This window comes from Terrapene carolina, unplaced genomic scaffold, assembly GCF_002925995.2.
Source record: "Terrapene carolina triunguis isolate 2854851 unplaced genomic scaffold, T_m_triunguis-2.0 Scaffold231, whole genome shotgun sequence".
Lineage (NCBI taxonomy): Eukaryota > Metazoa > Chordata > Testudines > Emydidae > Terrapene > Terrapene triunguis.
The window spans coordinates 2,681,342-2,753,430 of record NW_020664582.1 but is presented as its reverse complement, the minus strand read 5'-3'; the positions used below and the strand labels follow the sequence as shown (position 1 = coordinate 2,753,430).

The following is a 72,089-nucleotide window of genomic DNA, read 5'->3' as shown; positions in this document are numbered from 1 at the left end:
GAAATTAGTTATTGACACTACCAGGGAAAACCTAGACCTTCCAAGCATAGCGATGTCTGTTCATAGAATGAAGGACACCTTCACCTTAGCTACGCAGGGTCAAAATCTCTCTGGGTGCTGTGAATTTGAAAAACGGCTATTAAAACAGTCAAGGCAGAGATTTTACCACTTTGTTCCAAAACTGGCAGTTCTCTGCCTTATTACTGGCCTGGCAATCTTCCAGAAGATGATTAGTACTTGTCACAACTAGTATCACTCTCACAAATGAGGTCATATCCTTAAAGATCCCCACTTATCTCCACCATCAAAAGAGAGTTTGAGGAACATCTTTGGAAGTTCTGAACAGACAGCAAGGGAACAGCCTAGAACTTGCAGCTTCAGCGTACCAGCTTTTCCAAACTTTGAAGTATTTGACTCAGACCATCTCACAAGCAGGGATCCACAGAGACAAAGGAAAGACGGATGTCAACAGTGCATTAGATCCTTGGATTCTGAGGCCAGGAAGGACCATTGGGATCATCCAGTCTGATCTGCTGCATAACCCAGGCTATAAAGCTTCAGCAAAAGAATTCCTTGAGTATATCTTTTAGAAACACGTCCAATCTTGATTTTAAAATGGCCAGTAATGGAGAATCTACCACAACCCTTGGTAAATTGTTCCAATAGTAAATTCTGGTCCTCCGTCCCCACCCTAGGCCAAGGGCTAGCCAGCCTCAGTCACCATCCAGGAGTTCTGTTCCTTCCTAGCACTTGCTGGGTACCACTGCACATTGATACGGGGTTTGTGTACAAGCATCCATGCTGCAAATGAAACGTCTAATGTTATTTCACTGCGAGGCAGAGCATTAGAACGCTTGTTGGGGGCGGCAGGCAGGATCCCGCCCTGGGAGGCAGCTGAGGTTGCTCAGGGGGTTGTGCAGGGATTAGAAACAAAGAGACCTAGCTCTTATATAGTGCTTTCCATCCGTAGATCTCCAAGGGCTGTACAAGGTCAGTATCGTTACCCAATGTACTGAAGGTGAAACAGGCACAGAAAGGTGAAGTGACTTGCCCAAAGTCACCCAGCAGGCCAGTGGCCAAGCTAGGAATAGAACCCAGGTTTTCTGAGTCCCAGTCAAGTACTCTGTCCACTAGGCTGCACTGCTCTAGACTAGACAAGCTAGAAGAGAGTGATTGGATCTGTAGCTCTTCTGTGGGCGGGCCAGTTCACAGAGGACTATACTCATCTGTAGCATTATACAGCAGTTTACTCACTGGCAATGTCCCAAGGGCTAATTAGCCAGACCAGCAAATGAACTTTTTGTGTTATGCTATCAGGCTTATGAATGCGAATTCACCTGGAGGTGCTAAAATAAGTAGCCGGGCACATGGACAATTCAGGATGCAGACCATGGACAGGGAACATAAAACCACATCACATGCGCCTCAGAAAGCTCTCATCTGGCAGTTGACAACTTTAGCTCTGCAGTGGGTAATTTAACTAGATTCACGGGGAAGAAGGGAGGCGTTGTTGTTCCTGCATCTTTGCCAGGATGCTCCAGAAATATAATTAAGTTTTCATGCTCAGACTAGTCAGCTAATCAATATATGGCTTTTTCTTACTTAACACAAACAACACATCCCTCTTTTACTGGCTAACTCCCATGGGAGTGGCCGGAGGATATGGATCGCTTTAGTTTTATTTCCATCCTTAACAAGGATTTCAATATCTTTATGGCTTTTGCGCTTCAAGGGGAGACTCCATACAGGCCTTTTTCTCTTTAGGCCCTTGGAAGTCATTATATGGCCTGCAAGCCACTTGCAATACGATGATTTATCCTCATGCCTGTGACCGAATGGCAGTTTTTCAGACCCTATATGACGATGTAGAGCTACAGCTGCTGACTCACCTTGAGAACCATACCCAGTTTGTCTCATTAGCTACAATGGAGGCATATAAAGGGTTGACAGTTTCTCTCTAAAGCAAGAGAGAAACGGGAAACCCTGCAGGAGAAATCCTAGAAACAGGCAGCTCAGCAAAAAGTTCAATTTTATGCACACCATTAAGAAAATTAAGAATAAAAAGGAAAGCCCTAAGAAAAATAAGGTAGGGACAAGTGTGTACATGTGCCCGATGCCCCATTTAGAGTCCCCTGCTGCTATTCACCAACAGAGCAAGACTACATATATTAGCTTGTTTCAAGCAGTTGCAATCTCACGGACAGGTATTTCAGAGACATCACAAGCTGGGATGCTCATTATGTCAAGACACTGCATGCCCAGAGGATTGTCAAACCAATCAAAATAGCCACATGTGTTTCCGGTATACGATGTCATTAACACATCCGTTGAAACTGACCCCACGGCTGAAATTTTAATCCTACAGTCCAACCATTTCGACTGAATTATAATACTACCACCATCAACTTATTCTTACATAGCGTTTTTCATCTATAGATCCCAATGGCCTCCTTTGTAAAGTGCTTTATCAATATCTCCATTTTACAGATGGACAAACTGAGGCACAGAACGGGGAAGTGGCTTGCCCAAGGTTGCCTAGCAGGCCAGTGGCCAAGTCGGGAACAGAACCCAGGCCTCCCTAGTTCCAGACCAGTGCTGCATCCACTAGGCCACATTGCTCCATTCCCATAAGGTTCACATGAGATTCTCCACCTTGAAAACTTTACACTCCCATCACAGGCGTCATTGTCATCAGGCTATTTGTCTTCAGGCAATTTAATGGACGACGAATGGTCCTTAGGCATGCGATGCCATCCTGACACATTATGCCCTGTGAGGGGGCTGGGAACAGTAATAATAACCAACATTTATACAGCATTCTTCCTCTCCAAATATTCAATTCATTTACAATCCATGTACATGCAGCTTCGCTGAAAAGCAGCCACCCCTGCAGTGGAACTTGGAAACCAACTGGTACACAACGTACTGAACAACAGAGGATGGAAACTTTAATCAAGGACACCCTCCCTCCCCCCAGGGCGAGTCTCATTAAAATTGCTATTTGCATTCTTAGCAGACAAGACCTCCCTTTTTAAAGAAAGAATCTTCTCTGAAAGGATGGCAGCCTCTGGTCAAGGCCTGACACAATACCTTAGTTCAGACCCCAGGAGCACAACATGGGAACACTGTGCGAATAGTCCCAGGTGTCCAACGTGAACCAGGTTCAGTGTCACCTCTTTGTGCCAGTAGCCCGACAGCCTGTAGGCAGAGTTCCCTTGGTGTATGGTCCAGGCAGGCCCTTCAGTATTGGAGTCATGCTTGTAAGGAAGCCTGCTGGTGTCGATAACATCTCAACAGTGAGTTTTCAAACAGCTCCTCCAAGCAGAAACCGAGAGTCAGCAATTCCTCCTTACCCCAGAGCTAGATTGTACCATGTAGAGACAGCGGCAGAGGGGCTGCTGTAGAGCAGTGATGCCCCAAGGGTCACCCCAGAAGTTGATGTATCTCAGCAGGAAAAACCACCCCATTACACCCTGCAGCTCCCAAGGAGAACATATTTTCAGCCATCTCCTGGGATTCTTTAGCAAGGTCTCTCTCTTCCAGACTTTCCATTCCTCCATTCCCTCTTTGGGGCGATGTGTGCCTTGCAGGTTTCAAGGAGTACTTCACATAATCCCCCAAGCACAGGGCCTGCAGTTCTTGCTGGTGCTTGTGTGGTGTGCACAAGGGCAGTGGGAAAGGCGCCTGTCACTAGCTTCAGGAACAATCTAGCCCCTGAAAAGTTTGTCGGGGTCAACCAGCCAGCAGAGCTGGACCTCCTGCTGAAGCCAGGAAGCAAAGGAATATCAGGGTGATGGATCATTACATGATAATAAAACCTGTTAAAGACTTTCATTGCACAATGGCATCACCCTGGTTTAAAACTGGAGTAACACAGAGGTGAATCAACCCCCGCACACGCACACACTAAAATGTGCTACTTAAAAAACACACCTTCAGACATTGGAATTAATTTACATATGATTTGTAAACTAAAACAAAGTTACCATTTTGCAAGATCAGTAGCAAACCCACAATCAGGAGGCAGCAATGGAGAGCTATGCAAACGCTTTGCACTCTGCTGCTCGCATATAAAGGTGTATCTTTATGACGACATGCTGCCTTTAGTAACCAATGCACCGTGTTGCAGGCAGCACTGGCCGATTGAGAAGTCAATAGATGGTGCTACAGAGCTGCTGCTCTGGTGTTCTCCAAGGTGCAGGGTGTTTTGGAAGTGTCTCTAGACTGTTATAAGCACAGCAGGAACCTGTTGCATGCATATCCTCATTACACACACACACACACACACACACACACACACACTCAAAAGGTCAGCTCCCCCAGAGCCACAGTCACCCAAGGGTCAGAAACTACTTAAAAAAAAATCTGAAAGAGTGTAATGGCCTGTAATGACAGATACAGAGACCCTCTAGCAGGATGTCACAAAAATCAGAATAAACACTTTAAAAGGAATTGTGGGAAGAGGAATCCCTTGTGTGATTCTTCTACTAGACTGCCGCTAATGGCGGCATAGAAGGATGCTAATGTGCTCAGAAGGCCTTGGCTGGGCAATGAAGATTTGTGGTGGGAAGTTAATACACTCTCTGTGAGGACTTGGGGAATGGATTAAATGCTTCTCCATGTGCTCCCTATTCTGTTTCACACCGGGGCTGAGTCACTCAGCCAACACCAGTTGCTACCTTCTCCCCATCCGTTGGGTCACTTTGTGATGTCCCCTGAACCTCTCAAGCTGCATCATGGACCTCAGGTGAATTCCCTGCTCCCTGCATCCCATGATGGCAGCAAATGGCTGGCCAGCACCACTCAGCTTTGCATTCCAACTCCTGCCGCTCACTGGCTCACTACTGTTATGTCAGGGTCTCCTCAGACTGCGGGGTTTGGGCCCCTCTCCTCCTCTGTGCAGCTACATAATCCTGGCACTGCCAGCTGGTAACCAGACATTAAAGCAGCCTTCACCAACTGGCAGAGATCCCATGCAGTGACAAGGCCCACTGGGCGCAAGCCCTGTGCACAGACTCTCCACGAGGCTGGTTTCCTGATCTATAGGCTGCAGCTCTGTTGTGCTAGTGCACATGGAGCCTTCTCCTCACGCCTACCCGCTCCGTGACTGAGCCAGAAGGAGCTGGTCTAACTTTGGCTTGGCCAACTCCCACTCTTGGATGCACAGCTGCGAGGGCCACATGTGCATGTCTGAACAGCATTTGGCCTTTAGGGAGTCTGGAAGGAGAGGGAGGTTGGGATTCTTCTCAATCCATCTGCAATGTTCTGTAGAAGGGAGCAGGACCAGGGCCGCTCAGAGGATTCAGGGGGCCTGGGGCAAAGCGGGGGAGCAGACATACTCACCAGGCGGCGCTCCGAGTCTGCGGCAGTGGCGGGTCCTTCAGTCGCTCCGTATCTTCGGCAGGACTGAAGGACCCGCCGCCGAAATGCTACCGAAGACCCGGAGCGACTGAAGGGCCCCCCGCTTCCGAAATGCTGCCAAAGACCCAGACCGCCGCCGAGTAAGTAAAAAGGCGCCTCTAGCCAGGAAAGGGATTCTTGGCCAGGGCTTGTGGGGCCCGGGGCAAATTGCCCCACTTCCCCACCCCCACCCCCCGGGCGGCCCTGAGCAGGACTCTAATTGTCCAGAGAGGTGGAGGGGACATCATGCAAGGGGCCTTTCTCCTGCATAGCTGCCACTACCTCCAGTAGAGCAGACAAGAGGGGGAATATTCAGCTTGCAGGAATCTAAGTGTCATGTTCCCCTCCTGCACTGCGCAGTGACTGCCTTCAAACGAACAAATAAAGAGTTCGTTAAAGTTGCCCAGAGTGGCATGAATTATCTCGTTGTGCTCTGTGACCACAGGGGAGGGCTCCCAAGGAACAGCTGCAGCCCAATCCAGCCGAGGTGCATTCACCTGGGTTTGACCCTGACAGGAGCACAGCCAGATGATTTTCTGCATTTCCAGCAGAGTTTCCTGAACATCTCTGATCTACATGGGCACTCTAGGTCCTTGTCCCTGCCAATCACCTCTCAGGGGCAGGAGATGCATCTGTTTAATGTAGAAGGTAGCTTGGGGTTAGTGTCACTCACCATCCCACCCCAACCATCATTATGGCCAGACCATTATTCTAAACCCAGTGCTAGCTTGCAAGGCTGCATTCCACCGCGCCTTGTTTGATCACAATATACTGTGACTGAGGGTTCAACAAAGCCCCATGACGTATAAATATTTTAAGCTCTCACTGCGAGAGTGTTTTGAGAATTAAAAATGTACAGCCTCACAAAATTACAGTGAGCTGCTCTGTTCGGGACCACGCCTAAAGACACCTGAACCAAGGCACCTCATCATGACAAAGCCGGACAGCAGGAAACAACTACAATCTCTATCACACTGAAGCCACAAGTCAGAGTTTAACCTGCATAACAAGCTCATCCGCCCTGCACTGACAACATAAATCTAATACCATCCCAGGAACCTGTACCCTCAAGACTATGATCTTTGGCCAATAGCAACTATTGCACATCTCAGGTGAAACCAGAAATAGCTCTTTCAAAATTGATCTTGGCACAAGTATAGATGTTTAAAGTGGAGACTGGTAATTTATTGGGATAGCTTGGAAACCATACATTCAGGAACACCCGTGACATAACAAAACTCACTTCAATGTATTCATAGGGGGATGAAGTCAAATCTCAGCTACATTGGTGTAAATCCTGAATAGCTCCAGTGGAGTCACTCAAGAGTCACACCAATGTAAATGTGAACAGGATTTAGCCAAGGGGCAGGAATAGCATTACTGCCATCGCTAGAGGTGCCCTGGACTCATGCTAGCCCTCAGCGCTGGGGTGAATTTTACCAACCGTGCTTAGTTCTGAAGCCCTCCTTGCTCTTTTCTTACTTAGGTAAAACTTCCATTAAACTCAAAGAGTTTTACTGGAGTAAGGAGCGAGTCAGGACTAAGTCCAGAATACACTGTTCTGTTCTTTAAAAAGTTCACTCATTTTTAAAAAAACATTTGGAGCAAACAAATCAATTGAAAAGAAACAAATTTTAAAATGAGAAAAGGAAATGTTTTAAAATACAAAGTATAGTTAACTTGTGGAACTCATTGCCACAAGATACCGAGGCCATGAGTTTAATGGAATTCAAAAAAAGATTATCCCTATAAAGGTGTAGGGAGAATGTTAACTGTTACATTATATAGGCTAAAATGTATAAGGGGTATAAACCTTCATGCTACTAGACATAAGCCAATATCTAACTGACTGGGATTACAAAGAAACCTCCTCCAATGGGCAGGTTCTTGCCTTCCTGTTCATTACCGTGGGGTTCTTTCATCTTCCTGTGAAGCATCTGTTTATTGGCTGCATTGGAAACAGGTTAGTCTGGTCACTATGGAGCTGTCTCTATGTTCTGTATTAGAACTGAATGGCCATGACAGGGAAAGCAACATAAATAAGTGTCAAATCGTCTTGAGTTTCTCTGGAATTCCGATACCCTGCAGTAGCACTTAGCCCTACTTATTGGTGTCATGCGACCTGAAAGGAAGCTTATAGTAAATTCCCATAAAGCACCACCCATAAATCGGTATACATTCCCTGTAGATCTAATATGGTACAATACCCACAAAGATGAGACTGGGCAAACATGAGACAGGTGGCTGAAAAAAAAAAGTATTTCCAAATACACACGATTAGTCATGCTATATAGACCCTTCTTTGGTGGAGCATCACTGGTTCAATGGAGCAACTTAGGCTGGTCTACACTGGGGGGTGGGAGGGGGAGAATTGACCTAAGATACGCAACTTCAGCTATGAGAATAGCGTAGCTGAAGTCGACGTCTCTTAGTTCGACTTACCTCACGTCCTCAACGGCACGGGATCGACTGCCGCCACTCCCCCGTCAACTCCGCTGCTGCCTCTTGCCGCGGTGGAGTTCCGGAGTTGACGGCAGAGCGATCGGGGATCGATTTATCGCGTCTACACTAGACGCGATAAATCGATCCCCAATAGATCGATCACTACCCGCCGATCCAGCAGGTAGTGAAGACGTACCCTTAGAAACTTCAGTGGAATGGATAAGTTTATAAACCAGGGATCCAGGCAGTATCTAGTGAGTTGGTCTGGCTCAAAGATTCCTGATGCATTGATAACCCAAAGCTAAACTAATTAATGTTACTTGTTAAAATGTTCATGCTCACCACTTGGCCATGTCCCTCTTCACTAGCGAATTGAAAGCAGATGAGCTAGGACTACAAATACTGTTGGATTGAAAATTATACTGAATCAGGGTAGACTGCAAGAATAGTCTTGCCCACAATCCAAAGGGCCTGGTTTACCTCTCTGGGGTAAATCAGGAGCAGCTCCAATGAAATCAATAGTTTACACCAGCATGAAGACTGGGTGTAACGGAGAGGAGAATCAGGCCCGTAGAGTTTGGTTTTGCATGTCACCCATGCCAGCTTGGTATGGCGCTCTGTCCCCCTCGGTGGCGCCTGGGCCACACAGAAGTTGATGAGCCTGCTGCAGCTTTGGCACACAGGCAGCTGTGTGAATTAATAAAATTAGTGTTTGTAAAGTACTCTGAGATCCTCAGGGGAAAGGAGCTGTATGAATTCTTCCATTAACTAATAACAAAAGTATATTAGATCTGATGACGACAGAGAAGAGACTTCATATCCAACTTGCCCCGACCAACTGAGGAATGTTCAAACTCTGGATTCAAATTTTGTAGCATGAGCTCATCTTAGACGTATATGTACATTCATCTCTCAAAGGAAATTCACCCCTGTGCAGAGGGTCTACTTGAGGCCCGTGGGACTTAAATTATGCATAATCCTTTTACAAGCCCTCTGCACAGACTGGTAGGGAACAATCCTGCATTGGCAGGAAATGATATATGGGATGGTCTAGTTAGGAGATCTTCTCCATCTCTAACTTCTTTTAGTTTTACACTAGTGTTTAGGACCCCCATTGTGCCAGGTGCTGTAAATAGACCTAGTAAGAGAGAGCCCCTTCCCAAAGACCTTACAATGTAAATAGACAAGACAGACAAGGGGGCAGAAAGGAAATGTTATCCCTTTACTTTTCTTTTTTTTTTTTAAATCTATTTCGGAATTTTTAAACAGGCTAAGAAATCATTGCCATGTAAGTTTCAGAGACAAAATGAGAGTCACTTCAGCAGTGAGGTTTTGCTTAGAGAAACATTACGCAGTACTACAATCATCAGATCTCTCTATCTATCATGGTGTTACCATACTACAGAGTGCACAAGCAGAGAAGTTAAAGGACCTGCCTATGGTCACACAGGGAATCTGTGGCAGAGTTGGGAATTCAACCGAGATCTCCTGAGTCCCAGTCTAGTGCTTTAACCTCAAGAACAGCCTTCTTTCCCTAATACGTGTAAATCATGATTATCATAGGGCCATATTTCTTCACCCCCAGCTTCCCAGGCCTACATAGATAGAGGGTGGCCCAACCATTAGTCACTAGTGACTACTGCAGCATTGCAGAGCCTTGAGCTTGAATTTCCTGACTTTTGTTAGTTGAAGTTAGGCAGGTCAAACCTGAAACATTATCTAAACAAAAGGGTTTTTTTTAAAATGCTTTAATTGTAAAAATATGTTGGCTCGCTTAGTCCATCCAAGACACACAGAGAGCAAAGTACTGTAGGTGATCTCTTTTATTTGATTAACTTCATACAGGAAAGCTTTTGAAATTTATACTTTCTTCATCAGGCTGGTGGATAAAGAGCTAAGCCAAGCAACTGATACAGCACTTCAGAAGTTTATTAAATTAATCAATTAAATCGAGGCAGTATACAACATATATGGGCCAAAGCAAACAATGCTGGTGGAACTCATTCTTCAATGCGGAGTTACAGTCAGTGCTGATAGTGCAGGGTCAGCATTTCCAGCTCCTACGCATGCAAAAAAATAGATATATACTGTAATTCCAACCCACTGAATTCTGCCTTTCCAAGTGATTCATAAATATTCCCCAGAAAAGAGAGAGGAAACTGATTTTTCACTGGTTTTATCTGCCATCTGGATCCAAAAGCAGGTTTGGCCAGGTGAACTGGCTTGGCACATCACAGAACACAATGTGAGCCCGCCTCTCCAGCGCCCTGAGCCATCGGTTGTTATTCACACCAGTGCAAAGCAGGTGTGAAGTGTTAACAAATCGGAACGGTAACATTTTACATTTTCTCTGCCCGTGTGCAAAATGACTTAAGCAGGAACAGGCTAACAGACCATGGAAGCCTGCATCACCATAGGGAGCAGGTGTCAGGGTAAAGGGTCACTTCTACTTGTATGCCACAGCATACATACGTGTCTACTACTCTGTAGCTGTTCAGTGCCTAGGATGAGGGGGCCCTGTTCTTGGGTAGGGTTGTCAGGTGTCTGGTTTTCGACCGGAATGCCCGGTCAAAAAAGGGACCCTGGCAGCTGGTTGGCACCGCTGACCGGGCCATTAAGAGTCCGGTTGGCGGTGCAGGCAGCTCCCTACCCGTCTCTGCACTGCTCTCGGGAAGCTGCCGGCATCTCCCTCTGGCTCCTAGGCAGAGGGACGGCCACGGGGACTCTGTGCGCTGCCCCCGCCCCCAGCGCCAGTTCAGCAGCTCCCATTGGCCAGGAACCGCAGCCAATGGGAGCTACAGGGGAACGCCTGCAGGAGCGGACAGTGCACCGATCCACATGGTAGCGCCTCCAATTAGGAGCTGGAGGGAGATCATAGAATATCAGGGTTAGAGGATGGATTTGTCTAGGTCCCTCTGTATCCTATCCCTACCCTCCAGCGTCGCTGCTTTCCGGGAGCCACCTGAGGTAAGTGCCACCGGAGTCTGCACCCCGAGCCTCCTCCTGCACCCCAAACCCCAGCCCAGAATCCTCTCCCGCACACCAAACCGCTCATCCCCAGTCCCACCCCAGAGCCCGCACCCCCAGATGGAGCCCTTACTCCCTCCCGCACCCCAACCCCCTGCCCCAGCCTGGAGCCCCTTCCTGTACCCCAAACCCATCATCCCTGGCCCCACCCCAGAGTAGAACTTAATCAGCAGGGGAAGCTGTTTGGGACAAGGACGCTCTCGTTTATGTGGATGTACAGCACTTAGCACAAGGGGGCCCTGATCTCTATCAGGTCCTCGTTGCGCTACGGTAATACACAAACAATACAATTCACCAAGACAGTAGAGCACTGTCCACACCACCAGTTCCATCCCACAGGACTTAAAATACTAGAAGTCGCAGAGCCTGTTGAGTGATCAAATAAGAGCCAAAGCGAATGCAAGCAGTGACCACCACCGAGCTTAGGGGGGTTGAAATCTGGGTTTGGATCCAAATTTTGCAGCTTAATTCTGTCTCTCTCATCAAACCTCTTGGGCGCTTTGGAGAGCCAGGATTCACTGGTTTTGCAATATGTGCAAAAACTTTTTCACACGGTTCCATAATAAGTCACTGGAAAAAAAAATAGGCACCGTTAATGGAAACGCTGAGAACATTTACTGTAACAGCATGATCAGCAGTGACTATAATTCACCTTCAGAGAGTTACACCCACAACTGCTTTCCTTGGCCCATATACACTGTATATTGCCTCGGTTTAATTGGTTTGTTTAATAAGCTTGAGGAGCATCCAGTTGCCTGGGGGAGGAATTTAGCATGGTTTAAAAATGGGTATCCTGGTTTGTGCCCACAGATTGTTCTTTTGGAAAGTGTAGCCGTGGTGCAGTACCGCGTTCTGGTCCTGTGCTTGCTGCTACACAGCCTGTCTGAAGGGCTTACGAGTCCAGCCCAGTTCCAGCAGGGCAATGCAGATGCACTGATCTAGATTTGAAAGGAGCTTCACTAACAAAGGTTGACTTGCGTTAGCTGAAGCCGTTTCGTTCCCCAGCTCTGCGAATGGGGCTTACAAGAGGCTGGGAGCTTATACGAGTGTCTCCGGAGGAAGACGATGGCACAGTGGGTCAGGCACCGGACTAGAGCTCAGGAGACCTAGGTTAGAGGGCTGCTCAGGCCTAATTTTTGGATCCAACCCAGTTCCAAGTCCATCCAACCCAACATGAATGGAGAGGGTTGGTTGAGTTGTTCACCACCACCTCCTGCCCAAGGGGGTCAGCTCTCCTCCCACTGCATGGCACAGTGGCAGCTGCAAGCACTGCCCCCGCCATCCACTGCCCCCTGCTGGGCCGTGTGCAAGCTGCCACTCCTCGGCATACAGATTACGTACCATACACAGTGCAGCAAGGTATGGGGCAGCCAGCAGGAGTCGGGCAAACAGCCACCTCTGTGCCAGCCCAACAGGCAGCAGGAGGAAATCTGACCTGACCCGAGCCCAAAGGGGTCCAGTTACTTTCCCATCCAACCCAACACTCAGGGGATTTGGGTCGGGTTGCAAGGCTCTAACCTGGGCTCTGTTCCCAACCCTGAATGTGACTAGTTCAAGGTCACATGGCCTCTCAGTACCTTTCTTCCCCTTCTTTTGCTTTGTCTGTCTAATTGGACTTTAAGATCTTCAGAGTAATGGTGTCATTTCGCTTGTTCAAACTATGCATTTGCACCATGCTTAGCACAATGGGCCACTATTTCAGCTAGGGCTTCCAGGTACCACTGTAATAAAAAATAAAATGATGGAAGAAAAATATTAGCAACTTAAAAGCCATGAATATGCCCTATCATGGTCATTTCGTTACCAACATTTTTTTGCTCTCACTTAAAAGTTGTTTCATTGAGAAATAGGGCTGGAGAATGGGTGTGAAGTGAAGGAGTCTGCCAGGGCGATGTAAGCTTACATATTTTCTTGTTGATTTCACTACAGGTGCGTAGTACCCCAGGGGCCTCTCTGGTTGTGATGTAAGCCAAGACCGTGGAAATCTCACTAAAAACAGCTGATTCTGCAAGGTTGCCACCAATTCAAGATGGGGAAAAAAATCATACCAGAGCTAATGAGATTTCTGCCAGTCTGGGCTGCGGTCTTGCAAGATCGGTTCACAAGATGTTGGTGCCTTTGAACCAGAGTCTTATGGCCCAGCCTCCAACCCAGACACATAACCCTACCTTAACTCTAACTAAAGAGTCTGGGCCAAAAATTGCCTCCTCCTAATGTGTACAGATAATCCCACCCAAAGATTGCAGAAGAAAGGAGAGAGGGGACCAGCATGGATCAGACACAGGGGGACTGGGGAGAGAAGAAATGAAAACACATCGTGAACCATCCCTCTAGGTACCGGTTTGCAGGTAAGGTCTTCTGCCCAAAGAGCTGTCGCACACACACAAAATTAAAATAAAATCAAATAAAGCAGCGGAGACAGCAGCAGCAGCAACAGGAGCTAAGTTAGAGCCTCTGATTCTGGCAGTAGCAGTGGCAGTGCCCCAAAAACAATACTTCAGAGGACGAGCAGGCACAGCTGCAGCATTCCCCTCGGGCTAGTCAAGGGCCGGGATCACTACTGTTTTCCTGGAGAATGTGCAGCAGCACCCAAGACCGCGCCCGATAAGTTTAGTGGCTTAACCCATAGGAAGGAGGGGGAGCAGTTGTAACTATGGTCCCGTTCCAAAGTGCTTCAGATACCATAATAGGAGAGGGGCAGAGAAGTGGCAGGACGTGCTGAGACACAACGGGAAAGAAACGGCAGCAACGCGCAGGTAGCTTTTCTACGCCCAGTGCCACAGCTGGGATTTTGGTATTATTCACCAGGATTGGTTATGCTATTTGTGGTTGCATGGTCCAAATGATAATAGTAAACAAGCCAGTGAACGCTGTTATTTGTATTACGGTAGCAACGAGAGGCCCCAGCTAAGAGCAGGGCCCCATGATGCTAGGTGCTGTACAGACACATAGTGAGACAAGTTACAAGGGGAGAGGAAGACAGAGGCAGCAAGGGGGAAAGTAAACACAAAGCCAGTGGCAGAACCAGGAACAGAACCTGGATCTCCTGATTCCCCATCCAGTGTCTTAGCCACTAGACCATACTGCCTCCTGACTGACCAATTATTTTGCTTGTTTGAGCTGATCATACTTAGAGAAGTCTTAGTGCATTATCACTTGAACTCCCAAGATTTCTGGTCCCTCGTTTGCTACCAGACTGCATCATGCGTGGTACGTGACAGTGCTCAACACAACTCCTGTTTGACGGCAACGAGAGTCTTTCCATTGATTTCAAACTGGCAAGGGGATTAGATCCTTAGCATCCTTGTTACATTTACTGTGATATGTGCAGGATTTCCCATTCTCAGCAAATGCAATAGCAGAACTCTGAAAATGAATCACACCCACTGTACAAGAGATCTCACTGGTCACTGTGCAGCATTCAAGCGTTTCAAACACCCAGGTATGCACCACGAAATCCCAACCATCTTCTTTCTCAATGATCTAGCATAAAATGAGCAAGCCCTTCTTGGCTTCATTGTCTCATTCTGCTGCTATTTTGTAAAATTTAACAACATTCATTTTTTAAACAAAGCAAAGATGTTGGAAGGTGTAAACCCCCTTTCCCTTTAATGGCACAGGATTAGGGAATTTGGACATAACTGGCGGCAATATCGGGTTGTTTGTGCTTTTATACAAAATTATTAGTTTCCCTAAAGTATTTTTTTTTTTTTTTTTTTTACAAAGCAAACCAAATGATGTCCTTATCCAGGCTACACCAGAGATGAAATGACTCGTATCCCATGTTCACATTGGGCACAGAGATCTCTCAGCACAAGAGAGAATCTTGCCTACATTTTCGAAGATTTATGGCCAAACTCTCGGCCTATGGAAGAGGGCACAGCTTCACTGACTTCCATTTATATCAGCAGAAAATGTGGCCCTTACTTGGCAGCTTTCAGTTACGGGGGAGAACGCTGGGATTGGGCAGGCGTGCTTCTAGACTGCTTTTGAAATTCAAAGTCACTTTTGCAAGTTCAGAATATATAACAGCTGATCATTCTATAACCAAATCACTTTTGCTGCTTTGCAAGACAAATGCAAAACCCAATGCCTTTTGTTACCATGTCCAGGACACCCTCAGCCAATTACGAAACTGCAGTCAAAAAGGCACACAAGTCAATCTAGAGCAGGGGTAGGCAACCTATGGCACGCGTGCCAAAGGCGGCACACGAGCTGATTTTCAGTGGCACTCACACTGCCTGGGTCCTGGCCACTGGTCCGGAGGGCTCTGCATTTTAATTTAATTTTAAATGAAGCTTCTTAAACATTTTAAAAACCTTATTTACTTTACATACAACAATAGTTTAGTTATATATTATAGACTTATAGAAAGAGACCTTCTAAAAATGTTAAAATGTATGACTGGCACGCGAAACCTTAAATTAGAGTGAATAAATGAAGACTCGGCACACCACTTCTGAAAGGTTGCCGACCCCTGATCTAGAGACACAAAGGAAGTATACAAGCCCAGCAAAACAATGTTGGCATTGCGCAATATACTCTTTACACACCTAATCCAGATACTATATGCATAACTCACCTCTGACACACATTAACTATTAACCTCACTAGCGTTAATTCCAGTTTACCCCCACCCCTCGGTAAGTAAGGCCCAGATCATACAAATATGCACTTGCTTAGCTTTACTGCATGAGTAGTGCCATTGAAATCAATGGGATTATTCACGGTGGTAAAGTTAAGCATGTATAAAACTGTCGGCTGGACTGGGGCCCAAGGCATTCTCTACACAGTTTCCGTACTTGTATTTTCTGTTATGTTTTACCAACACAGTTAAAGTGGTATAATGTCCTAGTGCGGATATAGTTAGACACTTGCAAAGATGCTGTAGATCAGTGTGATTATTCCCCAATAACTATATTGGTATAACTGCATCCACACTACCGGGGCTGTACCACTTTAACGACATTAGTGTCGTTAAAACAGTACCCCTTTGTGTTTAGACAAGCCTAACCAGGAGAATCAAACCCACTGTCTCCACTTTTAAGTCCCTGGGATATCATCAGTCCCAGAGAGGTACAGCAGAGTATAATCAAGAGGAGTCCAGGTTCTATGAACATTTGTTACTGGGAACATTTTGTTCCCCATCTGCCCCGAAATAAAAAGCTTCAATACACAGTTTTCCAACCAGCTCTACTTGTGACAAGGGAAGGTAAAAGAGATCCAGATTATTCCCATGAGAAAAGAGAAAGATGATATCAGCTACAAAGTCATTCCAAATTTCGGAATATGGTACTAGGGGGCAGGTAATTAAATGAGGAGTGTTCCGACTGGTAAGAGGTTCAAAAACATGTGGCAACTAAGGGTAAACAGGAAATTCAGATAAATCTATTTCACCCAGAGTAGTAAACATCTGGAATAAGTTGCCAACAATTTAAGACCATCAAAGCAAATGGTATTAAATGAGTTTAAGAGGCAGCTAGAGGGAGAACAGGCAGAGACTGAAGGATACAGTGACAAAGGAGGGAGGTGGGGCTGAAATTAACCTAAGGCGACAGACTTGTTAGCCTAAAAGGTTATTTTCCTGTCCAGTAATTCTGTATCTTCTCATTGCTCCAGGGGTTAACTGATTCCTTTTTCTGGTCTTTGGTTCATGGAGGGGGGAATTGTACTTTAGTTAAGTGATTCTCCACTGGAAAAATGACATGATACGCTACTGCCGAGCTCCCCATTGTAATCCAAGAAAGTGCATGAAAATTTAATATACTCCCTGACTCCCACAAACATTGCTTTTTGAAGTAGAGATTCCCCCTACTGCAAAAATTAAAACCTCCTATTTTGCGTTTGCTCTGGAATGCCTGTCTGAAGAATAAAAACCTTGCCCCTCTCATCAAAAGAGGTTAGTAAATATTTCCATGGACTCCAAGAGCTGGTTTTAAAAACTCATTTGTTTTAAAGTTAATGCAAAACAGACTAAACAACACCTTTAAGGATGTCAAAAAACAGTAGGCATAAGTGAACAGGGAGGCTACAAAGGAAATGCTTAGCCTGTAATACCCTTTAATATCCTGCTCTTCTCTAGAAGGGAGCTAAGGATAATAAGAAAGCTCTGCTGATCCTTAGTCAAAAGAAGAGAACCGTCTCCCATCTCCTTGCGTAACTGTTATAAACGAACTACGTTGGTTACATTCATGGTAATTAACACTCCTTAAAAGACAGTCTTGGAATTTCGTTTTCCAACTCCTATCATTGGGCAACGGAATATTCATAAAAACAGTAGAAGGAAACAATTCTAATAACAAAAGGAAAACCAAAACATAATCCAAACTCCGAAGTTTTCTTCTCAACTAGTTAAATTAAATTGAACTGAGTATTCAATGTGAAATTGACCCAGGAATTGCAACACAGAAAAACTAAAAACCAATGCACTACGGGAGGATCCGGGAATAAAAAAAAAGCAGAATCAAGCCTGCCTCCATCTTTAGAAGTTATAGTGCATGCTACAGAAACTATCTTAGGCCCTGATCCTGCAAACACTTATGCATATGCTTACTTCTCTATGAGCAGTCCCATTGAAATCAGTGGATCTACTCATGGTTGTTGATTACAAAGTTAAGCACATGCATAGCTGTTTGCAGGATTGGGGGAGGAGGGTGAAACTCACTCCTGTGTATGTGACCACTTAAGCCCCCAGAACACACATTGTATTTGCCCTCATTACATCAAAATCTCAATCAAGCAGGTCATTGGGGATAGCCCCATCAATAACGTCCCATCTACACATGTACCTCTCTCTCTGTTATACAGCAATCCCATATGACAAATTGCACACTTGCTTTAATATGCCATTTATACATACAGTATATATTGTGTATGTGTCTACCCCTGTTTGTGTGCACGCCCCACTGAGCGTTCATATGGTTGGTAGTCTGAAAAGAGCCAGTGTCTGATGAGCGAATAATGTTTTACTAGGAAAATGATCCATATAAAAGGAAAAAAAGAGCTCCTTTAGCCATGTCCCCTTCATTTTCTGTCATGACATACAGGGCCAGTCTGTGGCTGCCCCACCATAGATGTACCAGGGTGGAAAGGGTGAAGGGAACTCAGTCACATGGAACAACACAAGTCATTCCCTGCTCATCTATGAAAAGACATGCACATATAGCAGGGGTTTATTCCTAACATAGGCCAACAGAAATCTGCACCAAGAGTTGTCAAGCATCATATATAAAAGAGTTTTGCTTGTATTCTGCTCTTTCTGGAATTGGCAGAAATCAGCAGTGGATGAGCGGTAACACCCCGACTTTTGCGTTGTCAGTGCTTTACCAACCAATCCATTAAAACCTAACTAGAGGGACCATCTGGGAAAGAACTGATTAAAAGTTCGATCCAACGAGAAAGGTATGCTGCTACATAAGCCCCACCGGACCCTGTCTGTAAGAGATGGCCAGCCAGCGCCTTGCCCATGTGGCTTGATGCCCTGTAGTTTAATTGACACAACGCTGATAGCAATGTGAATGTCTGAAACACAGGAGATCTTAAATACTGCAAATGTTTTTTCTGTGATTGAGGGCTGCTTTAATGAGCGTACTGAGGTGTAGTAGCTGGAAGAAGGTGATAAGCATTACATGTTCTATGGAAAGCCAGAGCGTTACTTTATATAATAAGATACAGCTGACTAAACAGGGCACTGAAAGTCATTCATGGCTAAAACAAACAAACAAACGAAACGGTTCACTGGATACGTACCACAGGGTGAAAGAAGGGCCTGAATATTCTAATTAACATGCTACTGGGAAGAGAAACACACTTGCCAACACTGGATTCATAAGGCCTAATCCTCAGGTCTGACCGAGCCATGCTCAGTGCAGAACCGGATTTGGGGAGGGGGAAACAGAGGCTGTATGCTACCTTTGTGCCCCCCCAGATCGGCCCATTCGGGCCTTAGTGAAAGTACGAGCAACCTCAGGGTTACCCACTCTTACCCCGGCTGGCAGTGCCCCCCCCCCCCCCGAGGGACCACTCTGCAGGTGGGGGTCGTCAGAGCAGCAGCTCCCCACTCACCAGCAGCCTGGGCAGGAGGCTGTGCCAACTCTGCATCACCCAGGGATTCACCACATATTTGGGGTAAAGAGCCAGCCCAAAGCTTACCCAGAGCAGAAGCCAGCCCCTGAAGTGAGGTCACCTGTAGCTTCTCACATGAGGCAATAGGAACTTTTACCCAAGTGAAACCCCACAGATCAGGCCCTTTGGGGATGCTGAATATGACCCTTCCATGGGAGAGAGAGGTAAGTTCACACGCAGACTGTGGGATCAATTGTGCTTGGCTGGCTCAGCCTCTCACTTGGGGTGAGCAGAGCTGCATTCTGCCAATGCCTTCCAAAGTGACTAGGGAGCACAGACACTGGCCCATCCTGGGAGGGATAGCTCAGTGGTTTGAGCATTGGCCTGCTAAACCCAGGGTTGTGAGTTCAATCCTTGAGAGGGCCACTTAGGGATCTGGGGCAAAAATCAGTATTTGGTCCTGCTAGTAAAGGCAGGGGTCTGGACTCGATGACTTTTCAGTTCTATGAGATAGGTATATCTCCATCCTATTAGCGGGCACAGCATGCATTGCCATGTAAACCAGGCCAGCTCTGCCTCCTCCCTTTGGGAGAGCAGCCCATTGCCTAAGCAGCTCTATTTAAATCAGCACAAGCTGCTAATCAAAGGCAACTCAGCCCTCTATGGAAGCACCAAACCCACCACGCAGGTGAAGCCACTGCATAGCACTGCCTGCTCCTCACAGCTATGCTACTGACCTGGAGCAGAGTCTCAGATTTAATGAAATAGAGGGTTAAAAATATACTGCTCTGGCATTTTACCCAGCTTTGGGTAGAACACTTCCCTGGACATGCGTTTAACCCTACAACCATTCCAAAATGTCCTCAAGTAACACAAAATAAAGTTCCACCTCATATTTCAGCATTCTCTAGTTACCATTTGTATCAGCTGCACTGGGACTATAAACAATACATTTCCTTTAGTCAAAAACTGCTACCAAATTTTAATGATAAACAAAAGAGTTATGGGCATTCTTTAGCATTTGATTCATGCAGTAAGTATTAAAGTCAGCCACAATTTGCCCACTTTGCTACAAGTTGGTTTCCCCTGAGCCTAACAAATTCAGCTTCACAGACACCTCTATGATTGCTACTTAAGCTTTATCACCTTTGCAAATGACCATCACAAACTCAAAAAGGGGTTACAGTACCTGCAAATTCAAGGGAGTCTCAGCCCACAGTGGACATGTTCCAGGTAGCTCAGCCCCTGCAGCAAAGCACTTCCTAGCCACCACAGCTGTGCCGCTGATTGGGAGCAGAATCTCAGGTTTAAAGAGACAGGGGTAAAAATATAGTTATCTGGTAATTGACCCAGCTTTCTGTACAACAACCTCCTGGGAAAGAACATTGCAGTGTACACCACCACTTCAGAGTGCTATACTGATAACAGTAGGGGGGTGGGCCAGGAACAGGCCTTGAAAACAGGGAAGGAGGACTTCACCCCATGGCATTTATTGTGTGTGGTTGGATATCTGCCTGTTACAGCCATATACAATATGCCTGGGTATTTCAGTGTTCTGTGACCCCTCCAAGTAACCAAGCTTGTTTCCCAGAGATGTCTTTAGAGCTCTTCAGGAAGGAAAATAGAATCTGTAACGACTGTAGCAAATCTCTGCTAACTCCAGGGCCGCTTCGCTCCTAGAAAGCAGAGAGCAGGTTAGGGAGTGGAGAACAGCCATTCAAGTGACAGACTAAGATCCTGAGCCTGCAAGCTCAGATGCGTAGGTGAACCATTGTGTCTCTATAGGGTCTCATGGACTTGGTGGGATTCTATGTAAGCAGAGGAGTCCCCCACTCACATGTCTAAGATTATTGGGTTGGAGCCCAGATTATTAGAGGGGCAGTATCGGCCAGTGGATAGGGCACGTGACATGAGTTCTATTTCTAGTTCACAACTGACCTGCTGTATGATCTCAGACAAGTCACTTTGTCTCTCTGTGCCTCCCACTTTATATTTTACCTATTGTCTATTTAAATTATAAGGTTTCTTACTATGTGTATGTACAGGGCCTACACTATGGGCACCCTACACCTATACAAATAATAATCATTACCAAAAAAAAGGAGATCCTTCCTACCCACCCCAGTGTTTCAAATCTCTTCCTGAATCATGTTTGCCAATAAAACACCTTATTTTCATGTTCACCAGGCTGCTCTGAATTTGCTGTGTCATAGAATCACAGAAATGTAGGACTGGAAGGGACCTCGAAAGGTCATCTAGTCCACTGAAGCAGGACTGAAGTATTATCTAGAGTAGACCATCCCTGAGAAGTGTTTGTCTAACTTGTTCTTAAAAACCTTCAATGATGGAGTTTTTCCTGATGTCTCAGCTAAATCTTCCTTGCTGCAATTTAAGCCCATTACTTTTTGTTCTATCCTGAGTTTTAGGGAGAACAATTTATCACCCTCCTCTTTATAACAACCTTTTCCGTACTTGAAGACTCTTACCTGATTATGTCCCTCAGGTCACAGTGCATATTAACTGGTGAATAAACCTGGGAATTGCCTCTGAGAAATGTCAACATTTACAAATACACACAGCCTTAGCCACACAATGTTAATCACCCAGCTTCTAAAAAATTGGAGTTCACGTGTTGGGAAACCCATTTTTCTAATTCCCAGGAATGAGTGTCCAGGAGCACTAAAGTCCACCTTATAGTCTGAAATCTTGTCTCCACACCCAAGTTTCATTTACATAATTGGGAATTGCACATGGGCAAGAAAGGCATTGGCATGGGTTCTGGAGAAGGCTTAATAGGATTAGGAGCCAAGGAACATTACAAAGTAGCAGCTGCATTAGCTACGCAGATGTACGGATAGTCTATAGAGAGACAGCACAGCATCAACCAATGTTCCTAATAAAAGCAGGGCCCCAATCCTGCAATTAGACCCATGATGATGGAGCCCTCTTGATTTCGATGGGGCTCAGCACTCGCATTGGGTCTGCCTGAGTGGATCAAGGCGCAGGATCAAGGCTTAGATTCAGGCAAGCGCAGTTTATCCAGGATGCCACAATCATAGCAGGAACTCCATTTCACTAACTCATTTGATTTGGTAGTGGATGTCTGAGGCCTTTGTGAGTTGTGAAAGTCAATCAAGGATGCTGTTACCTTGTGTGGTATTGGAAACGGTACTTCTAAGTGATTTAGCTTCCCAAACAGGAAGTCTGCGGACAGGCACTGCAGAAACCCGTGCTCTGCTATGCAGGGGCAGTTGGAACGGTGTCACTGAATATACACCTCTCATGCACCTTGAGCCCAGCATGATTACTCTACACCGCATCGTGTACCCATTCATGAGGTCTGGGACAGGTTTACCGGATGGACCTTCTTATTGCTCATGAGGCGGGTTATGAATTCTGCAATGTTTCTATCCGTATCCAGTCCAAAAAGTAATCCTTTGAGAAAGGGACAGAGCTAAACAAGCAGCTGCAAAAGACCAGGTTTCATGTGAGTTCATTTCCCACCTGACCATTTGATCAGGAGTCATGGGGTACATCTACACTGAAAAAAAACATTGCCCCCCAAGGCAGCGAGTCTCAGAGCCCAGGTCAACCAACTTGGGCTCGTGGGGCTTGTGCTACAGGGCTAAAAACAGCAGTGTAGACTTCCCTTCTTGCCCTGAGGCCTGGGCTCTGAGACCCTCCCCACTTGCCGAGGTTAAATCAACCCTGTCTCTCTCATGGTGTTTATCCCAACATATCCAACATGCTCATTAACAGGTTGCCAATTACAGGATGTTCAGTGTATAAAAAGGCTTCCCCAAAGATCATGCAGGACCTTCAATAACATGTCCATGTTCACTTTTAAAGTGTCCTGCTCGCAAAGTCTCTGGTTGCTGGATCATGTAGGGTCCATTTCACCCCTCTGCAGAGGGTCAACAGTAGGCCTCGCACCATTTAAGATGCTCTTAAGCCCCATTCTGAAGTCTTAAGCAATGCATAGACCTGGGTCCCTGCACAAGATGAGTTTTACCCGTAGGGAACACAGATTGGAGCTGTTTGGTCAAGCATCAGGTTTAATGGTCCTTCTGAAACTGACTGCACAAAAACCAATCGTAGAAGGTAGGACAAGACGCTGCAATTTTGTCAGCCCCGTACAAAAGCCATTTCACCTGTCCAGTGACCTATTAAAACAACATAGTACTGATTTCAGAAATACACATCGATGGCTTCAAGGACAGTTGGCTTCCGGGCATGAGAACAGCCCCGCTCCCAAACACCACCTGGTAACACTCACAGGTCTTCCACAAAGATCAGGAAGAAAGTCTTCTGGCCCTGTTTTCCATCTGAGCTGCCTCCTGCATACAACAACATACCCGCAGTAGAGGTCTGGTTAAAGAACGTGCTGTGCTTGTCCTGTGGCATGAAACTTTTGAGATTTTCATGAAGACCTGCTGGCTGTGTTGGGTACAAACAGGAAGGAAAAGAAACAGAGAAACTAGCAGCATTCCCAGCTGTGAAACTAAACAGATCACTGTCTTGGAGAGAGCACCCAGCTCAGTGCTTTCCCCCTTGTCACGGTATACGAGGCAGCAACACACCAGCTTGCCATGGGCTTCCCAGCTCCATATAAGGGACTCAGGAAAAAGGGCGATTATGATAATAGCCCTGGCAAGGTACCCACGTCCAACTCAGTAGATTAAATTACCTTCTGACCCATGAAAGCACAATGGATTTCGTATCCAATGGAATTGTATGATGACTGCATGGCCTTTCCCTTCCTGGAGAACATTCAGTTCAAGAAAATCTCTTTCGCCCACATGACTCTTGCCAGAATCTGTTTCTTCGTGATTTTGGGCCTTTGCTCTTAACCGTGGGCTCATGCTGCTGCACGTAGGCATCCTTCTCTCTTTCTACACTCCCCCGGATCAGGCGTTGAACCACCCCTCACAGCATTGACTGAGATAGCTGGTGATGCCCCACACTGCCTGAGAGCCCTTTTCTTCATTCTTTTCTGGGGTGGGTGACAGGTAGGGTGACCAGACAGCAAGTGTAAAAAATCGGGACAGGGGGGTGGGGGGTAATAGGTGCCTATATAAGAAAAAGCCCCCAAAATCGGGACTGTCCCTATAAAATTGGGACATCTGGTCACCCTAGTGACAGGACATCCGGAAGGAAGCCATACATCATTTTGAGGTATCTAAAAGGGTGTCATAAGGAGGAGGGAGAAAACTTGTTCACCTTAGCCTCTAAGGATAGAACAAGAAGCAATGGGCTTAAACTGCAGCAAGGGAGGTTTAGGTTGGACATTAGGAAAAAGTTCCTAACTGTCAGGGTGGTTAAACACTGGAATAAACTGCCTAGGGAGGTTGTGGAATCTCCATCTCTGAAGATATTTAAGAGTAGGTTAGATAAATGTCTATCAGGGATGGTCTAGACAGTATTTGGTCCTGCCATGCGGGCAGGGGACTGGACTCGATGACCTCTCGAGGTCCCTTCCAGTCCTAGAATCTATGAATCTATGAATCATATATAGCAACTAGCTATGGCCTCTACTGTCACTGATCAGAAAACAACCAATGGATCGATCGCTAGTATAGGGATCTGGCTTTGTTCAGGCGTGGTGGCCAAGGCTATGTGTGAGATACGGGTTGCACAATGGTTGCCATTTCTCTCATTCATTCCAACGCCCTTCGGGAGACCAGGCAGGGGAAGCCAAACAGACGATTTCCACCCTTTTTGCTGGTGAGGCAGGATTTCCAAGAGGCAGAGCACAACCCAAGAGCAAATACCCCTCCAATAATAGGCGAAGCAGAGACAAGGGATGTACCCAGGGAAAGGGCAGCATGCGTAACAACACAAGCAAGAGCAGCTTCCATCTAGGCTCAGGCAGCTAGAAGGGCAGAAGCTAATCCCCCTGGCTACTGAACAGAAAGAGTCTTCTCATTCCAGTAATAAACCAGCTGATGAGGTGTTGCTTTTCTCCTGTTTGTCCAAGGGGCATGTGGCTGGGTGCAAGATGTGCACAGCTCACCAATAAAGTCAATGATATTCCACAACTTCTGCTTATTTAGCTGTGGGGGGGGGAGGGGATCAAGAATCAGCTTCAACAACAGAGCGATGCAGAGAGAGTCTCTGCTCCTGAACTCCTCCTGCCTTGCAGGACTAGGAAGTGTTGTTGGTGGCACAGGAACAGAATGGCACAGACCCAGAATTCGAAAAGCCCCAACGGCAAAGCCCAACAATGGTCAATTCGTGTTTATTATTTATGTTACCATAGCGCCGACGAGCCCCAGTGGCAGACCAGAATCCCGTTGTGCTAGGCCCTGTACACACAGAACAAAAAGCTGGCCCCTGCCCCAGGGAGCTTACAAAAGGCCCTGCTGCAACAGTGGAAAGAGGATACTTACAGAAAAGCTGCCTGGATTAGGTTTCTAAACATCCATATTAATTATTATTTGTTGTTGTTATGTTAGGATGTGGCGACATGGACACTGCTTCCATAGTTCAAATCCCATTTATGCTCCTATTCATAGGCAATGAGCTGAGCCACCTTTCTTGTCCCCGACTAAGAGCCCCTGGCCAGAGAACAGGTAGACAGACGAGAGGGGCAACGTGTACCACGCAATAAGAGTGGACAGAAATCGGCTCTGACAGAGCCTCTGGCTGGTTAAAGCACTGCACCGAGGACCCAGGAGACCACACATTTCCAGGCTCGTGGGGCCAAATCTTTAGGAGAACTCAGGACCCAGATTTTGCCAGTCCTCGGCACCCACACGTAGGCCCGGTTTTGAAAAGGTCTCAGCAACCAGCAGCTCCCATGGCAACACGGATGGTCCGATTTTCAGAAAAACACAGTACGTTGGGTGCTGAGCGCTGCTGAAAAGATGGCCACTTATTTTGGTGCCTAACTGGGTGTTGAGCCCTTTTGAAAACTTGGCCCCCATTATGGATGCTGAGCTCTGTGGATAATTCTGGCCACAATAGTGACCTGCCTCAGTCTCCCATTATAAGAATGGGATAATAATTCTCTACCTCTCGGAGGGATTGTTAGGCTTAAGCCATTCATGTTTGTGAGGGATTCAGATACTCTGGTGATGGGGGCTAGATAAGTAGAAGCCAACTCTAGAGCCGCAGGCCCTCCACCACTGCCATATGAGAGCAACCATTGGGATTGCCTGAGAGCAGCTCCCAGAAGGGAATGTAGGGAGAGAGTGAGTCTGAGAGATGATGAGGTCATGGGAAGCGTTCCTTGCCATGTAGCACCCTTGGATTGCTTTCCAAATACAGTTCATCACCAAATTGGCCAGTTCTGAGTCTCTCGCTAGTAGCAGCAAACTCCTTGCTGAGAAACGATGTCATTTGTTTCTCCGGCCTGGGACCCCAAGGCTGACAACCACAAATCATAGAATCATATATGCATCCAAAGAAGTGGGCTGTAGCCCACGAAAGCTTATGCTCTAATAAATTTGTTAGTCTCTAAGGTGCCACAAGTACTCCTATTCTTTTTGCGGATACAGACTAACACGGGTGCTACTCTGAAACCTGTCATAGAATCATAGAATATCAAGGTTGGAAGGGACCTCAGGAGGTCATCTAGTCCAACCCCCTGCTCAAAGCAGGACCAATCCCCAGACAGATTTTTGCCCCAGATCCCTAAATGGCCCCCTCAAGGATTAAACTCACAACCCTGGGTTTAGCAGGCCAATGCTCAAACCACTGATCACTTTCACTCTTGCGTCTGATGAAGTGGGCATTCACCCACGAAAGCTTATGCTCCAATACTTCTGTTAGTCTTAAAGGTGCCATAGGACCCTCTGTTACTTTCACTCTGTGTCCCTGATCCATATGCAGACCCCTTATCTGCATGGTTCTTTGTCCCATAGTCTGCCTTCGTCCCTTAAGCAGAACTCCCTTTGGTGTGAACAGAAATATGTGCCATGGAGAAGAGATCCACCATGCACACCAGAGGGAGGAACTGTGCTCATGTAACCCACACTCCTCCTGGGTGTGGTGCTCTGTCCCCTCTAGCGGCACTGAGACCACTTAGAGATTAATGAATCTGCTACAGCATTAGCTAGGTGCCATGTGGCTTTAGCTCATGCAGTAGAGGCTCATGCACTAAGCTCCAGAGGTCCCAGGTTTGATCCCACCTGCCAATGACCGGGGTCTGTTGGTGTTACAAGTGGGGGCTCATCTGGGATTTCAACTGAGAAGTCTCTGAAGCTTGGGACACACTTCCTCAGGTAGGGGAAGTATGTAACCCACACACCTCCTGTGTGTGGTGTTCTGTCCCATCTAGTGGCACCGAGACCACTTAGAGATTAATGAGTCTCCTCTACTGCCTTAGCTAAGGGCCATGTGGCTTGAGGCTCATGCGTTTAGCTCTAGTGGTCCCAGGTTTGATCCTGTCCGCCATCTGTCAGTGTTACACTCACATGGAAAAATCCTTCCCTCTTGCAGATGAACTGCCATGCAAGGCGGAGATTCAGAGAGACCGTGGTGATGGAGCACACCTCCTGCCCTGGGTGGAGCCCAGTTGTTGTACCAGGGTGGTTTGGGCCCAAAGCAGACCGCCGGTATGTAGATCCTCCACCCCTTTTCCCCAGAGGTGGGCAAAGACCATGAGGCTATTCCAACTCTAGTAGTGGTAGTGGAGCAGCTCCACTTGTTCCTTGATCTGGACAGAGGATTTCTACCAGCTTCCTTCCCCCTCAGAGTTCCTCAATGCCCAGTCAAGTTACACAGACTGGGTGGAGGATTTGGGTCTGTACCATAAAGTGCCAAATTTTGCTCTCAGTTATGCCAAAGCAATCTCATTCACGACTCTGGGGTTCTATCCCTAAACTCTCTTTATAGAAAGATTGTGATGGAACTAGAAACTGGTGAATAATTTATCTACCCTGATTGCTTGTCTGATTGACCCGGGAACAATTTCCTCCCCCTACAGCAAAGGTGTTTCTAAGGGTGGAAGTTCATTCCTCAGTTGTTTCCAATAGTGTCTACTTAAAAGTGCTGCAATTCTGTTATTAATAAACTGGGATAATTCTACAATTTATATTTTATTGCCCGAAGGCAAACAAGTCAAGTGATTTATGAAACTGACCACATCACTAAGACAGAAGACAAAAACTTATTTTTTTTATTTACACTTTCATTGTAAGGGGCTGTGAAATGGAACAGAATTCTATTTACAAAATGCTCTTCCCAATGCAATAAGCTAGAGCATTTCTCAATGAGTTTGTGGAGCTCATGTATAAAAGACAAAAAGTTAAGCAACACTGCACTGCCCAGTGGACCATCTGGTGAAAATTAGAACTGTCAAATCATGAAAGTACCAGTTCGTCAAGAAAATTCCACTTCAAACCACTGCTGGGGGGAAAATGGGGATGGGCAAAACTAAGAAAATTGGTATTTTCAGCTTTTCTAAAAACAGAAGCATTAAATAACTTTAATCTAATTTCAATTGTTTTATTGGTTCTGTTCTGATGACCATATGGCTTCAGCACACTGAATGCTTAGCTCTCTGTCCCCCATACAAAAGCACAGGGAAATAACTAAGCATAAAATCTCTTCAGAGGAGAAGCTCATCTCCTCTTAGTCCTTCTCCTCACCATGGGTGATAACATAACAAAGGTTCTTATAGTCAAGATTACCGGAGACATCTGGAGGGAAAGCAGCAAACATCTGGCTGACCTGCAAAACAAACAGGAAATAAGCATTACAAATGCAGGACGGTAGGACAGGAACTTGTACTGATCTCTGTGACCCAGGGAACTCTTTGTGCCAACTGGCAGAGGGTACAAAGGTGCATAAGGGTTACAGGAATCCCCTGGATCTGGGATCCCCATACGAGTTGGCCATGGGCCATGTAAAGTCTCTGCTGAAAGCCGGTGTCACACTGGTCATCATAATCATTGTGAGATGTACATATGGCATATATGTGGGGAGTTATGTGTATATACCTGTTCTCTAGATCTGGGTGAGTTAGGGCAGAACACCAAAAGGTGATCTACAGACCCCTGTCAGGCAGGGGGCAAGAGATGCTTCTCTCTCTCTGACTGGTCATGTGCAAACTGAGCATTGTAAGGTTCACAATAGATGCCTGTTTACAGTCCAAGCAAATTGATTGGGGTGAGCTGCAGGAAAAAACAAAAGCAGCAAGGGTTATTCTGTGTAGGAGAAAAAATGATGAACCTTTGGAACTCTAACTGGGGTGCAGATGAACCCCCAGTTATCTTCAGGAAGGGGAGACAAGTTGCCAGCTGGGTTGGGCTCATGAAAGAAGAGTCTCAGCCTCCCTGGCGGGAAAACGCTCTGGGAAGGACTTAGGAGAAAGCAGGACTGTATTAGACAAGAGGGCATCTTGTTAGTTGAGTGTAGGCTCTAGAAGGTGTGCTATGATTTTATTTTCTGTGTCACCATTTGTTTCCAATATTTCGGTTTGCTTCATATGAATCTCTGTTCTTTGCTAAATAAACTTATATTCGCTTTCTCTGTAAATAAATCTAAGCGCTGTGTGTTAAGTGAAGCTGTGTTCTAAGGTGTAACTAGTGAGCTGGGGTGAGCTATTCCTTTGGGAGGAGCCAAGCTGGGAGTTCTGTGACCCTTCAGTGGAATGGGGGCTGGGCACTTCAGAGGGATGCTCGGAGGAGTCAGGGGTTGGTATGTGACTACTGCTAACCTGCATGAGGGTCAGTGGTGCCTGCGAGGGCTGAAAGGGGAGCGCGTGTGTTGCCTTTGGCTGGGAGAAGCAGGGAGTTGACCCCTGGCAGGCACACACAATGCTTCCTCATGCTATGGGCAGGTGTTAGCCAGGTGCTCGCAACCCAGGGTACACAATCTCCATATGAATTCCAACCCAGTTCAGCTCCTCTGCAGCCTGGTCCATAGCCCACAATGGAAAATCCTCCATTGACTTCAATGGTTATTGGAACAGGAATCACAACACAGCTGACCTAGCTAACCCACTCCCATTGGAACCCACAGCCCCCTGATTAAAAGAAATCTCATCAGCATCCAAGCTAGCCCCTCACCCAATAGAATTCCATTCAGTACTCCAGTCTAGCCCCTCAACTAACAGACTGTAGTTTGAACCTCCTCTCAGAGCCCTGCCTCTCAGCTGGCAGAACCCAGGCTTAGGCCTGGTCTACACTACGGGATTAATTCGGATTTAGCAGCGTTAATCCGAATTAACCCTTCACCCGTCCACACTACAGAGCCAGTTAATTCGAATTAAAGGGCCCTTTAAATCGATTTCTGTACTCCACCTCAACGAACGGAGTAGAGCCTAAATCGATTTTGTTAATTCGAATTAGGGTTAGTGTGGCCACACACCACCGAATTACTGTGTTTAAGTTAATGGGGTAGTGTGGCCGCACACCACCGAATTAATGTGGTTAAAAACCGAATTAAGGTGCTTAGTGTGGCCGCGCACAATCGAATTTATACAACCTGTTTCCCAAATTCGAATTATCTAAATTCGGATTAATCCTGTAGTGTAGACATACCCATAGTCCCACACAAAGCAGAACTTTTGATAGATTAGTTCAGGAATCCAACAAGATTCCAGACGAGATAAATGCCATAGAAATGGAGCCCAGATCATTGTTCCAGCCCACACCCAACAGAACTTCATTGCCTAGCTCACTGCAGAACAGAACAGCTGACTATAGGTCAGTCTTACACCTCCATGGAAATCCGAGGAATGCTTTTTGTATGCGATGCTGATTTAGCCATGAAATAACTTAGGCGAAGTTTTTTGTATTGTTCCTAATTGCCAGAGCTAGCATGGATCTCTCTATCAGTCTTGACATGAACTGAATTCATACAGCTAAAGAAGGGCAAATGCCCATTGCTGAGTAGCAACTAGGGCGATATTCATATTTCAAAGAAGGTAAAAGGTCCTTACCTCTTCTTGACTGAATCGGTCTGCCTGTGTCATAAGCATTTCTTTGATGCTGTTCAGATAAAATGAAATTACCTGGTTAAAGGAAGATAACTGCACATCACATCTCAGATTGCAAACTGCTTTCTGAAAATGTGTGTGACTGCATAAATTAGAGCTGCTAATCCTCGAAAGATATTGTAAGAGATTTACTATGATATCTTGGTTCCAAGAGCCTTCCCCCATCAATGTCACCTCATGGTTCTGCCAAGTTATTTTGCTTTGTAACATTTTAAGATTGTTTACAGTTATTATATTTGTAATATAGCCGTTTTCAACGCTTATTTTATCCTAAGATGGTGGTTTTCATGCTAGCTGTTTAAAAATGTGTGTAACTTAGCAAAGCTGAAGAAGAGAGCATTTTTGTGACGTCTAAGGATGAAAGAAACAGAGCATGAAATGAGAACAAGGACATGAGAAAGAAGACTTGAAAGAACTCCAGCAGCTATTCCAAATCACCACATGAGTATCCTTTTTATTTTATTTTTTTTCCCAAGCACTCATTCCCAGAGGGGATTATGAACTGCTTGTATTTCAAGGTAAAGTATCTTGATCTGGAACTATTGAACTTTAACACAGCCCTTATACCACACACAAACTCCCTCCTATGCAATGACATCAAAGAGAGAAGATACTCTGGGCCAGAAACTTAGCTGGCCTGCACACTGTTTCTGTACTAGTATACCTGTCAAATAGGGGTGTGATTTTTTTACCGAAATTCTCAGATTTATAGAGTTTTAAGGCCAGAGGGGGCCTTAAAATCATCTAGTTTGACTTCTTGTGTATCACGGGCCATTAAATTTCACTTATTTACCCCTATATTAAGCCCAATAGTTAAACCACTACAACCCCTAGTGTAGATGCAGTTATATCAGTATAACCGTACCTTAGGCTAGGTCTACACTATGGGGAGGGGGTCGACCTAAGGCTAGGTCTACACTACAGCGGGGGGTCGACCTAAGATACGCAACTTCAGCTACGTGAATAGCGTAGCTGAAGTGGCGTATTTTAGGTCGACTTACCTGGCTGTGAGGACAGCGGCAAGTCGACCGCTGCCGCGCCGCTGTCGACTCTGCTACCGCCTCTTGCCGCGGTGGATTTCCGGAGTCGACGGTAGAGCCATCAGGGATCGATTTTATCGCGTCTTCACAAGACGCGGTAAGTCGATCCACGATAGACCGATTGCTACCTGCCGGATCGGCGGGTAGTGAAGACGTAGCCTTATACTGGTATAGCTTATTCCCCTCCAGTACAGGAATAGCTATACCAGTATAAAGAGCCTGTGTCCACTCTAGGTGGGGTTGTACTGTTTTAACTATACTGGTGTAGTTAAAATGGTACAACTTTGTGTGTAGATAAGCCCAGATCATTTTTACTTTCAACCTTTGCCCCATCCTTTATTCAATTATTAGAGCGCAAATTAAAACTGTCTTTATTGTTCTTGTTCCCAAAGGATATTTGTGCACTCTCAGAAAGTCCTAGAGGATATAGATCTAGACCTAAATCTAGAGGAAATAGATTATAAATTGGTGACAGTGGGTTACAATTAGATATGTGCGTAGAATTTGAAACAAGAATTGAAATCCAAAGATTTCCATTTCAGTTTTATATTTTTGAAAATGGAACTGATTTTGAAAAACATAAAAATAGCCCTGTGCTATGTCATGGATGCATCTTCTGAAAATAGAACACTTGTGAAATGAAAAGTGCCAATGAATAATACAAAAATCAGAATTTCTTTATGGTAGAAGTCAATTTGTATAAAAAATATATGCTTCTGAATGTGCATACTGTTGTTGGGAAGGGGCCATTTGGTGAGAGATGAAATTTCTGGATTACCAATGGGGCCTGAGGAACAAAATAGTGAAAATATTCACACAAAATTTCTGGAAAATATTTTCCACGCTTTAACACAGCTCTAGTTACGTGACAGTAAATTTCCTGTATTCTTTTCCCACCCTCTTTATTTAGCAAAGTCATATGAAGACTTTCCTTGTCACTAATAATTTTTGTCTTCTTAACCAGACCATTTGTTACATTATCATTGCTTTTGCAATGTAATTATCACATGATCTGCTGCTGCCTGTAATTAGTTCTCATGGAAGTACATTGATAATTGGACATTTGCACCCTATAAAAAATAGGAGTAGAAAAACATAAATAGGAGGGCGCTGGATACACCAAGCAGATTGTTCAGTGGGAAGAAGCACTTAAACTACTTGTTGTGTTTTAGGGATCCCAAATAAACTTCCATCTCATACAGGCTTGAATTAGGAAGAGAGCTGGGTGCGATGTGTCCTCTGTTCACGGGCTTAGAGTGTTTTTGGAAAGAAAAAAAAAAGGCTCAAATGTCTAATTATAATCTTCTGATGCATAGCCCAGCAGCCCTTGGCATTCTCACAAGTAAGAAGGACTGAGTTAAGGACCTATGCACATTTTCCATTATTTGTTTTATAGGGAAACGAACACTCAGAATTTCCAAAACTAGAAGCTATGTACTTCTTTTTTGCATAGTATTTTTTTCTCAAAAAATTAAAAAAAATCAAAGCCTTGTGGTGACTTTACAGAAACCAGTCAGTGCCCATTTGCTTTGATGTGGCACACGAGATTATATCTGTTCTGGCTAATATCGACTGGTTCTAATATTTAAAATATTTTGGTTGCTCCTTTGATTTCCAAATAATTTTAGAAAATTACCTTTGAAATCCATGGGGCAAGTTGCTTTTTATGGGGAAGAGCCCATCACGCAATGCAGTCTTGGAAAAAGCTCTCCGGGTTCGTGTAAGCACTGGTTTAGATCATGGGCGAACATCCCCAATTCAGTCGTATCGCGTCGACTCTCCAAAGGGCCCGGAAACGTTGAAACTCAAAGAGCTAGCACGTCAGCTGGTGCAAATCAGCACAGCTTCATTGACTTCATTATTAGAACTGACTGACATTGACCAGACTCAGTTCAATCAATGGGAACTGGGACTGAGTCATCCAACCTTTCCAAAAGCTACGCCAGTTTACTCCGGCTGTGAATCTGGCCCAACATATTTGCTCTCTTTGACGTCATTGTATAGGCGGGAGTTTGTGTGTGGTAAAACAACGTGGAGAAACAAAGTGTGTCATGGAAATTGGAAGTCTGTTACAAACTCCTGGAGCTTTTGGAAAGGTTAGAAAAGTCCATCCCAGTTGCCTTCGGATGGACTGAGTGAGTCATTTCCAGACAAGAGGTGAAAACATGCAGCAGGAAGAGACATAAAATCTCCAGAAGGATGTTAACTATATGAATCTAAAAAATAAGTTCTGATTAAAAGGTCGATGTGACTGAGTTTGGGGGAGCCATCCCAATGGTTTTAATATGGAGGAATATTATTTATTAAGATATTAACTGTCATATTGAAAGGGTTGGGTGATCCACTGTAAAAATGATTGCAAAACCTTCAAATGTTTAAAATTTGGAAGCATATGAATAGAAGTTAAACCTCAAAGACATTTATGGAATTGATTTAATGGTTTGTTCTGTAATGATCAACATTACCCTCGGGTCTAATAAGTAAACATTATGCTCTGTTGTGGTGATGAACTAAAGCCATTGTCTAATGCTCGCTGTGCAGAGGAAGTGGGGAGGATGACCTTTTCCGTCAAGGAAAAAAAAAAGTATCGTGCTCTCTTCTTCGCTTTTGGAGTCATTCCTAATTCCTAATTCGCCCCAGACTCTAAGAGGCTTCATTTGGACCTTGGCGTGTGCAAAGACTGCAGGATCAGGCATAGAAAGGGGAGCGGCATATTTTGTATCCAATATGTTGCTAAAGATGGTGGTGGGAAAATAATATTTCATGGTTCTGGTATCATCAGAAGAGCATATTTCATGGTTGTGATTTCACTACCATGTGATATGGCCTATTAGGCAATAGGATAAACTGTACTCTGGTATGTTGAGTCACTTCAGATGTCCCACTCCCACTGCCCAGCAAGGAGCTCTTCCCAAACTGTCTGGATAATATTAGCCTCAAAACAAACAGGAGGGCTCTTACCTCTAGTTCCTTCCAATTGTTAGGTACACCCACTTGATTAAATTGGGTTGTAGACTCTTTAGGGAAAGGGTTGTTTCTTAGGGTTTGTCTCCACGGGCACTTAGTTTGTGGCAAGCTGTGGGTGCTAGCCTGCCATTGACTAACTAGCAGCGTGGACCCCACTGATGTGCACTAACAATTCATTTATGCATTTTGATCTAGCCCTCTTTGAAACCTGACTAGATCAAAGCACATTAACAAACTGTCAATGTGCGTCAGCAGAGTGCACAGGGACAGTAGACTGTGGCAGGCAAGTATGGGGGAGATTCACACCCCAGCTTGCTGCAAAACTAAATGTTTGTATAGACAAACCCTTACTCTCTGTTTGTACAGTACCTAGCACAATGAGGCTCTGATACTGACTGGGGACTCAAGTGTAAGAGAAATAAATAACACTAAATAAAGGAGACATTGTACATTAATTTATTTTTTTAATTTACTTGCACTATCCATCAGTTACACCGAACGCAGTCCACGAATACTCTGCTTCAGGCTACACATACACATCAGGGAGTCTGAGAGCAGCACAGACTGCTGGAGGTTCACTCACGTTATCACGGTGTTGACAGAACCCCTTGATGTGTTATCACTTTATAACTCATGGCTTCCTAATTAGTATCATTTACAAAATGGACATTGTGAAAGGCCCCAACACTGGCTGCTGTAGCATAAGTAATTAGGCCCTTATTCTCAAAGTTAGACGTATTTAAGTACGTCTAACTTCAACCATGTGAGTAGTCCCACTGAACTCATAGGTCAGAGTTCCTTAGCTATTTTCCCTCCTTCAAATAATTTATCTCATGGGCCTGATTCTCATTTATATTAAGGGCCCTTTATACCACTTAACACCCCCATTCAAGCTCCTTTACGTTGCCAGATTGATGTAGAGGGGCCTACTGTATGTAAATAAAAATTGGGCCTTACATCTTTATATAAGCACAGTTGGGGAGCTGTCTTTAAAATAATAAATAATACTACTAGTAATAATTAATGATGGGGCTTCCACAAGGTCCGCTGGTGATCTGGAAAGCTAGAGAAAATGATCATCTAGGAGTAGAGGGCTCAAATGGTAAACATTTAACAAGGGGAGATCCTCTCTGAAGCCGTCTCCCTGTATTAATTAAGCTGACTGCTCTATTTTTAAAAGAGGACGAGCCTTCCCCTTCAAGTCAAGCCCTCTTTGAGAGTTCTGCACCAGACACTCCTTTTAATTTTACATATGGAGTTGATCTATAAAGAGTGGGTCGCGGGTTGATTTATATCCAGACCTTGAAAAGAGGCTATCTAATGGCATGCATGTGATTACATTTCCGCTGCCTCTTGCAATATCTAAAGACAATAACATCTCTTTTTGGGGGGATACAAGGACATTTATACAACAATCTAGTCTTTTGACTGTCGCTTACAAAGCAACATGCTTTTCTGCCTGCCAGCTCTTCTGCCTCTTAGAATGTACATCCTTTAAACTGCCCCTTTACGCAGTGCACTTATTTATTTATTTTTTTAAAGTATTATAAATAAACTTACTAGTCTGCCTTTATGTGGCCTTTTCCTTCTGGGTCGAAAATCTTAAAAGCATTCAGAATGGTCTCTTCTGGGTCCGTGCCTAAAAGAAAATGAAATATAATGTAGATGTCTCTGTGTGTGAGTGTGTGTATGTTTGTATGGCTGTCTAATATTTGCTAAATAATTACATTCATCTGAAAATGGAGCAAAATGGAGAACCTGCAGTTGTGGGTTTGAAGACAAAGGTTTCTTAAGTCTGCAGCATTTGTCATGTCAGATAAACAATAAAGGTGAATAGTTCAGTGTTCAGAAGCTTAAAAATAATAACTCATATCTATTCTGTGTCTGCAGGAGAGAAAACTTCCAGGAACTGGTCTCCAATATCAGTACCCAGAGGATTAGCAGCTTTCAGAAATGAAAATATAACAAACTGTTTCCCCGGCTGGCTTCCTTTAATCTTGTACTGTACGTTCCTTGTAAAAACACTTTTTGATGTTACTTGTTCTCCACTATATAGAGGAGAGGTTATTTCCCTCGCCAAAGGAAATGGAGCTCGTCACCAAAATGAAGTGTCAATGAAATGCAATGGAAACAGGATGATCAATGTACAATAGTGAATTGTCCTTATGTTGTGTATTGTGTTTCCATCTGAGGATCTCAAAGCACCATATAACCCTCACTGACATGCCTGGGAAGCAGATAAGTATTAGTTGGAGAAAAGAGAGGGTCTTTTGGTTAAGGCACTAGATTGGGACTGAGGAGATGTGGCTCCTGTTCTCAGCTCAGCCACAGACTTTCTGCTTGACCTTGGGCAGGTCACTCAAACTCACTATGTCCATAAAACAGAAATAATAATCCTTCCTTTCTCCCACCCCAGGTCTGTCTCTTCTATTTAGACTGTAAGCTCTTGGGAACAGGGCTTCTTTTATTATGTGTCTCTACAGATCTGAGCACAATCTTGGTTTGGGCTTGTGGGTGGTACCATAATAGAAATAACCATTAACAACAATAGTACAAAATCCAATTTACAAACAAGTAAACTGAGCCACACAGATCATTTAAATTAACTGGAATGGTGAGTCTTTGAAGTGTAATTATAATAGGAAAATGTGCTCTCAGCACAGCAATGCCATTATGTCACACAATGTAACAGAGACAGAACCCAGGAGCTCTGACTCCTGGTTCTTTGCTCTGTCTATCAATCCACACTCCCTGACCACTCCCCAAGAAGTTTCTTGCTAAGGTTTCACAAGGATATTTAGCACATGGCTGTGCAGTATCTGAACTGACAGGGTGGCCCATAACAGCGTGGTTAATGATCCATAAACTAGAGGACTTCTTTCTAGGCCTTTGTACCACCGGCCAGGAGTATTCTTCTGCAAAATTCTGGACACTTATTTCAAACTGCAATGGCTATGCATTCAATACAGTGAGTGCTGGTATTTAATGTTTTGATTGTCTCATGCAGTGAAACTTATCCCAGCTCGGAGGAGGGGGTTGCATTTTAAGCAGTCACCTCTGCATGGGGGATTTTTTTTCCCCTTAGTGCGTTTCACATTTTCTACTCTGTCATATCCCTGGACTTCAGCTTTGAAGAGAAGCAATGCAGCAGGCATTCTTTATTGATTAGCTAGTAAATAAAGTGGTTTCTTTGATGTGAGGCATCTCTGTTTTCTGTACAAATTGCATTATTCCAACTCCCTGTAGAAACAGCTCCATGTGGTTGGCATTAACATAAACTGAGTTTTGTTAGCTGTTCATCTGGCATCATAATATCAATATACAAAGCTAAAGCTTGTCTCAAAAATCCCAGCTTCCCTTTTATGACAGAAATCAATTACAGCACAACAAATTTCACTTAGAAAGCACCTTTCACCAAACTCTCTGAGTGGTACTTAGCTAATAAAAAGTGTTGCAAAATTGCCATATCCACTTCCTCCAGCCCATTCTCCCTTTATAATTGTACTACAAAGACTCTTCATCCCAATTAGTTTTGATTGGGAATGTGCAGGCTTTTGGCTCTGCTTATTTTGCATGACAAACCCAACCAGAAGGGCATGACAAGCACAGCTGTGATTTTCCCTTTGACAAATGGAAAGAAGAAGAAGGGGAAAAAAAGCTCTCCTGCTAATAGCCAACAGGAAACCTGTGGACAAGAGGGGTACGCTTCACCCATTTACCTTCCTGTGCTGGCTCTGTTTTCATGCCACGCAGTTGGCAGGGCTGGAATCTCACCAGGCTTCAGCAATTGTGGGAGGCAAAGGACAGAAAGGAAAAGAGGCACTTTGCCAAGCGCTGTGTGATCATGGACATTATGAACAGGCAGGAGTGCACTCCAGAAGGGTGAATCAAGATATCCAGCAGATCCCAGCTAGAGCACCGTGAAGGAGGCTGAGTGTTACCGTCTGAGGTATGGCCACATTGTAATCACGGTGTGCGAGCACGACATACTTTAATCTAGCTAGCTATGGCAGTTCGGTGCAGGCTAGCCCCACAAGTAATTACCCAGGATACCAGACTTGTACAGCCGTGGCTTCACTGCTCCAGTACCCAAGCTAGCCAGATTAAAACTAGCTAGGGTTTGTCTACACGAGCTGCAATCATATCCTGTGATTGCAGGGCTGACACACCCTAAGGATCTAAGGGCTTGTCTTAAATAAATAAAGATGCACATACCCCTGTGATGGGCAGATTAGAGAGAGAGATTAGATAAACTTTAAGAGATATTACTGGTTCTACTGACCTACCCCTGATTAAGTTCAAGTCCACCTCAAACCTTACGACTTTCTGTTCCAAGAGCAAGGAGCACTTCTTTGACCTTGACTTCAGTAATATAGACACAGCACAGCACAGCAAACATAAAATAAATAATTAAAAATATGTTTTTTAAATCCCAACATAATATTCCCCCTTGAGAGGAAATGGGAGGAAAGAGAAAGACAGCAAACACTTGCTATAAAAACTTAATGGACTTTGGAAGGTGTTCAGATTGTCAGGGGATGAAGGTGGTACAAGAACCTGAACAGAACAGAATTACCTTGATCTGAAGGCCAAACCTTTCTCTCCTCATTAATATTTATTGAGAAGGTGACTGGAGGTGCATCTTAGCCACTGGGATCTCTCTTCTGCAATTCTTGGCCACATACAATGCAAAAAATTAAACTAAATTACTGGCTTCCAGTTAGAATCTAGTACCTGTGGCAGAAATCCCTGTATTTGATATAGCATTGGGCCAAATTCCCCTTTGTTCTAACTCTAGTGAAGTCAGATGAGATTAAATCAGTCCACTTTTCCCACTAAACATGCCCTTGTGTGTCCAAGGGCATGCCACTTAGTCTCTCTGTGCCCTAATTCCCTGTCTGCAAAAATGGAGATAATTCCTCCCTACCTCACAGGGGTGTTTTCAAGATGCATTGATCAATGTTTGCGAGGTGCTGAGATATTACAACAAAGAGGTCCTTATAAGAACACTGATAGATACCTCTCTAACCCACCAATGGTACTTACCTTTCAGTTTTTCACCAAACATAGTCAGGAAAATAGTGAAGTTAATGGCACCTGGAGCTTCCTGCACCATGGCTTCTAGCTCTTCATTCTTGACATTCAAGCGACCTGTAGTAGCAGAGATTATTTTTCATAATAAATAATCATTTTATTTCAAGAAGTGATTCCCCACTACCCCCTTCCCACTGTGGTGCTCTGGACTCAGCAGAACAATGTTAATGATGTGGTAAGACATAAGAACATAAGAACGGCCCTACTGGGTCAGACTAATGGTCCATCTAGCCCAGTATCCTGTCTTCCGACAGTGGCCAGTGCCAGGTGCCCCCAGAGGAAATGAACAGAGCAGGTAATCATCCAGTGATCCATCCCCTGTCGCCCATTCCCAACTTCAGGTAGATGTAATTCAAAAAGTCACTGTCATAAACCAAACTGAAGGAGTTGGCTACAGGATAAAAGGACAAAAGAAGGAATGGGAGGGGGAAAGTAATAAATATGGGGGCAATAATAGCCAACATGGGGGCCCATTTCTGAAGAAACTGATTATCTTTCACCACGGGTGAAATCCAGAATTTCAGCCCTCATCCTATTACACGATCACCCATGAGATGGTTTTGTGAGTATGCAATCATAATAAGAATGGACAGATGACTTGGGTAACCCTGTTTGTTCCCTTCCAACCTGCAGGACTTCGACTAGAGTTGAGATTCTGACCGCCCTACTCAAATTGAGTCGTACCTGGCTAGGTGTGCAGTCCCATTGATTTCAGTGGGCCTAGCTGAAGGGTGAGGTGCTATTCGGCATGAATTAAGGGTATCAGAAACTGGCCCTAGGAAATGAACATTCCAGAGTAACATTGGTTGCAAGTGGAAATTTCCTCACTATCACTATAAAGATATGGGGAGCTGCAGCTCTCTGCATGGACTCTGCTGAAGTCTGATTCCACCCCAAGGAGCACTACGGATTTTAATCATTAACTCCTCTTGATAATATCCAGATGGCAAAAGCCCAGACACCTACATCACTGTTCAAGCCTCAAATACTGCAAAAGGGATGTAGCTCCAGGTTTGGGTTTATGAGCCTTTTGACCTTCCATTGCATGGGAAGGCCTGATGTTGTAAGGCGTTAAATACGCTCTAGACTTATGGCTTGAAAAAGGCCTTCATTAACCTCATGACACGCACATTCCAATCTAGGCACAGAGGAACAGACCTTCACATGAAGTTCCCACGTTGGCGTGGGAAGGATGGCGGCTGGTCCATGACAGAAACATTAATTGGTAGATATTTACATGACTCTTAGATGAAAAAGGTGCAGCTCAAGAAGCCCGGATAAAAAGGCAAATCAGAAATGCCAGGCACGGACCCCTACGTGGGTGGGCTAATTATGAAAGGGTTGATGGGGAGGGATCAGTCTCTTAGGAGAGGATGTCAGCTGCACCACTCTCTATCACCCGCCAACGAATCCCGGAATGGCCCTCATTTAGCCTTTGAAAGGGGCTGCTCAGTAAACTTCCCGGCTAGAGATAGACAGCCAAGATAGCAGCTACCAGCCATAGAGGAGGAGGATCAAATTGAGCAGGTTTGGCAGGTTTTCCCTTTGGCTCTCTGAGCCTCATGCATATCTTATGACTCATCCGGCTCTAATTTTAATATAATCCTTTCATATGCGCTTGAAATTTAAATTGCATTTAGAGTACTTTTATTTATTTATTTATTTATCGGTTTGTTTGTTTGTTTGTTTACTCACCCAATGCAGCAAATGTATCTCTCAGGTCTGCTTTGTCAATGAAGCCATCTCTATTCTGATCCATAATGGTAAAAGCCTATTAAGAGAAAAGGGGCATTATGTTACCATTGCCTCTTGATGTCCCACTGTCAATCCTGATACTCATCAATGTGGTATTATATTTGCGTTAGAAAGGGGAACATTTATCTTTCCTTTATTAATCTACAACGTACAGTGTGATTTTGCTTTACTTACTTTCAACACGTTAATGTATCTTGGCAAGAGATTTAATTAAACCCACCCAAACTTCTTCTTACTAAATTAACACTCGGCGCAGCATGGAGTTGGGTCTATGCCAGTGCTGTCAGATCCAGCCATTCGGGCTTTAACCCGTGAAAGCTTGGATTAGGGAAGCTCTAGTCACAGCTGCCACGGAGGCTGTTACATGGGTTGTGTACCCCTGCCTATATCACATTGTCCTGTGCGGCTAGAACAAGCTGTAAGACAATTAACAAGAGTGGCCATCACAAACTCAACAAGGAGTCTGGCAGCACCTTTTTCCATGCATCTGATGAAGTCGATTTTTTACCCACAAAAGCTTATGCCCAAATAAATCTGTTAGTCTTTAAGGTGCCACCGGACTCCTTTCTGTGGAAACAGACTAACACGGCTAGCCCCTGATACTTGACATCACAAACTGGTGCTGAGTTAAAGTCAAAGTTCTGTGGGGGCTAACAGGGAAGCCTCAAAGTCTCATAGAGGAAATAAAAATACAAAAGTGAAGTAAGAAAACTCAGAAATCTCTACTTTGATGTGTTATTTATTCAACCCAGGCTTGTTGCCCTTTCCATCACACTGTGTCCTTCAGGCTGTGGTCTAATTGTTCTGTGAATGACCTCAGTATGTTGACCTTAAAATATCTCCTGTCAGGCAATTCTCGATAGTTTGCGGAAAATACACTTGTTGTTTTTGTAGTTTTTAGCCAACACACAAGTTTGGAACTTTAACCTCTTCCCCATTCATCATTAAATACGCCTATCTATCTACCTACCTACCTACATACATACAATGGTCATAATTTAAAATTTTCTTATACTTTGAAAGATTTTAATGATTTGAGAGATATTTTCCTGAGCTCACAATGGGAATGTTGGAAGAACCAATAATATCTCTGAAAGTGGTATCTATCTATCTATCTATCTATCTATCTATCTATCTATCTATCCATCCCAGGGACCTTCTACATGCTTCCCAAAGATACACAATCAAGGGAATTCAGGCAGACTCATAATATCTGGCTACAGCACTTTTACTGGAGGAATCTCAGTACTCATAGAAACCATCCTCAAATCCCTCCGCACACAACAGGCCAGCTTCCCCCAAGACACTACCAACTTCCTCCAGAAACGCCACAACATTAACAGCCTCTTCAAGAACACCATCCTTGCCACCATTGATGTCACCTGCTTCTACACCTACATCCCTTACCATGATGGCATTGCTGCCTGCCTCAAATGCTTACAGGATAATGTACAACACTCACCTATCCCTCTAAATGCATTACCAAACTCATTGATTTCATCTTCGCTCACAACAGCTTCACACTTAACAACAAACACATTGTCCAAGCTATGGGAACAGCCATGGGTACTAAGATGGCTCCCCAATATGCCAACCTCTTCGTGGGCCACCTCAAAGAAGAATTTCTGGAAAAATGCACCACAAAACCAATGATATGCCTGACATACATCAAGGATATTTTCATCTCCACCATAACTTCAACCACCACCACCCATCCATCAAACTCATTCTAGAACACTCCCACACCACCAACTTCCTGGACATCATGACTAGCTTCTGCAACGGAACCCTACAAAAGACTATATACAAGAAACCCACAGATCACCACACTTATCTCCACAAATGCACCCCAGGCACACAAAACAATCTGTTGTCCACACCCAGGCATTCAGATTCCACAGAATTTGCTCTGAGGAGGAAGTCTGGGATACACAACTAAACACATTTAAAACAGCCTTCACTAAACAAGGACACTTTGCCAGTGAAGTAGACAAAAAATGGAAAGGGACACCCAAATACCCTGGGAGAACATGCTTCAATCCAGGAAAAAAAACCCATTGACTGCACACTTCTAGTTGTCACCTACCACCCCAGACTGGAACATATATGGAGTATTATCAAACAATTACAACCCATGTTGGATGGGGCTCACATCCTGAAATAAATTTTTCCCAAACCCCTTCTTCTGGCCTTCAAATGATGCCCCAATCTCACCAAGCTGATCATCATAAGCAAGCTCCCCACAGACCAGGACCCACCAACTCAAAGTGGTACCAGACCCTGTCAGAACAACAGATGCAAAACCTGCAGACATATCTCCACTGTTACAATGATCAACATCTCCTAAAACACACCTTTCAAGGTTCATGTGTTCTACATGCCTATGTAGGCATGAACATGTGATGTACCTCATCCAGGGCATCAAATGCCCCAATAACGACTATGTGGGTAAAACCAGACAATCACTACCCTCTCAAATGAACTCGCACATTAAAATGATAAAAGACAAAAACACCATTTTACCTATGGTGAACACTTTTCATGAAGCGATCGCTCCCGATCTGACCTCTTGATACTCATCCTCAAAAGAAACCTACACAACCCTTGAAAAAGCAAGCCTGGGAGCTTAAATTCATAACTCTCCTAGACACTCAAAACCATAGACTCAGAGACACTGGTTTTAAGGCTCATTACAATTTGTAACATCCCATTGCCTGCTTACCCTGAATTCCCCATTTCATTATAAGTTGTCTCCTACAGCATGTGTAAACCCTTATGCTTAATACTCTTACCTTGAATTGCCAACTTCATTTTAAGTGGTCTCCCACCACGTGTTATCTCCTTATCCTTAACAATTTGGCCCAACTTGTATTTAGCTCTGGTTTCCTTCCCCAGACCTGCAGGGAGCTCCGTGAAGCTCAAAAGCTTGTCCCTTCCACCAACAAAAGTCGGTTCAATAAAAGATATTTGCCTCACCCGCCTTGCCTCTATCTCTCTACCTGTCTTTTGTGCCCATTTCCATGGTACTGTATCTTTTACCATCTCTGATGTCACCTTGTTTATTGATACACATTGACTATAATGAGTGGTAACATCCGCAGGTGCATATAGCTAGCTCACTGTATCCACCTACCATAATTTGTATACATTTGTAGTCTACAGCTCTGTGATGTGCAGCCCCTTAATCAACTATCCATTAATTAAAGCCCCAGTAAAGGAAAGTATCCCAGCATTGAAATACATGCTTAAAGTTAAGCATATGCTTAAATGATGTCTTGAATGTGAATAGCCTTAAGCGTGCGCTCAAATGCTTTTCTGAGTGAATTGTATAGTAATTTTTTTTGTATTGAGCTTTGTAGGTTTTTTAATAATGTGTAACACCTAGATCTTGAGCAAAGAAAGAAAGAAAGAAAAATTCATAAAAGTGCACAAGTAAAATGTTATCAGCGAAAACCACTAAGATGATTCAGAAAACAACCGTGTAGTCTATTAAAGCAGATGAACAAAGTAACGATTGCAAAACAATCCTAAGCAGTGATGGGAGAATGTATAACATAGCAGTACAGGATAACAAAGTTGGCCCACCTCTTTAAACTCCTGAATCTGGGTTTGATCGAACATGGAGAATACATTGGAACCACCTCCTTCTGTCTTCTTCTTTGCCTTTTTTGGAGACTATAAAAGAAATAAAAAGATCCAGTAGGTAATAAATAACACTTGGAACACCAGGTAAGACCACCACATTTATAATGGAAGGTAATATGCATGCACAAGTAGCATGAGAGGGTTGTATTCGGTTATATTTTCTCCCATGTTTGATTTAGTACTTAGTTGTACAACAAATATATAAACACAGAAAAATGCTGCTTGGTTACAAAAAAAATGGGGTGCATTTTTACCAAGGAGTTTTGTTGCCAATGGCATTCTATGGACTGGATTGTAACCTGATAATCCAGCCTGAGTGAGAGGCAGTACATGGTTATGTTGCCCCAGAAGCAACATGGAGAGTCCAAGCTGGTCTTTGCTTTCTCCTTGCTTCTTGGGGGCAGTGGTCCATGCCAGCCCATTTGCTAGTGCTGATTACTTTCCTCTCAGTGCTGGCTCTGTTATGCTGGCTGGCTGGCTGGGGGTGGAAGAAGCTAAGACTCTGACCTCTCCCCACAACGTGCAAACCTGTGCGAGAATAGTACCCCCAGCAGCTGCTCCCTCCCCCTTCCCTGCCGGCTCTGGCAATGCAAGGAGCCTGCATTGGGGAGTGAGGAAGCTCCTTGTTCTACTTTACTCCCCTGCCAGATCCTCAAAGGTATTTAGGTGCCTAACTTCCGTCGATTTCCACACCTAAATACCTTTGCGGATCTGGGCCTAGATGTCTTGCCCAAGGTTGAGGGTATGTCTACACAGGGAAAAAACCCACATCCGCGAGCCAGGCTCTGAAGCCCAGGAGGTTCAAAGCCCAACTTAGAACACCTACTTTTAGCACACGCCCAAATCTGTAGACCCACACTCTGAGACTCACCACTACAGGGTTTTTTGCTGTGTAGACAGACCCACAGGGAATCTATGGCAAAGCAGGGAGCTGAACCTAGGCCTCCTGAGGACTAAGTCAGTACTAACCACTGGACCATCCTTAACCCCATTTGTACTATAGTCCCGTCTGCCCCTTACGTAATAGAAAATGAAAAATTCTGTTCTGTTTGGACTACGCTGTACAGAACAAAAGGCAACTTTCTCCTCTCACCAAAATCTGTCAAGATTCAAATGAGATCCTGGGAATGAGAGCTGGTCAAAGACGTTTTTCCATCTAGCACTGCTGGAAATATATAGTGTCTGGTCAACTTAACTTGCCATGCAGATTTCAGCATTCAGCCATCCTGGTGAGGATCTCATGTTATGGTATATACCCCACAAACGTACACACATTGTATCTATCTTCTGGAACACAAACTCCTGTACTATGGGAAATGCATGAAAGAATGTATTTGCTGGGAAGAAAAACAAAGACAAAATGCCACCCAAGACGTGGAAAGATATGTGAACAAATGGAATGTTTAATTAATGTAGAAATATTGATTTTGGAAAATAAACAGATTCCCTCCTCCTCCTCACACAGAATGAGTGTTGTTTTGAGCCAAAATGGGCAGCATTTCATGCAATTTGAGGTGCCTGGTGGACATTTTCAGCATTTCTAGTTAAAGTGGAAATCTAGGGACAACCCCACTTCTTAACAGTGTATTCATTCCCCAAGGTAATAAGAGAACAGATGTTAGCCCGTTGAGTACACTGACACTTCTCTAGGGGCTAATGACTTCACAATGTAAGCAGTACTCACAGGGCTGGCCTTAGATTTTGGGGAGGGCCAGGAGGGTGATTTCATAAAGGCTTCTCAAATTTAGCTGATCCATCTGAGGGGGCAATTTTTGAGCCACCACTAGCTTTTTTTTGCTGCAGATAAGGGGAGCCCTGTTGCTCAGTCCAGGTATGATTTTTTTATTCACCCTGATAAATTTCCTCCCTAATAATCAATTTACTTTCTGAGGTTAACACCACAATGAAAAGGGCTAGAATCCTCATCCTACTCCCCTCAGGGCAAGGCCTGATTACACCATGCATTGGGTACTCCCTGGCTAATTTTGGTGAGTTGTCTATATAGACAGCTCAGAGTGCATACACAGTAGGGACTTTAAGCAGGAGTTGTAGTTGTATGAAATTATGTGGTAAAACCCAGAGATGTGGCACATTGTCAATACCAAAAAAAAAAATCAGCTCACTTTTTTTAAAAAGGAGTGTTAAAGCCCATAGAGACTGAAGCATATTTATTCACAGAACAAGTACAGCACCGGGCAAATTCAAACCCTTAACCTCACCGCCTCAATGATTTGTTAATAGGCTTCAATCCTGACCCCTAGGAACCACCTCCAGGGTTGATAAAGGATTGTTCATTGCCAATATTGACCATTCTGTCTTTAATTTTTCTGCTGAAAGTCCAAGTATGGGTCCCAGTTAACACCTTTTACAATGTGGTTCCCTGCGGAATCGGACTGAGACCACCAAATCATTTCACAGAGGCCACCGAGCAGCTGTCAGATGGTAGTGCCTTTCCATCACTGGGTCCAAATTCAAACTGTTGGATCTAGGGCTCAAAGGATTATCATCCGTCTGCTGGGCTATCCAGCCTCCCAAATCCCCCCTTATAGGTGGTGTAGGTGGGTGGGTGTCTCACTTGAATTGCCAGGAGATCCATATTCACAGGGCGGAACCCCCAGAATCTTGGGAGAATGGGAACGTGAGGCAGCCCGAGGGGCTATCTGCCGGAGATGAGATTTCACCTTGTTGGTGGTGTAAGTCAAACCCAAAAGGCAGCTAAAAGAGAGCAGAAATGCGTCTGAGCTGCAGAGTTTGCACTTGGATCGAAAACTCCCCACAGTTCTGCAGTGATTAAACCAGGATTTCGTCTGAGGCTTATCTCTCCAAAACAATCTAATATCTTTGTTTTACCTCACAGGACAGTGAGCAGGGCAGCAGATGGGGAAGCAGAACACCTCGTTTTTATTCTTGGATAGATCCGTGGTTTACGGCCTGGCCTTTAGCAAATCACTTGGCCACTCTGTGCCTCAGTTTCCCCATCTGTACAATGTGGCTAACAATCTCTTTGCTAAGTGCTTTGAGATCTACTGCTGAAAAGTGTTAGATAAGAATGTTAAGAGCTATGAGGCGGTGCAGGTTCCCCAAACTGAGATTCCAAAGCCTCTGACAGAAAAGAGTCTGGAAGAATGTTGCGATGTCTGATACAATTCCAGCCTGGGTGTATTTATCACCCCACTGAGAAGAAGACAACAGTTCTTTTTCAAAGGGGACCTCAGAGCCATCACGCATCGCTGCATTATATCACCAGTGCTAGTGCTCTGTCAGTTGGCTTGGGTTTCTAAGGATCTTTTTGTTAATTTTTAGATGCTTTAAATAAAACCCGAATATGAAAAACCCTGACCCTGAGACAGCTCAGGCTAGCCTAGTGCTTGTTGTGTTCTGGGTTTCCTTCACTGAGATTCTTTACATTTCTGCTGTCTGGTAGGGCCTGGGAGTCGGAGAGAACAAAGATAGATAGAAACAGTGAGTCAGCGTCGCCTCCGCCTCTCTGGGTGCAAAGTAAGAACAGGGATCTGCGGGCGGAGGGGGTGTGTTTGTGTCTACAGGTGAAGAATTTCTTCTGCTGCTTTAAAGGTGACCTACGCACACAAGCAACTTAATAACTGCAGCGGCTGTATGCCAATGTAAGTTAGGTCAACGTAATTTTGTAGCGTAGACTTGGCCTATCTGTTTCACACCATTTGGATCCTTTCGGTGGCAGGGCTTGCAAGGAATGATCTATTCTAGAGGAGCAAGCAGCATAAACTGCTCTGAGAGCCACAATCGGCATTTCAAGCAGGCAACACAACAGGCGCTGAGAACTCAAATAAAAACCTGAGCTCTCAGAGCAGAGAAACAGAGGATCTTTTTATTACCCCTTCTATACTCACAAACAAATCCCTCCTCTCACCTCCCCACACACCATCATACACACAGCTCCTGATTCCCTCCCTTCCCCCTCCACGATCCCTTCCATATCTCTTGAACTTCATCCCCCACACATCACACCAACAATCTCTCCTGTTCCCTACAAAATCCCTCACCCCAGCCATCTCTCTCTCTTTCATAAACACACACACACACACAGAGTCCACTGGCTTCCATCACTCACACACACACACACACACACACACACACATCGCAGTCCCCACGACAGCCTGTTCAAACCCTGTGCCCCAAATCTCCTCTGCGATCCCCTTGCGCTACATAAGCACACAATACCTTTTCTCCTCTGGCAAGTATACACATAAATGGCCCCCTCTCAAGCACACAGAAATGAACAGCTCACCCCCTCCAACACAAACTCCCCCCCACCCCCCCCCACACACTTCCATAGGAAAGGCACGGGCCAGATCTCCAGCTGGTGTAACTCGACCTTGCTCTATTGCGGTCAATATTTTTTAGTACAGGTGGTACATTCCAGGCAGTCTAGCAAGCTGCAAAACACATTTCATCAGAATGTGATCTATTTTTGGGTACATGATTCCCTTCAGCACACACAATTCACTACAAAGTGTCACTGAGCTGAATGAACGCAGGAATGTTGTTGGAATATGGAAAAGCTCTCTCGCTCTCTCGCTCTCTCTCTCACACACACACACATAGAGACATCACAGATCCAACTTTACTGAAAATTCCCTGGTATTAACTGGGACCTATAGACACACAGTTCTCAGAATTCCATCCTGTAACACTTGTGTGGTCTGCTTCTTGTTAGAAAAATTATCTCCCTGAACCCTGCCATTCTCATCCTCTTCAATCCTGTATGTCAGAACCTAGTAGCACTGGCTGACTTCTAATTATTTTTTACTGTGGTGCTTTGTCTGCACTAATCCTTTGAAAGTAGCTTTACTGAACATCTGAAATATTATGATGCTATAAAACCTCTGTAATATTTATAAATCCCTTAAGACATCATAAAGGGGGGGGAAACCCTCTTCACAGAGTTCATCTTGCATAATTACATATACATTTCCCTCTGATTAATAAAAAATGATCTCTTCCTTATGTAAAGATATTCTCAGCTTTCTTTCATTAAGACAATTTTTTCTTTCCATTTTAAATCTGTTTCATGTGTCCGTGAATTGTAAGGTGCTTCAGAAGATGGTTTCCCAGAGCAAAAGGCACAGTGAAAAGCAACATCACGGACAGTCTTCAGTAGCAATGAGGCTTTGGGGACATGTGTTGCCACATTCTGAGATCCATAGCATTGGCCAGTTTGGCCACAGATAGTCTTGGAATAATTATTCCAAAAGGCAGAGAGCATTGTGGGAAAGGAGTCAGTTCACCAGAATGAGAGGGGGGAGAGAAAGACACGTAAAGGGGTGAAAAAGAAAAAGTCAAGACCCAATACATGTCACCAGATAAATGGTTGGCTTAGGTGCTAGAGAAATCCATTAAAGTGTAGCCTATATATCTGAGGTCCCAGTTGGAAAATCGGGACAAATACACTCTCCTCTAAACCAGTGGTGAACAGGCTTTGGTTGCTGGCGTGTCCAGGGACAAACCATTTTCACTATGCGCAAGCTGATGTTACAACCTGGTCTTGAGCATGGTTTTTAGAGATTGTTTTGATTGTGGTTTGGTCCTGTTCAGAACAGTGGTTGGGGCACATTCATCTCCTGCTTCAAGGGAGCCAGGCTTGAACCACGCTTCAACAAGGGTTTTCAAACACAGGTCTCTGGTGTCAATAGGCTGCAAATAGCAGCCACACGTGCCAGTGGGAAATGCTACACTGAGGGCGCCTGAAAGGAGGCAAGAGATGGAGGAAAATAAAGAAAAAGAGCTGAAAGCAAATAATTAAAGACGCAATATTCCTTTCCCTCCTTGTTAAGATAGAAAAACCTCCAGTGCTCCAGCCCTTGTTGAATGATGTTTTAGTCAGTCCAGTGAAAACGCAGAAGGCAAGCGCAGAGCCAGATACACAGATGTCATCTTGGGCTGAAAATCTGCCCTTGCTCTTTGGAACCACATAGGCTGGGACAATAGTGCAGAGGTAGCCATGCAGCAGGTCCCGGAGCCATCCTGCCAGCACAGGGCAGGATGCCCAGTGGGGCTGGGAGGGCAAGGAGTTGGCTATGGAGACTATAATCTCTGTAGTGCTCCTTGCCTCTTCTTCCTTGTGCCAATGACAACATTGTCACAAAGCTGCCTCGGCCGCAGCAGACTATTTATCTTCGGGCTATTCAGCACCGCTAGCTGCATTAGTTGCTGCCCCAAGGTGAGACTAGGTTGGAAAAGAGACTCCCAGCGAGCTATTTCCCCCAGCTGGTGAATCCATGCAGCACGGGTAAGATTTTGCTCTGACTGTCTCCAGACCTAACACATTTATTAATAGAGTGCAAAAAGGTGCTCTGAAATTCACAGCTCATCCAGTGTCTCCGGTGCTGGCTATCTCCTCAGTCTGAATGTGATTCTGTTTAAGGATGAGATCTGACATTGTTATTATCATTGCTCCTGTTAAAGTAGCTATGGTTAGAAAGAAAGAAAGAAAGAAAGAAAGAAAGAAAGAAAGAAAGAAAGCAAGCAAGCTTGGGAAAAAGTAACTCCTACCATGGTGTTGCTGTTCCTTCTGCCCCTTCTGTGCCAACTAGCCGGCCAGCATACACAATGCCAATTGTTCCTTTATATAGTGTCACCGAGGAGTAAAAATATGCCTGCTCCAAGTTTAGACAATAGATGTAAGATTGGAAAAGTGCAGTCATTGGATCCCAATACCATTCCAAGCATCTGTTCCACACAGGGCTTTTGCTTTCACATAAATACTGCAGCAGATAAGTAGATAGGCAGTTGGGATACAATTGCACAGTCCTCACAATGAGCCAGAGCTGAAGGGGCTTTCCCATGTGCTTCTAACCAGTGAATACCAGCACTCACTAAAAAGGATTGTAAATTGTCAAGGCCTCCTGGAAAGGCAGGCAGAGGGAAGCACTGAGACTCCTTGAGAAAGTGCAGAAGAAACTAGCAGTGATTTGTGGCCATCAAGACTGCTCAGAACTAGAGAGAAAGGCTGGAACTGAACCATCACCGCCCTCCCGAATGATACCTACATGGAGACAAAGAACGCCAGCCACAGCCCAACCGTGTCATCAACCCGAACACCATTCTGGCAGTTACCTGACGCTCTATGTGTGGCCCACTTAAGTGTGGGAAAGTAACCAGCCCGTAGGAAACTCACCCTTTGCATGACATGGACGACCCTGTATAGTTAAACCCAATTATTAATCATCATTTATTTTTAATTTATGTTTCTTTAAATTGAGACCTCGGTCCTGCCATGTGTAGCACATGGCAGGCTGCTGCCCCTGCCCAGACTCCCAGTAAGGTCAATGAGGCTCCCTGCAGATACAGCAGTCATAGGGGTAAACACTTGAAGATCATCGTACTGAAGGATGGCAACCGGTGTGATTTTCCTATTACTTCCACCAGTGAAAATAAAGGCGACTGTGGGCCAGACCCTCAGCTAGGGTGAATTGATGGTAATCCCTGGACTTCAAAGCATGGAACACTAGGCACAGGTAGCAGGCTAAATATAGTGTTGTGCCAGGACTTCCCTGGTTTATCGCAGGGGCCTTGTTGTAGATTCATTGCTCTCTTTAACTGAAATGCACAAATTGTTAGAAAGCAGGAAACAAAAGTACAAAATCTATCTCATGTTCTGTACAGCGCCTGGCACAATGGGGCCCCAGTCCATGACTGGGACCCTATAGGTGCTGCTACATCACAAATAAATAAAATAAAATAAAATAAAATAATAATGGAATAATTTTAAGGAAAAAAATGATCTCCTGGCTATGAAAGGTTGCTATAAGTCCAGTAGGCTAGACATTCAGAAAATACATAGAGCCAAATTCTGCTTCCTTTTATACTCGTGAAAATCCAGAGTAAATCAAAGGATTTCAATGGAGTTACTCTGGATTTACATCAAGGTAACTGAGAGCAGAATCTGACACATTAGCTACAATTTCCATTAATGGAAAATGACACTAGCCATTTCACAGAGATTTCCATTATCATTTCCATATAGATCCCCCCCAGAAAACTATTGTTATTATTAATTGTTCTCTTTATTTATTGTAGTGCTTAGGAGTTCCAGTCATAGTCCAGGGCTCCATTGTGCTAGCTGCTGTACAGACACTAGACAAAAGATGGTCCCTGTCACAAAGAGCTTACATGTAGTATCTAGAAGTATCTGTCTAGACAAATCCAGAGATCGATCACTTTCATTAGAGGGGACACATATGTATCTATAAATGCCAAAAGCCCAGTGTCAAACGATGATTGAGTACATCTCGTCAATTTTCTTTGACTCTGTTCAAATGGGTCAGATCCTCCGTTCGTGTAAATTGGTGTAATTTTATTCAATGAGATACAACAATTTACACAACCTGAAAATCTGGTATGTATATATGAAAACACTTCATGTTTCCCGTTCTGTATTAGAGCAGAACCTAGACTAAAGAGCAGTGAAATATACAAAGAATGGGGGCAAATTCACTGCTGTGATCCATTTAACAATGATTCCTATGCTTGAAACCTACTTCTTGATCCTATCTGCTATAATCTCCCCTCCTTTACATCTCTTCTCACAACTCACTTCTTCAAGAAGGTTTACACAGTGCGGCTTCATATAGGAGCTCAGAAGCCACAATAATGGAAACAGTATAAACGCGTAGGATAAAGTAGAAAATGCATTTTAAAAAAACATGCTTTTCAGTCATATGCGTCAGTCTCCCAAGTAGCTGTATACCGCAATCACATTGGCCCTGATTCAGCAAGGTGTTTAAGCAAACTGAAGTCAGACAAACCTAAAGTTAGGTGTGTGCTTATGTACTTCGCTGAATCGGGCCTTTGTTCTTCCCAGTGTCCAACCCTTCTCTGCGTGAGCCACCTGCTGTTCGTATCTTAACTTTGACGGCAAGCTCGTCAGCTGTTGTGTTTAAAGCACTGTGAACAGCTACGGTGATAACTAAGCAACAAACAATAAAAGTAATGAATAAATAAAACCATAATAAATAATTATAATTCCATTGGCTTTAGTGAAATTGTCCTGGTTGCAAGTCCGAATTTAGGACAGCATTCATTATCCTGACTTGAGTGGAGTTACACCAACGTAGACTCAGACCCATGCAGTCCATTCCCCTGCAGCTTCTTGGTGGAGAGCAGCCCAGTGTCTGTACTGAAGACTGAATCCATTCAACTGAAAATTCAGAATAAGGCATTTGAGGATAAACCAATAGGATTTCAAAAGTTTACTGTGGTTGATGAGATAAAGGCTCTTTTTATTCAGCGTACTGATTTAGACCCCCATCCGGCAAAGCAGTTAAGCATGTGTTTAACATTAGGCAGTGAGCAGTCCTACTGAAGTCAGTGTAATTGCTCATGTTCTTAAGTTAAGCACATGCTTAACTGCTTTGCCAGGCCTGAGCTTGTCCTTAATCCTAACAATAATGATACACAGGCAGTTTTGCCCTTGACTTCAGTAGAGTCAGGATTTTACCCTGCCTATTTTGATTTCTTTTGCAGGAATATTTGCCCTTGCCATTTAACCATTGTGTGTCCTTGTCTTAGCACTTGCATGACCAGAATTGTTTGTATTTTATTTTATTGTGATTTTTAGAGTCTTATGGTATATTATTATTTATTTATTATCATCATCATCATCAATCTGTGACATTGCTTACTATGTTGATCTTCAGGTTTCTTTCTATGTTGCTTATTTTTCCTGCATTGATCTTTGGATTTTCACGAGAGTGTCTACATTTAATTAATTCTTTCAAGCCAGTTTTTCAGGGTTTTTTAAAATAAAAAGACACGTTAGACTAAAACCCACCCTGCATTATGTTTGTTACATGTGTGTCGTGAGAGCACAAGCTCACCAGGTCCCTCTCTGCTTAGTCTATAAAATAAATCCACAGAGGAATTCGGAGAGACATACGTCTTGGCTTTAAAGGTTTGCTTGCCTCTTGCAACTGCCGCCAAATTAGAGAAAGGCTCCAGACTGGAAAGGGGAGGGAGAAGAGGGGGATAACATGAGGTCTGAAAAAGAAAGGCTTGAATTTAATTGCCCTAAAAATTTCAATCGTTCAATCTGGTAATTAGAGAGCTGGCTGATTCTGAAGGCAATTTCCTTTGGAAAAAAAAAAAACAAAGATAATTGATGCTAAGTGAGTATTGTACCTGAAATATTAAATACCAAACTTAAGTCTGCCTCTAGGGCCCTTTGTATTGCCCTTTTTTGATCTGTCTTTCTCCTTCTTTGTATTTTTCCTCTCATGTGGCTCATCAGAACAGGACACTCCTTTCGGGAGTCAGATTGTCACAGGGCGGGTTTGATTTATTAGAAAATAAAATAACAGGAGGTGTCTGGTGATCCACTCTGGCTTAAATTTTTCTGTTGTAAAGTCCCCATGTCTCCTTGTCCTTAAGAATGGTTTGATGTGCTACCAAGGGGAATGATTTTCCTTACAATCTTCGAAATTCTTGCCAGAATGTCTCATGTTTAATTCCACAGTCTCTGATGCTCCAAGATGATCCATGTAGGTAGACCCTTGCATGCAAGTGATTGCTTGGATCTGTGTGCAGGATAGGGGTCTCAGCGGGTTTCTTGGGCACAGTTCAAAAACTGTAACTGTTTAGCTCTTCAATGCTCTAACACTCAATAGTATCATAAATCAGAATCCACAGCACTTCACACCGGCCTCTAAGGAAAGAAGGAAGTTTAGTTTCTACTCAATTTACAAATGCAGAGGGAAGTCAGGTGACTTCTCCAAAGTCATATGATGAATCAGTGGCAAAATTCAGGAGTTCTGACGCAGTGTCCTCTCTACATAGGTGCTAGAACTAGGGATGCGGGGTGTGCTGCTGCACCCCCTGGCTTGAAGGGGTTTCCATTATATACAGGGTTTACAGCTTGGTTCAATGGCCCCCACTCTACAAATTGCTCCAGCTCCCCGCCTCTCTAACCACTAGACAATGCTTCCTCTTTCCACAAAACCACCCCCCTTCCCTGAAGTGTGGTCATGCTCTTAAAAATATCCTTTAAAATGGGCTTCCATGTTCATTCCCTCTCAGCGAGACCATATCAAATGTCTTTGGCTGATAATGCCACTCTGTCAGCTAAGCACTAGACTCTCATAACTTTGTCCTTTTTTGCTTCCAATACCGTCACCCCCTGCACAGATCAAGTAACTAGAAGTTAGCCAGCGATCCTGTTTGGTGATCTGGGAGGCAGAATGGAAGGCAGAGCCCTTTCCCAGTTCTCTGGGTCCTCAGCATGAATAGGAATAACACTAAAGCTGTATGTGCTGTATAGAAAATACGTGCACATGAAAGAAATTTTGATATTAACAAATCTGAAAACTGAAACCTTCCCTCCTCGATCTATAGAAACCAAGGCACATTCAGTGACGTGGGCTTCCTCACACCATTTTGCCCTTCCAATGTGCCTCAACCCTCAACTGGTGGGACCACCTCTAGCAAGAGAGAATTTCAGTCTTCGTGCACCAGTCAGACCTTGGTCCCTGTGGGGGAAATTTAGCCTTGTACAGAAAGGCCTATGCATCACCTCAAATTAGGGCTTAAATGGGCTGCATGTTGATTCTCTGAAGAGGGGTGAGTTATTGCCATTATCTGGTGGGATGATCTTGCTATCTTTAGTAACTATATAGTAGTTACTATAGTATAGGTATATAGTACCCATCGCTGTAGTATCTGAGCACCTCACAATACACTCTGTGAGGTATCCCCAGTTTACAGATGGGAAACTGAAGCACAAGGATGCTATATGCTTTGCCCTAAGTCACACAGGATGTCTGTGGCAGAGCAAGGAATTGAACCCAAGTTTCCTATGTCCCAGGCTAGTGTGCTAACAACTGGACCATTTTTAATCCCCTTTCTAGGAGGAACCAGACTGAGGGCTTGTCTATATGGAGAGCTGGGTGCGCCACAAGCTGAGGTGTAAATGTACAACACCCTAGTGTGCCACGTGCTAACTCACCATGTGGACCCTGCTACTGTGCACTAAAGGGTCAAAGAGCACCATGGAACTTTTAGTGTGAAGTAGCAGCGTCCACGAGATAACTTAGTGCGCAGCACGCCAGAGGGCTGTACATTTACACTGTGCACTATCCCTTTGTACAGCCGGGCCCTGAGAACACTGAGTCATTTCACCTAGGCCAACCATTGCTAACTCCTTAGTCACCACCGCCAACCAGAGCCAGAATTTCAAATGAGGAGTGAAAGACACTGCCTTCCCCTGAGCCATCCACTCTTCCTCAATTAGCTTAAATTAATTAGGGTCTCTCTTTCCTTTCAGAGACAAGATGACCCCCTTTTCCTCCTCCTCCTTGTTCAGCAGCTGATTAAACCTCTGCTAAAAAGGACCCGTTACACACTGAAGCTCAGAAAGCCCATTGGTGACTCTTGATCTGATTACTAAATTTTGAAGACTAGCAATGGGATCGGGGAATCTCAGTGATGTTAGTCTTACGTGTACTGTAACTGGGACTGCCGACACCAAAGAAAGAGCTATTACAGATACCCCATTGCGAGCTTTTTAATAAATTAAACAACTACGAGTCCCACTGAGAATCCGCTTCTCTTCCTCTATTGAGCAGGGACACGTAGACCTATTTGGAAACAGCCAGGGCAGCTGGGTTTCTGCAGTTTTAATTTAAGTTCTGTGCAGTTGTTGTTCAGTACAATGAAATGGACCTCTCTCTCTCTCTCTCTGAGAATTTATAGCCACTATCCAATCTGACAAAAACTGTGTTCTTTTTTATACTTGGAGGTCGTTTTATGTTACTTCCAGTGTGTTGCACTGTGTCAAGTGGCATAACATAACATAATGAAAAGCAGACTAATGTAACTCAACGTGACAAGAGTGACATGCTGTGATGTGGCCATAGAAGAATGCACTGTTGTCATTGTTTTGTATTTCATCTGATACCCACCTACGCGTCAGACACTGGGCATTTGTGTGGAATTCTGATGGATAGTTTGTAGACTGGAAGTCTGATTCCCCTCTTGCTCACACCAGTTTCCTGTTGATGTAACTCCCCTGAGTGGACTGCTATCCCCATGTTATTGCTATCCCCATGTTATAGATGGGGAACTCAGGCACAGAAGAAGTGTCTTGCTGAAGGTCACAAAAGAACTCTGGGACAGAGGCAGGAATAGGTCCCACCCCAGTGCCATAATCCCAAAAACATCCTTCCTCTCCCACAGACCTGTCCCTACACCACACCCCATCCAACCTCCACAGTGAATGAAACAGAGGCCAGCTCATTTCGTACCACCTCAAACAACAACTGCAAGCAAACCAGGACCCCAAACCAATTCACTACACAACTCTGCTTTGTTCTCCACCCAACAGTCCCAAAGAACATGCCAGAGGGTGTAGAAAATAAATATATGGCAAATGTCTAAGGACTGTACCATAATGCATACACACAATGGAGGAGAGCTAAGGTTATGTAGGTATCTACCTTCATACAAATTCCTGGTTGAAATTTTTCATATGGTTCCTTGCTAGTTCAAGCAGGTGACCATGTCTGGAATGGAACAAAAGATTCGTTGTTTTATTGGTTCCTTAGCCTACTATTCCCCCAGTAGAAACCAAGAGAGACCAATAAAAACTAACAGAGACTAGTTGATGGATTACAATGGAGTTTTCTGGGTCTTATAGAGTCATAGTCATAGAATTAAGGGTCTGAAGGGACCATTATGATCATCTAGCTTCACCTCCTGCATAACACATGCCACAGAATCTCAGACAGTAATTCCTGCACCAAGCCCATACCTTGTGTTTGAGCTAGAGCATATTTTTGAAAGCCATCCAAACTAGATTTAAAGACGTCAAGCAATGGAGAATCTACCACATCACGTGGTAAATTGTACCAGTGGTTAATTGCCCTCACTGTCAAAAATCTGCACCTTCCAGTCACTGGATCTTGTTGTGCCTTTGTCTGCAAGATTAAAAGGTATTTCTCTAAATTAATCTAATCTATTTACAATTTCGGGTTGTGCACATACACCATTTCTGGAAAGTTTGGAATACATGCAGCATGGTGGCTCCTAACTTTTTTGGGGAAACAGTATCAACTCGCCAGGCTAAGACCTCAGCTGTGCTTGCATTTATACCTCTTCTGTCAGAGAGCCAGGGCCAAAAATCTAGGCCACGGGAGAATTTTGTTTACAAAAAATAATATTGGCATATAGACCCAGTGACTAAACTCATGCCATGCATTTTGTGGTTTAATTGAGAAATGAATCCCAGAATGTGTGGATCACATGAGACTGAGGTTTGGAGTAGCTTCTGTTCCATTGCGGGCTGAAGCAAACATGTAACTAAATGGGGAGGAGGCAATAATAGCACGACAAGGCCCAGCGCAGATTTGGGGCTGCATGGTCCTGAGGGTGTTTGCAATAGGGACTGCCAAGTGAGTGGCAATCCACCAGTCAAGGCCAGTGACAAAAACTAGTTATACTAGTCCGCCTGGTTAGAGACCCCTGGTTTACCAACCTGAGACTGGTTTCCAGATACTGTCAGTAGGACACAGTAACAGGGTGGTTATTTCATCACCACAGTAGCTGTAAAATCTGGGAACCACAAAGAAATTTTGCAGTTTCCTTTGGAAATGTCGCCCACCCATAATTCAATCCTTAGGCACTCATCTCAGACATCATTATGAGAGCAACAAAAGCAAACCCTCCTGTTTTGTACTAAAGAGGCAACCACACTCCCCTCCTAGGCTTTAAATAGCATGACAAGCACAAGGAGCATTATACAGAAGCAATGGGCCAGATTCTGAGCTCTGTCACACTAGTGTAAATCCAGAATAACCTCATGGAATTAGTAGAGTGACTCAGGATTTGCTGGGGCGTGACAGATCAGAATCTGGCTCAATAGCGTTTGTTTTTCTGTCAGTGACAGCACTAGACCTTGAGGCCTTCTATCTGAGCCCAGGACCTGTCTGTGAGATGTGTCGTGGAGGGATGAGGTGGGAGGGCATTTTACAAGACTGGGGCAGCTCAGCTGTGATACAGGAGGACACCTCTTCTCACGGGTGTGCGAAATGATGGATGGCCCAATCTTGCAAGACACTGAGCTCTTCTGAGAGGCGCTGAGCACCTTCAACTTCCAACCTCTTGAAACTGGGTCCTGAGTCACCATTGAAGGTCTTTGCTCAGAAACTGCTAGCCTTGGTTGGCTTCATGCTGAGCTGAGAGTTAATCACGTTTCTTTCTTTTTTTTAATCTAGGACCCCCCCAAGCTAGACTGACATTCTGTTGGATGCAGTATATAATTGTGATGTGCCTCTACCTGCTGTGCACCCAAGTCAGGTAGCAAACCTATTCTGCATTCCACAAGCTTGAAAAGAGAGGAGCTATGTATGTATGCAGCCCATCTGGATGTACTGAGAAGTGCCACACAAAGTCCCATGGATAACCTGGGAGCCTGCTGCACCAGGCACCCAAGTGCCAGTTCAAACGGACATTCATATAAACCCCAGCATGACCAATGCCAGTCATTCAAATATCACATCAGCCCCCGAAAAATCACAAGGTGGTCTAAACACACATGAGAATTAAAAAAAAATTTTTTTTCAGCTTCTTGATTTTAAGCCTTTACCGTTCTTATGTTCAAGCTTTTCTCTGCAACCCTGAGAGCTAGAATCTGCCTTTTATTTTTCAAATGATGGCTGAGATTCTCACATGACTCCAGGAGCTGGAGCGTGAGACTCGCAAGACTCACAATAAAATCACGAGAGCTGGCAAAACTGAAATCTGCTGAATTCAGCGGGGGTTGAACCTGTGCATGAGAATCAAATGTGACCCTCAGAGCTCTCTTCAGTGGATGAAGGGCCCAGAAGCAGGAAGCGGAAAGTGGGCTGGGGGAAATCTGCCCACAATTCCCAATCTACTAGGTGGCTACAGGCCCAGATAAATGGGTTGGAGTCAGAGTACCCAGAGGACATGCTGATGCAGTGCAAGTCCTGGACAATCTCCACTGTTCTGGCTCTTATGGAGATTAACATTGCTCCCCTGTGAGGGAACCACAGGAAAGGATGGCACGTATCTATCACCTCTTGTCCCCGACACCCAGGGTGAATCCTCCCTCTGAGGCTGCTGCCCCATTGGATGAATGGACTCCCCTGCACAGGAGCCGTAGCCAGGTCGCAATCTGGCCCAGCTCAAAATGAGAGATGAAGGTTGTATCAAATATTGCAGGGCACCACTCAGAAGAATCGCTTGGCATTGCACGTACGCTGGATGTCAAAGAAACATGCAACAGCAACAACAACGAGGAATGGAGAGCAGTGAGACCAGGGACAGATGCAAATCCTCCCTGTTAGCCACGTCCCTGTGAGAAATCCAATGTACGAGGTCGACACACTTATTGCAAATGACCATAGACACCAAAACTCAAAGCAAAGGAACGTAAGAGGCTCCAGCTCAATACAGACAGAAGTGGTTTCTGATTAAACTGATGGCTCATTGAGCCGTCTGCATGGCTATTACTATATAACCCGACCTGGCTCTCTGGGAGTTGCAGAATAAGTGTCTCAGTCATTGAAATGGCAGATCCTGTGGTGGATGTTCTGCTCCCACATCATGCAATCGATACCTTCCTGGTTTCTTCAGCAGGGAAGCCCATTAGGCACTATCACAATACAAAGAATAAATAATAGCAATAATTCTAATAGAGGTGTGAATTCTTTGACCAAATTACACTCCTGATCCCTGATGTCTCGCCCACTCCCTCCATGCCCTCCCTGCCTTCTTATGCCCACTCTGCCCCTGTGTATTATCGTACTGAGACTTGAGACAAGTCCCAGGAATCCTGCCGGGGGTAATACTTCACCTTACCACCCTAAGGATGAAGTCGCTTGTCTCCAGTCCCTCTCCAGCTTTCTTTCCCTTGTTGTTGTGGCCCCGCCTCCCTCCCTGCCTTTCCCTTTCCCCAACCTCTCATGACCTGCAGAGAATGAATCAAGAGGCACCCTCCTGGCCAGAGGGTGGAGAACCTCCTGGTCTCTCCCCATCTGACCTCCTTCAATGGCTAGTCTCTGAGCACAGAGTCACTTTGGGCTCTGTGCCATTTGTGCCTGCAACTCTCCTCCTGCTGCTTCCCTGCATTGGGAAGCGGTAGGACTGGCAGCAGAGGCAGGTTGAGGAATGGAAAGGGGGCAAGTCTTAGAAGCAGGACAGGTGAAGAGGGGACTTATTTGCAGCCTGGGAGAGATGGAGTGGGACAAACTCTACCCATGAATCCAACGCCAGCCATGCCTTCTTTGGTTACAGCCCTTCCCAATTCCTTATCGCCGTGCCCCCTGCAGGCTTCCACCTCTCTAAAGGAAACTTGAAACCTCCATGCTGGCCAGTGTCATAAAAGTAAAGCGTTCAACCTGCAATGGGGCTGCTCACGTGCTTAAGTTAAGCATGTGCTCAGATGTCTTGTTGGATGGAGCCAGAGCGCTTAGCACCTTGCAGGATCAAGCTATAACTGAGAAATCATTATGACACCTTCTACGACTCCACCATATTTAACAGACATAAATGGCATGCCCTCTTCCATCTGTATCCATCTGTTGTTTTGTCTTATATTGTCAGCTCTTTGGGGCAGGGTTTATCATTTTGCCCTGTGTTTGTACAGCACCTAGCACCATGGGGTCCTGGTCCATGACTGGGTGCTACTGAAAATACAAATAATAATAATAAATGATATCAGGACAGCACAGTCTGTGTCTATTGAGTTACTGAAACTAAGCATCAAATTCAGAGAGGTGCTAAACTCCTGTTTTTCCCACTGACTCCACTGGGAGCTACAGTTGCTCAAAAGGCACTCGGCATCCCTGATTTAGCCCAGGGTATGTCTGCTTTCCCCTCCAGTGCACAATGTGAGGAAGCCAATAGTGTGACTACGAAAACCTCATCTGCCAGCCAATTCTATCCTCAGCATTGAGTGAGTGAGCGACATTTTGCAGGGTATATGTTATCTTTCTCATACTGGTGCCACCGGGGGAATAAAAACGAAACACTGAGCTGAATGTATTTCTAGCCAACAGAAATTTCATATTGAGGGTTACAGGCGCCCTGTGCCTCTTAAAAGCAGGTAATAAAATGCTGCTCTGAGTTACGAATTATATTTACATTTCCAGCCTCCATATGGCTCATCTGGGGAAGGGGAGCTTTCAAATGCTTTGGCAGCACAACCATGTCATGATTAGTTACAATTTTTGCTCTCTATAACAAGCAATTAATGCCGAGATGACACTCTCCCTGCTCTGCTCAGTCTTCTCGTTTTCCTCTAAAACTGACTCCCCTTTGCCACTTCCAGGCCAGCTGCGTCTGAAGATGCAACACTGCTCTTGGATAAAGCTATAATACAAACCAGCCTAGGAATGCCTTCCCCGAACTATCCCTTCTAGGGTTCATAGGTGAGGCTGGAATTCACGACCAGATGACCCCTCTTGCAGATGCACTTATTAACATGACATCCAGGGTTGAATTTTTTGAAAAGGCAGAAAGACCCAATTGTGAAAGGCAAAAATGTGTGTGTATGCCTGCATTTCCATGTGCAGTTAAGGTCAAATTCCCCCCATGCAGAGACCCAGAATAAGGCCTCTGCATGACTCATGTCCCACAAGGTCTTAAATGATGGACGGGACTTGTGCTGACCCTCTGCACAGGGGAGAATTTCACCCTTGCAGCGCTCGCGTATGCCAATCAGATAATGGACATGCAGCCTCCACTTGGATGACAACACACTTTTGTGTGCAATTCTTTTATATGGATGTGCAATCTCATCATAATACACAACTGTATTTACACGCATATTTTTTGCACGTGGACCTCAGCTTGCCATTTTCAAAAATCTGGGTCCTAGTGAATTTACCCCATCCTGCAGATCCCTAAAGCTTTGGACCATACCCTGCCAAGAATTCACATGTATATACTCCCACTGACTTTATGGAAGCTTGTATTCAGAACAACCTCAAGCTATGGTGCTATATCAGGAGTTTTTCCTATAGAAATGATCAGATCCAGTCCAGTTTTATTGAAAATTAGAGATGAGTCTGATTAAAAACCTTGATCTGAGCCTTGGGGAACTCTTGAGGTAGATAGAATCATAGAATCATAGGATATTAGGGTTGGAAGAGACCTCAGGAGGTCATCTAGTCCAATGCGCATTTGGATATGAATTTGGTGGTTCCAGCTCATTGCTCATCTCTTACTTCTAATCCATTTTTAGGTATAAAGCCAGGTCACATAGTGGTATATCTTCTTAAGGGGCATGAGTACTTCAGAGATCGCATGGTGAGCATAGGCCAAGTGGCCTAACTGTAAAGTCCAGTAGAACGAAATCTGTGAATCCCATGGTGGTTGCAAGCAGACCTCGGGGCATGCAATGACGATGCCCTTCCAGCATTGCTAGATGGGATGGGAGCCCCAGATAGGGACGGGGCCCCAGTATGGAAAAGGTTGAGCACCACTGCAATATTTTATAAGCACATCCTTTTCCCTCATTTGTCTCTGATGTGTCAGTTTGCCATGTATCAATGACAGCGTAATTTGAAAATACTGGGCCAGAGCCATAGCCGGTGTAAATCAACATAGGGTCATTGCAAGCAATGGAGCTAGATCAGCTTACACCAGCCGAGAACCTGGCCCACTTCAGCTCACCCGAGGGTGCAGTGGGTCAGTCAATACTCTAGGTTTTGATCCTGCAAAGACATACAAGTGCTTAACTTTACACACTGTGGCTGAGAATGAAATGAATGAGACTACTGTCAGGGTCTGATCCACAGCTAATTGAAGTCAAAAATCGGGATTCAAATCCTAGTGTTAAGTCACTAGGTAAGATGCATGTGGTGATTTTACCCAACTGGCCCAGCCAGGGCGGATGGGGGGGGGGGAGCCGGTACAAATTACCGGGGCCCGGCTTCTACCCCCCTCTCGTCGGCCCTGTTTAGCCGGTCCGGGGCCCGGCGGTCCAGAAGGGGGCCCTGGCTGAGGGGCCCGAAAAATTTTTTTCACCGGGGCCCGAACCCGCTCTCAGCGGCCCTGGGCCCAGCGAACGATACCAGCATGTAAGCTGGTTCGCTGTGTTTTCGTGAAGCAGGAACCCCTCTGCCTGTACTATTGCACTACTGAGCAGTGATGCTGTGGTGCTGAAATATAGAAAGCCAATGGCACATTAACACCATGTTACTGGAATACATCAGAGCAATTGTGCTCTCTCTGGTGCTATATTACTTACTACATGTCATCTCAGTAACGGTGCTCGTTGTAATGTAGAGAGCTCATGGGGAGGTGTGAGAGAGATGTCTTAATGGCAGACCTTGACATTTCTGCAGGATAATCTACATTCCTTCAGATCAACACAGCGTTTGCACTAGCATAAGGCCTCAACTAGAGCTGTGCGAAACTTCCAATCATAACAAAAACTGAAACCAGACCAAACCTTGATGTCGTGGGAGTTTATGAAATCTCAACAGGTTTTGGACCAGGTACACTCATGTCAGACTGGAGCGAGGTGCACTAAAACGTCCATCAGGATTTGTGAACCCTTTTAAAAAAAAAACATGACCGTATTCTACTGTAATGACCTAATGCTTACAATAATGCTACTGCAGGATTTAGGGCAATTACTTGCAAACAGTAAATTCTGTTGAAGTCTATCATTTTAATTACTGTGAAACCCCTAGGGTATAAGATTGGTGCTATAAAATCTAAGTAAGTTCACAAAGACCTTTCAGCAAGCCCCAGGAAAATTTCAAGTGAGTCTGGGTCTAAGGGCTTATCGACGCATGAAAGTTAATTTGAATTATGGGAGGTTGTAAATATATCCACATGTGGACTCTCTTATTCTGGAATAAGGTGAAGAAGGTCCTCTTGTGAAGTTATCCAGCAATAACTATTCTTTCTGGAATAACTCCATGTGCAGACATGTAGTGTGGACACATCTGTAGGAAAGCCTAAGGTTTGCTGCGTGACTTGGGGCAAGTCACGTCCCCTCCCTGTGCCTCAGTTTCCCCAGCAGAAAAAATGGAGATAATGATACTGACCTCCTTTGTAAAGAGCTGTGAGATCCACAAATGAAAAGTGCTGTAGAAGAGAGAGTGATAACTATTATTTGCCCAAAACTTAAACCAAACTCTAAAGCACTATTGAAGTGCATTTACCCTTCTTTGCACTTCTTGGGGCTTGTCTACATGCTGTGTTAGTCTGCACTAGAGGGGTGCAAATTCTAGTGCGCACCAACTGGCACATGGGAACCCTGCTGGCATGCACTAAAAGTTCCCTAATGTAATGTAGTCCTATTTCAAATAGTACTACCTTAAAGCACATTAGGGTACTTTTAGTGAGCACCAGAAGGGTCCACCCGAGCCAGTTAGTGTATGACATGCTAGTGCAGACTAGAATTTATACCTGTTTAGTGCAGACTAATGCACTGTGTAGACAACCCCTTGATTTTATTCTGGGAAGTGAAAATATCACTACAACATCTTTTTTTGTGGTATTTTAAACCTGACCAGAACCAGAAGGTATGGAAAACCCTTGTGAAATTTCTAATCACATGTCCAGCCCATTTTGATCTGGGTAAACCTGTCTGAACCAGACAGTTGGAAGTTCAGAAGTTCAGCCATTGCTAATGGCACCTACCGTGAGGTGCTGAGCTCTCCGAATTCCCCATGAACTCAATATGGAACCTGAGGGAGCTCATGTTCTGCAGAACTGTGTAGGAAATACACAAAGATTCAGGGTGAAATCCTGGCCGCATTGAAGTCAATGGGACTTCTGTCATTGACTTCAGTTGAGATGGGATTTCATCCTCAACCTCTACAGTAAGTTTGCTAGCACCCGACCTGTGAAAAACATGGTGGTTTTGTGGCTTGATGAGTGTGAATCTTTTGAGTTTCTCTCCACTTGTATTCAGACCTGCTGGGGTTCGTTCTGAATGCCTGATTCTTGGCTGACCTTATATAGTCATTTAGATGCAGGAAGTCAAGTGTGGAATGCTTCCATTCTGACTTGAGAGAATCTTACACCCACTTTGCCCATGTGTAAATGACTATGCAAGTTGTAAGTCAACACAGAATCAAGCCCTGAGAGTTTCAGGTTCAGATGACTCCCTTATCTCAAAGCAAAACTCATTCAAAGCCCCCACATTTTTAGACTCATAGACTTTAAGGTCAGAAGGGACCATTATGATCATCTAGTCTGACCTCCCGCATGATGCAGGCCACAAAAGCTGACCCACCCACTCCTGGAATAATTCTCTCCCTTGACTCGGCTGTTGAAGTCCCCAAATCATGATTTAAAGACTTCAAGTCGCAGAGAATCCTCCAGCAAGCGACCCCTGCCCCATGCTGCGGAGGAAGGCGAAAAACCTCCAGGGCCTTTGCCAATCTACCCTGGAGGAAAATTCCTTCCCAACCCCAAATATGGCGATCAGATGAACCCCGAGCATGCGGGCAAGATTCTCCAGCCAGACCCTCCGGAAAAAAGTTCTCTGTAGTAACTTTTAATATCCCATCATTGACCATTGTTACTAATTACCAGCGATGGCACGTTATTGACCTATTGACTAAAATCACGTTATCCCATCAAACCATCCCCTCCATAAACTTATCAAGCTTAATCTTAAAGCCAGAGAGGTCTTTCGCCCCCACTGTTTCCCTCGGAAGGCTGTTCCAGAACTTCACCCCTCTGATGGTTAGAAACCTTCGTTTAATTTCAAGCCTAAACTTCCCAACGGCCAGTTTATATCCATTTGTTCTCGTGTCCACATTAGTACTGAGCTGAAATAATTCCTCTCCCTCCCTGGTATTTATCCCTCTGATATATTTTTGTTTTGAATAAAAGCACAAATTCCTCTGTAGAACTTGAAACTCAGTCCTTGTATATACCCAGTTTTGTACCAACTAAAGATGTGTTTTTAAACTGATTTAGTTAAACCTGTGCAAACCCCATGTAGACATTCTTATTTCAGTTTAAGAGTGACTTGTATTGGTTTGGCTCAGGTTGCTAGAGAGGAAGGATAGTCTAGTGGCTTAGGGTGCTAGCCTTGGATTCAGGAGACCTGCATTGAATTTCCGGTTCTATCAGACTCCTTGTGTGACCTTGGCAGAGCTGGGAATTGAATCTATGTCTCCTGAGTCCCTACCCACTAGACCACACTGCTTCCCTTATTTATTTCTATTATTATTGTTGTTGTTGTTGTTGTTTATGTTTTTTTTAATTGCTTTACCCATCACTTAACCACAGTTTGAGCCTCATCATTGTTGATCAGGTTAAGAATTATGAGCAGACATCTGGATATAACTTTCAGTTAAGGTTGTGCAAAATACTCCAAGAAAATCCACAACGCTCAGAATTTGGGTTTTTTGTATTTCACTGGGATTTCATGAAGTTGTGAATTTTTTTAAAAACAGCAAAATATCATGAGGTTTTATTTGTTTGTTTGTTGTTTGAAAATAAGTTGATTTTGGAGTGAAAACTTGGCCATCAAATAATCCCCTTTCTGAGTGAAAAAACTCATATTTTTCAAAATTTCACAGATTAGTTCAGAAGAAGATCAAATTTTGTACTGAACCATGCAAAAATGTGAATGTTCATATTTCAATATTTAAAGAAATCTTGTGTAATTTTGCAAAGAACTGAACACAAAAGGTGAAAACCTTGTCATGAAATATTTTCTGAATGAATGCTACAAACTTGTATAAATTGCTCCTGCTATAAAAACCAGGAAAGTAGTGGCGTAGATCTGTCCGGAAGCTATATTGCAGCGCCGGGATCCATGAGGGTGGAATGGAATTAGGAGTCCCTCACTGAGAAGTTAAAAATACCCAAATCACAGGAGAAGCAGCATAGAAAAAGCAGAACTTGACAAAGACGCCAGTTCTTCCTGAAAAAAGTTGCACCATTACCTGCCAACTACCCAAAACAGAGAGAAAGGGAGATGGTGATTTTTTTTAAATATTGAAGGCTGCAAACCTTAAATGGCATGTTGCTATTTTATTATGTTGCAGGTTGTTCTGCTCTGTGATTTACAAGGCAATTCCCATCCACCCAGCACACAGCAATGCGGTTATATTAGTTTAGATGATATCAGCCATGTGTACTTAAACAGGCAGCCTGTGACTGATCCCTTCTGTGACCATTTTAGGTGTTAAATTAAGGTCTGATTAAGAGTATGTGGCTGCAGCTAAGGTCAAGGACTAAAGAACACAGGCTTTGTTTCATCTAATAACAATAGAGATTGACTGGTTGCCAAATACCCTTGTCAGACTGCTGTCCAGCTAGAGGGATCTGATTACACCGGTTTCCCTTTTTAAACCCAGCTTCTAAGAGGGCTTGTAGTTATTTCATCTACATTAACTGCTATTGTGTTACCGGAACTATATGTTACATTCTATATGATCAAAGCAGAAATGCAGGAAAGCTTATCGTGGTGTTAATGTTGGACTGAGAGGGGAAAATATACAATACTACAGGGTACCAGGTCATGCCACCAAAGTAAATACCCACAGCAGGCAAGCTTAGAACATGACCCACTCCACGGTGAGTGTTTGGTTGGTGTAAACGCTTGGGGGCAGCTCAAGGACTTGTCCCATCAGCAGTCACCAGCACAGATGTGTTGAAAAGAACACAATCGAGATAAAAGCAGAGCAGAGAAGAGGAAAACAAGTAGCTCCTAAACTGTGGGATGAAGGAAAGAGGCAGTAATGCCATGTTGTCCTCTCTTCATGAGACCATCTTGCCATCCTGCAAAGGTTCCACACCACGGGGCCATGAACCATCACCAGTGTGGTTCTTCATAACTGGACAATGTCATTCCAATGTCAACAAAGTGCTCCTGCAAAAAGTGTCCCCAGGAGCCTGCACTGAACTTAGTGTACAGGGATGTGCGCACTTGCTGAGAGCAAAGATGAGTGGACTGGGGAATCTATATGTTTGAATAAAAATGCTCTCTCCTAGCCATAACCAATTATTTCAGCTCTTGTTTCTACAGTCTTGGTCCACTTCCAGGAAAGGGACTGCTTCCTGTGGCCAGGACGCCCTCTTCTGTTGATGGTCAGTTTCATTGTTTCAGTGTAAGGTACTTGTCAAGGGAGGTCATAGTCACAGAGAGAGAGAGATTTCTCTTCAAAGTCATCTGAAGCATCTGGTGCTGTCCATTGTCACAGACAAATTACTGGAGTAGATGAAGCACTATTCTGAGCTGGTATGACAATTCCTATGTTCTCAGAGCCTGCCCCTGTCCCATCTCACAGGTTACATTGAAATCAGTACTTGCTGTGACAGATCTTTACAAATTGCATTGGGGATGATTTAAAAAGTGCTATGCTTCTCTATAGAGTCTCCATGCCTTGATTTCAGTAACTTGGGATATAACTTCCCTCCTTACAATTAGCAGAGGGTGAATCCCATAAGGTTGAGTGGCTCAATTCATTTTGGATGAGATTCCAAAAGTTTGGTCTAGTCATTGGGCTGGAAACCCCAGAGGAACACGATTTCCCATGCTCCCTGGGTTGTGAGTTTTGTCAGAAATACAGTAGCCATCACTGAAAAGTCAACAATTGCCAGTAGTTACAACATTCATTGGAAACATTCATGGAAACATGCTCTGCATAATAGCCTGATCCAGCACCCGCTGAAGTCAATGGCAAAGCTCCCACTGACTTCAACAAAAGCAGGATCCCACTCATTCTTTTCCATTTTAAATAAAGGAAAATACAGTGGTATTGCCAGTACAAGGGTGTGATATGTCCTGATAAAGGCTGCCTTTTTAATGCCTATCACGCTGTCAAAGAACAAGCTTTCCTTGTGATATTTTAATTTTCCAAACCCAAATTGAGAAATGCAAAAAAAAGAAGGATTTTTTTTCTTTAAAATTGCAATAAAAGTTCAGGTTTGGTTCTGTTCAAGCTCTAAGCAACAGTTTGGTACAGGTTTCTAACTTATATGAGCCAGATAGCCCATCCTTTCTTATTAACTATAGAAACAAATATTGTGTGGAGGAGACCATAGTATTTCTATACTATATACCAAAGCCAAAACGTTTAAACTTAGGTGCTTAAAATTAGGCATCTAAATCCATATTTAAGTAAATAACAATGACCTGATTTTCAAAGGTGGTGAGCAACCACAACTCCTGTTAAAGTCAAAGGGAGCTGAAAGGTGCTCCACAGCTTTGAAAATTTAGCAACGGTTGTTTAGGTTCCTAAATATGGATTTAGGTGTCTACATTTAGGCATTTCAGTTTTGCTCCATATTCTATATAGCAGATACTAATAAAGTGATCACTTAGATAACTTTCCAGCTTTGCCCTAGAGAACTGGTGTACATTACCTCAATACTTGCAATATTTCCAGTATTTCTCTGCAGTTTGTATAGGATGGATCATTGCACATACTATGGAAATGTCATTAATTTACCTAAGGAAACAGCAAAATTTAAGGGCAACCGCTTACTTTACTTATTGCGGAGACTCTAACCTATACAGCATATAACACCTGCTCACTGGAGAGAGAGAGAGAAAAAGCCCTTATATTCCTTCTTTATTGCAATTTATGTTTGCAACTTGAATAGTTCCTAGTGACTTCCTAAGACTAATGTTAATTTTTTTTATCTGAGTTTTCCTTCTGGGGCTTTATACAGGTTTTGAGCATTCGCTTAATTTAATGTACACGTGGGAACAAGTCTGGTGGTTCGAG

At 44.4% G+C, this 72,089-nt stretch overlaps 1 protein-coding gene across 1 annotated transcript; it reads right to left on the bottom strand.

Moving 5' to 3' along the window:
- Window positions 1-28,033: 28,033 nt before the first annotated feature.
- On the bottom strand, window positions 28,034-52,016 carry MYL10 (myosin light chain 10). The gene is made up of 7 exons (XM_024207708.3): window positions 51,913-52,016; window positions 45,322-45,411; window positions 41,677-41,752; window positions 39,934-40,038; window positions 36,448-36,526; window positions 30,824-30,872; window positions 28,034-28,608 (listed from the first exon to the last, which is right to left on the bottom strand). Exons 1-7 carry the CDS (start codon window positions 51,913-51,915, stop codon window positions 28,510-28,512), a joined length of 501 nt encoding a protein of 166 aa, XP_024063476.1. The 5' UTR covers window positions 51,916-52,016; the 3' UTR covers window positions 28,034-28,509.
- Window positions 52,017-72,089: the final 20,073 nt, after the last annotated feature.

Coding starts and splice junctions, on each gene's coding strand:
- MYL10 (XM_024207708.3), bottom strand. Junction 40,039..41,676: donor AGATACATTTGCTGCATTGG/GTGAGTAAACAA, acceptor CTGCTACTACAG/GTCGCTTGAATGTCAAGAAT. Junction 28,609..30,823: donor ACCGATTCAGTCAAGAAGAG/GTAAGGACCTTT, acceptor TTTGTTTTGCAG/GTCAGCCAGATGTTTGCTGC.